At 39.1% G+C, this 72089-nt stretch overlaps 1 protein-coding gene across 1 annotated transcript; it reads right to left on the reverse strand.

Moving 5' to 3' along the window:
- Window positions 1-25675: 25675 nt before the first annotated feature.
- LOC120881940 (putative P2Y purinoceptor 10) lies at window positions 25676-44973 on the reverse strand. The gene is made up of 2 exons (XM_040265657.1): window positions 44884-44973; window positions 25676-27214 (listed from the first exon to the last, which is right to left on the reverse strand). Exon 2 carries the CDS (start codon window positions 27163-27165, stop codon window positions 26179-26181), a length of 987 nt encoding a protein of 328 aa, XP_040121591.1. The 5' UTR covers window positions 27166-27214; window positions 44884-44973; the 3' UTR covers window positions 25676-26178.
- Between the last annotated feature and the right edge of the window lie 27116 nt (window positions 44974-72089).

Below are 72089 nucleotides of genomic sequence, written 5' to 3' on the forward strand. Positions count from 1 at the left end.
CATGGCAAATACAGGGGGAAAGTGGAAGTAGTGACAGATTTTATTGTCTTGGGCTCTTAAATCACTGTGGATGGTGGCTGCAGCCACAAAATTAAATTAAAAGATACTTGCTCCTTGGAAACAAAACTATGACAAACCTATATAGCATATTAAAAAGAAGAGATATCACTTTGCTAACAAAGGTGTGTATAGTCAAAGTTAAGGTTTTTCCAGTAGTCATGTACCAATGTGAGAGTTGGACCATAAAGAAGGCTGAGCACCGAAAAATTGATGCTTTTGAACTGTGGTGCTAGAGAAGACTCTCAGGAGTCCCTTGGACTGCAAGGAGATCAAACCAGTCAATCCTAAAGGAAATCAACCCTGAGTATTCATTGGAAGGACTGATGCTGAAGCTGAGGCTCCAATACCTCGGCCACCTGATGCAAAGAACTGACTCATTGGAAAACACTCTGATGCTGGGAAAGATTGAAGGTGAAAGGAAAAGTGAGTGGCAGAGGATGAGATGGTTAGATAGCATCACTAACTCGATGGACATGAATTTGAGCAAACTCCAGGAGATAATGAGGAGTAGGGGAATTGTGCTTCAGTCCATGATGACTCCAAGAGTCAGACATGGCTTATATATAGACTAAACAACAAGAATCAGGCAAAGAACCTTGAAAAGACGATGTGTTTTCTGAGGAAAAGGAAAATGGAGGGATGAAAATTATGCAAACCAATTTTTGCAAATAAAGATATATACTTACACTTTATTTACATCTTTAAATATATTTTATTCTTTATTTATATCTTTATGTCTTTATTAAAATATATCTTTATTCTTTGTTTAAATCTTTATATAAAATAGTGAAAGTGAGAAATGCTCAGTCATGTCTGACTCTTTGTGACCCCATGGACTGCAGCACACCAGGCTTCCCTGTCCATCACCAAATCCAAGAGCTTACTCAAACTCATCTCCATTGTGTTGGTGATGCCACCCAACCATCTTATCTTCTGTTGCCCCTTCTCCTCCTGCCTTCAATCTTTCCCAGCATCAGTGTCTTTTCAAATGAGTCAGCTCTTCACATCAGGTGGCCAAAGTTTTGGAGTTTCAGCTTCAACATTAGTCCTGCCAATGAACACTCAGGACTGATCTCCTTTAGGATGGACTGGTTGTATCTCCTTGCAGTCCAAGGGACTCTCAAGAGTCGTCTCCAACACCACAGTTCAAAAGCATCAATTCTTTGGCACTCAGCTTTCTTTATAGAGCCACTGTCACATCCATGCACTCTCACATCTACACATGACTACTGGAAAAACCATAGCCTTGACTAGACGGACCTTTGTTGACAAAAGTAATGTCTCTGCTTTTTAATATGCTGTCTAGGTTGGTCATAGCTTTTCTTCCAAGGACCAAACATCATGTAATTTCATGGCTGCAGTCACCTATACAGTCCATCAAATTCTCCAGGCCAGAATACTGGAGTGAGTAGCCATTCCCTTCTCCAGGGGATCATCCCAACCCAGGGATCGAACCCAGGTCTCCTGAATTGCAGGTGGGTTCTTTACAAGCTGAGTCACAAGGGAAGTCCAAGAGTCAGGCACGACTGAGCACTCACATACACATTCCACCTGGGAAGAACTCCAGGGAATGTGCAGGACACTATTAGGAGCATCACATCCTCATCAGGGATCCCAGCCTGTGCTGCATTATTTGCTTAGTTGCTCAGTCTGCATTGCAGGTGGATTCTTTACTGTCTGAGACCAAGAAAGCCCAAGAATATTGGAGTGGGTATCCTATCCCTTCTCCAGGGCACTTCCCAAACCAAGAATCGAACCTGGTTCTCCTGCATTGCAGATGGATTCTTTACCAGCTGAGCTACTTTTCTCTATATATAGAGAGAGATAAAATAGATAATATAGGTACATATCTTACTGGTTGCATTACTCTGATTGAATACTGAAATGTACAGTCCATTAACTCACACAATATTAAAAAAAAATAAGTCAAAATGGATTCCAGGTATAAATGCCATAATACTCTTCAGAGAAGTAATCAGAGTAAGTTCTGTGACCTTGGGTTCATCAATTGTCTCTTAGATAAAACACCAAGTAAAGTGACGTGAAAGTCACTCAGTCATATCGGACACTTTGCAAAACCATGGACTGTATCCTGCCAGGCTCCTCTCTCCATGGAAATCTCAAAGCAAGAATACCAGCTGCTGCTGCTAAGTCGTTTCAGTCGTGTTCAACTGTGTGCGACCCCATAGACGGCAGCCCACCAGGCTCCCCCGTCCCTGGGATTCTCCAGGCAAGAATACTGGAGTGGGTTGCCATTTCCTTCTCCAATGCAGGAAAGTGAAAAGTGAAAGTGAAGTCACTCAGTTGTATCTGACTCTTAGGAACCCCATGGACTGGAGCCTACCAGGCTCCTCAATCCATGGGCTTTTCCAGGCAAGAGTACTGGAGTGGGTTGTCATTGTCTTCTCCGAAGAATACCAGAGTAGGTAGTTATTCACTTCTCCAGGGGATCCTCCCGACCCAGGGACTGAACCCAGGTCTCATGCATTGCAGGCAGATTCTTTACCAACTGAGCCAGCAGGGAAACCCCAGGATAGGAAAAGCACACTCAAAAATTAATAGGCTGTCTTTCCACCACGGTTATAGTTTCTTTCATTGTGCAAAAGCTTTTTAAGTTTAATTAGGTCCAATTTGTTTATTTTTCTTTTTATTTCCATTACTCTAGAAAATAGGCCATAGAGGGTCTTGCTGTGATTTATGTCAGAGAATGTTCTGCCTATGTTTTCCTCTAGATTTTTATGCTTTCTGGTATTACATTTAGGTCTTTAATCCATTTTTAGTTTATTTTGGGTGTGATTTTAGAAACTTTCCTAATTTTATTCTTTTACATATAGCTGATAATTTTTCTAAGCCCCACTTGTTGAAGAGACTATGCTTTCCTCATTGTATATTTATGCCTCCTTTGTCAAAGATAAGGAGCCCATAGGTGTATGTATTTATCTTTGGGCTTTTTATTTTGTTCCACTGATCTATATTTTTGTCTGTAAGCAAGATGAAAAGACAGCTCACAAAATGGGAGAAAATAATAACAAATGAAACAACTGAAGAAAAATTAATCTCCGAAATAGGCAAGCAGCACATGCAGCTCAATCTGAGAAAAACAAACAACCCATCAAAAAGTGGGCAGAGGTCTAAACAGACATTTCTCCAAACAAGACATCAGTTCAGTTCAGTCACTCAGTCGTGTCCGACACCTTGCAACCCCATGAATCACAACACGCCAGGTCTCCTTGTTCATCACCAACTCCCGGAGTTCACTCAGACTCACGTTCATCGACTCAGTGATGCCAACCAGCCATTTCATCCCCTGTCGTCCTTTTCTCCTCCTGCCTCCAATCCCTCCCAGCATTAGAGTCTTTTCCAGAGTTAACACTTCACATGAGGTGGCCAAAGTACTGGAGTCTCAGCTTCAGCATCATTCCCTCCAAAGAAATCCCAGGGATGATCTCCTTCAGAATGGACTGGTTCGATCTCCTTGTAGTCCAAGGGATCCTCAAGAGTCTTCTGCAACACCACAGTTCGAAAGCATCAATTCTTCAGCGCTCAGCTCTCTTCACAGTACAACCCTTACATCCATACATGACCACTGGAGAAATCATAGCCTTGACTAGATGGACCTTTGCTGGCAAAGTATGTCTCTGCTTTTCAATATGCTATCTAGGTTGGTCATAAATTTTCTTCCAAGGAGTAAGGGTCTTTTAATTTCATGGCTGCAGTCACCATCTGCAGTGATTTTGGAGCACAGAAAATTAAAGTCAGGCACTGTGTCCACTGTTTCCCCATCTATTTCCCATGAAGTGATAAGACCAGATGCCATGATCTTCGTTTTCTGAATGTTGAGCTTTAAGCCAACATTTTCACTTTCCACTTTCACTTTGATCAAGAGGATTTTTAGTTCCTCTTCACTTTCTGCCATAAGGGTGGTGTCGTCTGCATCTCTGAGCTTATTGATATTTCTCCCAGCAATCTTGATTGCAGCTTGTGCTTCTTCCAGCCCAGCATTTCTCATGATGTACTCTGCATACAAGTTAAATAAGCAGGGTGACAATATACAGCCTTGACATACTCCTTTTCCTATTTGGAACCAGTCTGTTGTTCCATGTCCAGTTCTAACTGTTGCTTCCTGGCCTGCATACAGATTTCTCAAGAGGCAGGTCAGATGGTCTGGTATTCCCATCTCTTTCAGAATTTTCCACAGTTTATTGTGATCCACACAGTCAAAGGCTTTGGCATGGTCAATAAAGCAGAAATAGATGTTTGTCTGGAACTCTCTTGCTTCTTCCATGATTCACCAAATGTTGGCAATTTGATCTTTGGTTCCTCTGTCTTTTCTAAAACCAGCTTGAACATCAGGGAGTTCACGGTTCATGTATTGCTGAAGCCTGGCTTGGAGAATTTTGAGCATTACTTTACTAGCATGTGAGATGAGTGCAATTGTGTGGTGGTTTGAGCATTCTTTGGCATTGCCTTTCTTTGGGATTGGAAAGAAAACGGAACTTTTCCAGTCCTGTGGCCACTGCTGAGTTTTCCAAATTTGTTGGCATATTGAGTGCAGCACTTTCACAGCATCATCTTTCAGAATTTGAAACAGCTCAACTGGAATTCCATCACCTCCACTAGCTTTCATCGTACTGATGCTTTCTAAGGCCCACTTGACTTCACATTCCAGGATGTCTGGCTCTAGATGAGTGATCACACCATCGTGATTATCTTGGTCATGAAGATCTTTTTTGTACAGTTCTTCTGTGTATCCTTGCCACCTCTTCTTAATATCTTCTGCTTCTGTTAGGTCCATACCATTTCTGTCCTTTATCGAGCTCATCTTTGCATGAAATGTTCCCTTGGTGTCTCTAATTTTCATGAGGAGATCTCTAGTCTTTCCCATTCTGTTGTTTTCCTTAATTTCTTTGCATTGATCACTGAGGAAGGCTTTCTTATCTCCTGTTTCTAGTCTTTGGAAATCTGCATTCAGATGCTTATATCTTTCCTTTTCTCCTTTGCTTTTTGCTTCTCTACTTTTCACAGCTTTTTGTAAGGTCTCCTCAGACAGTCATTTTGCTTTTTTGCATTTCTTTTCCATATGGATGTTTTTGATCCCTGTCTCTGGTACAATGTCATGAACCTCATTCCATAGTTCATCAGGCACTCTATCTATCAGATCTAGGCCCTTAAATCTATTTCTCGCTTCCACTGTATAATCATAAGGGATTTGATTTAGGTCATACCTGAATGGTCTAGCGGTTTTCCCTACTTTCTTCAATTTAAGTCTGAATTTGATAATAAAGAGTTCATGATCTGAGCCACAGTCAACTCCTGGTCTTGTTTTTGTTGACTGTATAGAGCTTCTCCATCTTTGACTGCAAAGAATATAATCAATCTGATTTTGGTGTTGACCATCTGGTGATGTCCATGTGTAGAGTCTTCTCTTGTGTTGTTGGAAGAGGGTGTTTGCTATGACCAGTGCATTTTCTCAGCAAAACTCTACTAGTCTTTGTCCTGCTTCATTCCATATTCCAAGGCCAATTTGCCTGTTATTCCAGGTGTTTCCTGACTCCCTACTTTTGCATTCCAGTCCCCTATAATGAAAGGACATCTTTTTTGGGTATTAGTTCTAAAAGGTCTTGTAGGTCTTCATAGAACCATTCAACTTCAGTTTCTTCAGCATTACTGGTTGGGGCATAGACTTGGATTACTGTGATATTGAATGGTTTGCCTTCTAAATGAACAGAGATCATTCTGTCATTTTTGAGATTGCATCCAAGTACTGCATTTCGGACTCTTTTGTTGACCATGATGGCCACTCTGTTTCTTCTAAGGGATTCCTGCCCGCAGTAGTAGATATAATGATCATCTAAGTTAAATTCACCCACTCCAGTCCATTTTAGTTCACTGATTCCTAGAATGTCAACGTTCACTCTTGCCATCTCCTGTTTGACCTTTTCCAATTTGCCTTGATTCATAAACCTGACATTCCAGGTTCCTATGCAATATTGCTCTTTACAGCATCAGACTTTGCTTCTATCACAAGTCACATCCACAGCTGGGTATTGTTTTTACTTTGGCTCCATCCCTTCATTCTTTCTGGAATTATTTCTCCACTGATCTCCAGTAGCATATTGGGCACCTACTGACCTGGGGAGTTCCCCTTTCATTATCCTATCATTTTGCCTTTTCATACTGTTCATGGGGTTCTCAAGGCAAGAATACTGAAGTGGTTTGCCATTCCCTTCTCCAGTGGACCACATTCTGTCATACCTCTCCACCATGCCCGCCCATCTTGGGTGGCCCCACAGGGCATGGCTTAGTTTCATTGAGTTAGACAAGGCTGTGGTCCTAGTGTGATTAGATTGACCAGTTTTCTGTGATTATGGTTTGAGTGTGTCTGCCCTCTTGCAACACCTACCATCTTACTGGGTTTCTCTTACCTTGTGTGTGGGGTATCTCTTCACAGCTGCTCCAGCAAAGCGCAGCCACTGCTCCTTACCTTGGATGAGGGGTATCTCCTCACTGCCACCCCTCACGACTTTGAACGTGGAATATCTCCTCTAGCCCCTCCAGCGCCTGCACAGCCACCACTCCTTGGACTTGGGGTCCCTCCTCCCTGCCACCGCCCCTGGCCTCAGGCAGGGTTAGCTCCTCTCAGCTGCCACCCCTGACCTCAGACGTGGGATAACTCCATTAGGCTGCTGCCCCTGACCTCGGACGTGGGGTAGCTCCTCTTGGCTGCACTCTGTGCGCTGTCGTAGCCACCCATGCTCTACGCACATGAAAAGATGCTGCTCAACATCACTCATTATTCAATTCAGTCGCTCAGTCCTGTCCAACTCTTTGCGACCCCATGGACTGCAGCACACCATGCTTCCCTGTCCATCACCAACTCCAAGAGCTTACTCAAACTCATATCCCTTGAGTCAATGATGCCATCCGACCACCTCATCCTCTGTCCCCCTTCTCCTCCTGCCTTCAGTCTTTCCCAGAATCAGGGCCTTTTCTAGGGAGTCAGTTCTTCACATCAGGTGATCAAAGTATTGGAGTTTCAGCTTCAATATCAGTCCTTCCAATGAATATTCAGGATTGATTTCCTTTAGGATTGACTGGTTGGATCTCTTGGCAGTCCAAGAGACTCTCAAGAGTCTTCTCCAATTCAAAAGCATCAATACTTTGGCTCTCAGCTTTCTTTATGGTCCAACTCTCATATCCATACATAACTACTGGAAAAACCATAGCTCTGACTAAACAGAACTTTGTTGGCAAAGTAATGTCTCTGCTTTTTAATAAGCTGTCTAGGTTGATCATAGCTTTCCTTACAAGGAGCAAGCTTCTTAATTTCATGCTGAAGTCACCATCTGCAGTGATTTTGGAGTCCAAAAAAATAAAGTTTGTCACTGCTTCCCTTGTTTCCCAATCTATTTGCCACGAAGTGATGGGACTGGATGCCATGATCTTAGTTTTCTGAATGTTGAGTTTTAAGCCAACATTTTCACTCTCCTCTTTCACTTGCATCAAGAGGCTCTTTAGTTCTTCTTCACTTTCTGCCATAAGGGTGGTGTCATCTGCATATCTGAGGTTATTGATATTTCTCCCAGCAATCTTGATTCCAGCTTATACTTCATCCAGCCCAGAATTTCCCATGCTGTATTCTGCATATAAGTTAAATATACAGGATGACATTATGCAGCCTTGACATACTCTTTTCCTGATTTGGAACCAGTCTGTTGTTCAATGTCCAGTTCTAACTGTTGCTTCTTGACCTGCATATAGGTTTCTCAGGAGGCAGGTCAGGTGGTCTGGTATTCCCATCTCTTTCAGAATTTTCCAGAGTTTTCTGTGATCCACACAGTCAAAGGCTTTGGCATAGTCAATAAAGCAGAAGCAGATGTTTTTCTGAAACTCTCTTGCTTTTTTAATGATCCAATGGATGTTGGCAAGTTGATTTCTGGTTCCTCTGCCTTTTCTAAATCCAGCTGGAACATCTGGAAGTTGATATTTCACTTACTTTTGAAGTCTCTAATGTAAATGAAAATAAATGTAAATCAAAACCTCAATGAGGTATCATCTCACACCTGTCAGAATGGCCATCATCAAAAAGTCAGCAAACAATAAATGATGGAGTGGGTGTAGAATAAAGGGAATCCTCTTCTACTGTTGGTAGGAATGCAAGCTTATACAACCACTATGGAGCACAATATGGAGATTCCTTTAGAAACTAGGAAAAAAACTATCATATGACCCCACAATCCCACTACTGGGCATATACCTTGAGGAGGAAGCCAGAATTGAAAGAGACACACCCACCCCAATGTTCATTGAAACACGATTTACAATAGCTAGGACTCGGAAGCAACCTAGATACCCAGTGGCTGATGAATGGATAAGGAAGTTTTGGTACCTATACACAATAGAATATTACTGAGCTATAAAAGGGAATGCCTTTGAGTCAGTTCAAATGAGGTGAATTAACCTAGAACCTATTATAGAGTGAAATAAGTTAGAAACAGAAAGACAAATACCATATATTAATGCATATATACAGAATATAGAAAATTGGTACCAACTATCAATCCTACATGCAGGGCAAAGGAGAAGATATAAAGAATAGATTTTGGATTAAGTGGGAGAAGGACAGGGTGGGGTGATTTGAGAGAATCACATTGAAACATATACATTGCTGTATCTAAAATAGATAACCAACATGAGTTTGATGCATAAAGCAGGGCACACAAAGCCTGTGCTCTGTAACAAACTGGAGGGGTAGGGTGGGGAGGGCAATGGCAAGGGGGCTTTAGGATGGAGGGGACACATTTATACCTATAATCAATTCATATTGATGTATGGCAAAAATCATCACAATATTGTAAAGCAATTATCCTCCAATTAAAATAAACAAATTTTTAAAAATAATAGGAAATATATATAAATTGAAATTTATCAAGAATACTTTTCTGAAACTTTGTTCTTTGTTTTAAACTCTTCATACATAAAAGACTAACAAAAATACTATGGAAAATTTTATGCACTTAAGGTAAAAACTTAGAAGGCTTTCCAAGATTGTTGAGGAATAGGAGGATGTGGAGTTAATCTCTCCCTACAGACACATTAATAATACATCTTCAAATGAAACAGTTCTCAAAAAGCACCGAATATACAGTGGAAGTGAGAAATAGATTTAAGGGATTAGATCTGATAGGTAGAGTGCCTGATGAACTATGGAATGAGGTTCGTGACATTGTACAGGAGACAGAGATCAAGACCATCCCCATGGAAAAGAAATGCAAAAAAAGCAAAATGGCTGTCTGAGGAGGCCTTACAAATTGCTGTGAAGAGAAGCAAAAAGCAAAGGAGAAAAGGAAAGATATAACATCTGAATGCAGAGTTCCAAAGAATAGCAAGAAGAGATAAGAAAGCCATCCTCAGCGATCAATGCAAAGAAATAGAGGAAAATAACAGAATGGGAAAGACTAGAGATCTCCTCAAGAAAATTAGAGACACCAAGGGAACATTTAATACAAAGATGGGCTCGATAAAGACAGAAATGGCATGGACCTAACAGAAGCAGAAGATATTAAGAAGAGGTGGCAAGAATACACAGAAGAACTGTACAAAAAAGATCTTCATGACCAAGATAATCATGAAGGTGTGACCACTCATCTAGAGCCAGACATCCTGGAATGTCAAGTCAAATGGGCCTTAGAAAGCATCACTACAATGAAAGCTAGTGGAGGTGATGGAATTCCAGTGGAGCTATTTCAAATCCTGAAAGACAATGTTGTGAAAGTGCTGCACTCAATATGCCAGCAAATTTGGAAAAGTCAGCAGTGGCCACAGGACTGGAAAAGGTCAGTTTTCATTCCAATCCCAAAGAAAGGCAATGCCAAAGAATACTCAAACTACCACACAATTGCACTCATCTCACATGCTAGTAAAGTAATTCTCAAAATTCTCCAAGACAGGCTTCAGTAATACGTGAGCTGTGAACTCCCAGATGTTCAAGCTGGTTTTAGAAAAGGCAGAGGAACCAGAGATCAAATTGCCAACATCAGCTGGATCATGGAAAAAGCAAGAGAGTTCTAGAAAAACATCTATTTCTGCTTTATTGACTATGCCAAAGCCTTTGACTGTGTGGATCACAATAAACTGGAGAAAATTCTGAAAGAGATGGGAATACCACAGCACCTGACCTGCCTCTTGAGAAACCTGTATGCAAGTCAGGAAGCAATAGTTAGAACTGGACATGGAACAACAGACTGGTTCCAAATAGGAAAAGAAGTACATCAAGGCTGTATATTGTCACCCTGCTTATTTAACTTCTCTGCAGAGTACATCATGAGAAATGCTGGACTGGAAGAAGCACAAGCTGGAATCGAGATTGCTGAGAGAAATATCAATAAGCTCAGAGATGCAGACGACACCACCCTTATGGCAGAAAGTGAAGAGGAACTAAAAATCCTCTTGATCAAAGTGAAAGTGGAGAGTGAAAAAGTTGGCTTAAAGCTCAACATTCAGAAAACGAAGATCATAGCATGCGGTCCCATCACTTCATGGGAAATAGATTGGGAAACAGTGTAAATGATGTCAGAATTTCTTTTTCTGGGCTCCAAAATCATTGCAGATGGTGACTGCAACCATGAAATTAAAAGACGCTTACTCCTTGGAAGAAAAATTGTGACCAACCTAGACAGCATATTGAAAAGCAGAGACATTACTTTGCCAACAAAGGTCCGTCTAATCAAGGCTATTGTTTTTCCAGTAGTCATGTATGGATGTGAGAGTTCGTCTGTGAAGAAAGCCTGAGTGCCAAAGAATTGATGCTTTTGAACTGTAAAAGACTCTTGAGGATCCCTTGGACTGTAAGGAGATCCAACCAGTACATTCTGAAGGAGATCAGCCCTGGGATTTCTTTGGAGGGAATGATGCTGAAGCTGAGACTCCAGTACTTTGGCCACCTCATGCGAAGAGTTGACTCATTGGAAAAGACTCTGATGCTGGGAGGGATTGGAGGCAGAAGGAGAAGGGGACGACAGAGGATGAGATGGCTGGATGGCATCACTGACTTGATGGACGTGAGTCTGAGTGAACTCCAGGAGTTGGTGATGGACAGGGAGGCCTGGCATGCTGCGATTCATGGGGTTGCAAAGAGTCGGACATGACTGAACGAATGGACTGAACTCAACAGAACTGAAACATGAGCAGAAGACCTCAGACACTTAAAAGGACAAGATAGGTCCCCGCATAACTGAGTAGGACAAAAGAAAGAAGAGAAAAGGAAGAGAAGAAGTAGAATGGGACTGCAACCCTTTGAAGGAACTGAAGTTGAGGAGAGGTTCCCACATCTGGAGAAGCCTGCTCATTGGTGGGGAGATCAGCTGAGAGGGAAGAGGAGCTTCAGGGGCTTGAAAAAGAGCCTAACAACTGGTTAGAGACAGGCAGGGCAGAGTGAGACCTATGCTGATGGTCTCTATCACAGCCCTGCATGCCCCAGCCTGAGATGGGTGTCTATCAGTACACACAAGTGCCATGTGCTGGAACATAAGATTAGGAGAGCAGACTCAGGGAGAGGACTGTTGTTGGCTGTGAGTAGATAGCCTGAAAAGAATGGGAGTGAGTAGCTCCACAACTGAGAATGTTCATGGAGGAAGCCCAAGCTGCCACAGATTCAAAGCACTATTATTGAGTGATGCGCAAAGGGCAGGAAAACCATTGCAGCCTCTCTCTTCATCTATCACAACCTAGCTTCACAAACACTCAGGAGGGATCCAAATAGAGTTGGCTAATGCACCTCTTCCATCACCTCCTCTGCCTGCCTGAGCAACATACTCACCCTGATCACCACCTTATGAGCACATGAGTTCCAATTGCTCTACCAACACCACTCCACCTGTGCAGCCCAATCCCCCTGCTCAACACCTGAGGGTCTTACACATTTCAAACATTGCCTTAGCACCCTGCCACCTGGGTAGCACACTCGGCCTAATTTCCTGATCTCTGCCTGAAGGGTTCACCCATTCCAAATGCTACTTCAGTATCCTACCACAGAGGTGGCCTACTGGTTCTGATTTCTGCCTTGGCTCCTTCCTGCCTGAGGAGCTTGTGTGCCCCAGGAATCTCTGAAGCAGACTCTGGTTGCAGGAACACATACAGAAGTGGGGCTGAAACTACAGCTGAGCCCCAGGGGCCTTGTGAGTAAGAAAGAAGAGCTGAAATTTCTCCTTGTGACCATGTGAACCATGAAGTTGCATTTAAATTCAATACTATTGAAACATCTGAAAGGACAAGTTCTGCAGGTAGGATGCATCTGGTTTTAGCAGCTATGGGCTTCATGGGCATGTACACACGGGGTTGGACCAGGCCAAAGTCTTACCTGCTTCCATAGTCCCCACAGCAGATCAAGGTTCACAACTACTACAGTCCAGGGATCTGACTTCAGTGGATCTGTGCTGGTGGCCTGGTGAAAGTAACACTTGGGAGTAACCAGAGCCAACTGCCAGCTATTATAACTACAATTGCTTTTACAATTTTTTATTGTTTTTAATTTTGCAACAACTTAATTAAGTGATTTTCAATCCTGACTATATATTTGCATTTTCTTTTTCTTTTTTTGGTCGAATTGATGATAAGTTAAATTTTTATTTATTTATTTATTTTTATTTTACTTTACAATTCTATATTTGCATTTTCTATTGTGATTTTCTATGGATTCTTGCTTCTTTTTTAATTTAGAGAAGAGCCTTCAATATTTCTTTTAGGGTAGGCTTAGTATTGCTTAATTTTTGTTTGTCTGGGAAATTCTTAATTTCTTCTATTCTAAATGATATTCTTGCTGGGGACAGTGTCCTAGGTTGCAGATTTTATCCTTTTAGCACCTTTTAATATATCATGCTACTCCCTCTGGCCTGCAAAATTTCTGCAGAGAAATCAGCTGATAACCTTATGGGGTGTTCCCTTGTTACTGACTATTTTTCTCTTAACTGCCCATAGAATTCTTTTTTAAAAGTTTACCATTTTAATTATTATATATCTTGGTGTGAGTCTGTTTGGGTTCATCTTGTTTGGAACCATCTATGTTTCTAGTATCTGGATATCTGTTTCCTTCTTTAGACCTGGGAAGTTTTCATCCAAAATTTCTTCAAATACATTTTCAATTCCCCTCTCTTTATGTTCCTTCTAGAATCCTTATTTTGTATAGGTTAGAACATTTTATATTATCCCATCAATTTTGTAGATTACTTTCTTTTACTTTTTTCATTGTCTTTGTGTCTGCTGTTCTGATTCTGTGATTTCCATTATTGTAAGTTCCAGATCACTTATTCATTCACCCATGTCATTTAGTCTGCTATTTATTACTTTCAGATTGGTTTTTATTTTGATAATCGAATTGCCTATTTTTGATTGATTCATCTTTATAGTTTCTAGTTCCTTGTTACAATAATCTTTCTTAATTCAGTTAGAATTTTAATTCCACCTTTTTGAGCTCAGTGTCTGATAGATCGGTAATCTCTATTTCATTATTTATTCTTTCAGGGCAATTTTCTTGCTCTTTTAATTGGAAGTCATTCCTCTGCCTTTTTGTTTTACCTAACTTTATCTGTCTCTATGAATTTAGGAGAAATAGTTATTGATTGTGGTCTTGAATGGATGTTTTTATGTGAGAACTTTTCTGTGTAGACTTTGTGTGTCCAGTGTCTTTGGTGTGGGACCTTATTTTGATATGGATGCCAGCCACGTCTTTATTCAGAGTATGCTGGCCACTATCACCTTGAAAGGGGCTTTGGTTAGTGTTGGAAGATCTAAAACTTATGCAGTACAGGAGCCACGACTTCCTCCTCCAAGGCTGTTATCATCTTTTCAGGGGTGGTGTCTGCTCTTCTGTCCTTAGATCAGAAACCTCCACAAGCAGGCTTGATCAGGCATTATTCCTCTTTATTGAGTGTCTTACCTAAGAGGAGGGGAGTGCTGAAGCAAGTGAGGCCAGTGTACTTATAGGAGTCTGACACACCATCTTTATAAGCAATCATGGCTCCACTCAGATACAGCTCAAGTTTGTATTTCTTCCCCTGCTGTGGTGGTTCCAAATCTAGTGCAAGGCTGTGGTGTAGAATGTGCAAGACTGGGGCAATCATTACATGGGGGCTGGGGATTGTGGCTGCAAGAATTAAAATGCCCTCATAGATCTGGGTTACTTCTGTGGCAGTCTTCTCCTAGGACCTGTCTGCTCCAGATGAGGTGTCAAGTTCTGGTGTGGAGTGATGAGGCCAGATCACTTGCTTAGCTAGGAAAGACTGCAATATGATGTTTGCAGTGGCTCCCGAGGTGCTACCTGTGTAACTGCAAATAATGGACACTACTCCTTTACCCGGACCACACCCAAGGCCTTTTGTATCCCTAGATCCCAAGACATTTCTGCTTCAGATCCAGCACCAAGCTCTAGTGTGGAGTGGGTGGGGCTGGAGGACTTAATAGGCTGTGAGATCACCATGGCACTCTGGTCACCATGATTCTGGAGGTACCACCACAGGAAGTACTGACAATGGCCTCTGAGGTCTCACGTGGACCACACACTGGGCCCCCAGGACATTTCTGCATTGGTAGTCTTTTTCTAGGGTCCAGATGGCACAGTTCCAGCACAAAGCTGTGCTGTTGAATGAGTGGGCCAGGGTGTTCACCTGGCTTGGATTGGGGAGTGTGGCATCTGGTAGTGTAGGCTCTCTCCACTGTTTGTTGGTTAAGTCAGCACCCATGCACTCTTCATGAGTGAAGTTTAGGCTTCTCCAGCCCTTTCAACTGTCCCAGCAGCCAAGGAGAGTTGTCTCTTCTCTGTGGGACCCCACAATCAAGGCACCAAGTGTGTTTTTCTTTCTTCCTTTCTTTCTTTCTTTTGCTGCCCTGATTGGGTGAGTTCCCATGCCCTTTGTTTGAATTTACTGATCTTTTACTCTTCTTTATGTACTCTTCAGTCAAATCTCTCTAGCATTTTACTTTTCAGTAGAACGTTTGCATTTTTTTTCAACTCTGCAACTTTTGCTTAGTACTTTCTCATACTTTCTATGTCTTTGTTGAAGTTCTTACTGTGCTCATCCATTCTCCTCCTGATTTTAGTAAGCACCTTCATGATCACCACTTTTAACACTTTAATATGTAAATTACATATTTTTATTTAATTAAGGTTTCTTTTTTCCCCTGAGTTATCTTATTCATTCACTTGGAACTTATTTCATTATTCCTTCACTTTCCCTGACTTTCCTTGTTGATTTCTATGTACAGGATCAAACAGCCACCTCTTCCAGTCTTGAAGGATTCAAATTGTGTAGTATATAAAACTTATCATTCAACCCTATGCTTCATGGCAAATAGATGGGGAAAATGTGGAAATAGTGACACATTTCATTTTCTTGGACTCCCAAATCACTGCAGATGGTGACTGCAGCCATGAAATTAAAAGATGCTTGATCCTTGGAAGAAAAGCTATGACAAACTTAGACAATGTATTAAAAATCAGAGACATAACTTTGTCAGCAAAGGTTTATACAGTCAAGGCTATGGTGTTTCCAGTGGTCATGTACAGATTTGAGAGTTGGACCATAAACAAGGTTGAGTGCAAATAAATGATGTTTTTATTTTTTAAATGATTTTATTTATGGTTGTATAGGGTCTTCATGCTGCGTGGGCTTTTCTCTTGCTGTGACAAGCAGGGGCTGCTCTCCAGTGGAGGGGCATGGGCTTCTCATCGCAGTGGCTCCTCTTGTTGTGGAGCACAGGCTCTGGTGCCCACAGACCTCAGTACTGTGGCTCCCAGGCTCAAGAGCCCTGGCCCAGTGGCTGTGATGCATGGGCTCAGCTGCTCTGCCACGTGCGGTATTCCCAGACCAGGGGTAGAACTCATGTCCCCTGCTTTGGCAGTGGGGCGATTCTTTACCACTGAGCAGCCAAGAAAGCCCTCAGGCATATTTTAGACTTTAGTTTTCTGCGCTCCTATCTGGTGAGAGAGGGCTGAGAGCCGGGAGTCCTTAGCCACAGTCCTGGCTCTGCCATCAAAAGCTCTGGGGCCTCTAGCGAGTGCCTACCCTTCCCCCAGTCATGTCTGACTCTGCCCACCAGGCTCCTCTGTCCATGGGATTTCCCAGGCAAGATTACTGGAGTGGGTTGCCATTTCTTTCTCTAAGAAATGATGCTTTTAAACAGTGGTGTTGGAGAAGACTCCTGAGAGTCCCTTGGATGGCCAGGAGATCAAACCAGTCAATCCTAAAGGAAATAAACCTGAATATTCATTCATTGGAAGGACTGATTCTGAGGCTGAAATTCCTAAACTTTGGCTAACTGATGTGAAGAGTCAACTATTTTGGAAAGACCCTGATGCTGGGGAAAAATGAGGGCAAGAGGAGAAAGGGGCAACAGAAGATGTGATGATTAGATGGGATCATGAGTTTGAGCAAACTCTTGGAAACAATGAAGGACAGGGAAATCTGGCATGCCTCAGTCCATGGAGTCACAAAGAGTTGGAAACAACTTTGCAGCCAAACAACAAGTTGAAGGTGTGCCAAGACCTTTGAAACAGTCAATATCCTTAAGTTGAGGATCTCAGTCAGTAAAAAATTTATGTTGATTGGAAGCCAAACCCTCATGTGCAGCTTTAAAAGAGTTCAAATACATATTGTCCTGTGGAAATGCAAACATAAGCCCCATTGGCCACCAAAGCCAAGCGATCTAGAGGTATCACTTGGGAGGGAGTCACAAGAATTAGTCTCCAGATAATTGTATAAACTCAATTTTAGGAGAAAACATGTGAGTTGTGGTGAGGTTGTAGTGAGATAGGAAGAGGACACAAACATGGCCCCTGGACTACATGCTCTGACAGGTCTTCAGTCAGTCAGTCAGTTCAGTTGCTTAGTCATGTTCAACTCTTTGCAACTCTATGGACTATAGCACATCAGGGGCCCCAGTTCATCACCAGCTCCCAGAGCTTGCCCAAATTCATGCCCATCGAGTCAGTGATGCCATCCAACTATCTCATCCTCTGTTGTCCCCTTCTCTTCCTGCCTTCAATCTTTCCCACCATCAGGGTCTTTTCCAATTAGTCAGTTCCTCCTATCAGGTGGCCAAAGTATTGGAGCTTCAGCGTCAGTCCTTCCAATGAATAGTCATAACTGATTTTCCTTGGGATTGACTGGTTTAATCTCCTGGTGGTCAAAGGAACTCTCAAGAGTCTTCTCCAACATCACAATTCAAAAGTATCAATTTTTTGGAGTTCAACTTTCTTTATGGTTCAACTCTCACATCCATATGTGACTACTGGAAAAACCATACATTTGACTAGACAGACTTCTGCTGGCAAAGTAATGTCTCTGCTTTTTTATATGCTGTCTAGGTGGGTCATAGCTTTTCTTTCAACGAGCAAGTGTCTTTTAATTCCATGACTGCAGTCACCATCTACAGTGATTTTGGAGCACAAGAAAATAAAGTCTGACACTGCTTTCATTGTTTCCTCATCTACTTGCCATGAAGTGATGGGACCGGATGCCATGAACTTAGTTTTTTTAATTTAAATTTAAGCCAGCTTTTTCACTCTCCTCTTTCACTCTCATCAAGAGACTCCTTAGTTCCTCTTCACTTTCTGCCATAAGGGTGGTATTATCTGCATATCTGAGGTTATTGATATTTCTCCCAGCAATCTTGATTCCAGCTCGTGCTTCATCCAGCCCAGAATTTCGCATGATGTACTCTCCATATAGGTTAAATAAGCAGGGTGACAATATACAGCCTTGACATACTCCTTTCCCAATTTTGACCAATCTGTTGTTCCATGTCCAGTTCTGACTGTTGCTTCTTGACCTGCATACAGATTTCTCAGGAGGCAGGTAAGGTGGTCTAGTATTCCCAACACTTTAAGACTTTTCCATAGTTTATTGTGATCCACACAGTCAAGGCTTGGCATAGTCAATAAAGCAGAAGTAGATGTTTTTCTGGAAGTCTTTTGCTTTCTCAATGATCCACTGAATATCAGAAATTTGATCTCTGGTTCTTCTGCCTTTTCTAAACCCAGCTTGAACATCTGGAAGTTCACAGTTCATGTACTGTAGAAGCCTGGCTTGGAGAATTTTGAGCATTAATTTGCTAGTATGTGAGAGGAGTAAAATTGTGCCATAGTTTGAAAATTCGACATTGCCTTTTTTGCCGATTGGAATGAAAACTGACCCCATCGAGTCCTGTCGCCATTGCTGACTTATCCAAATTTGTTGGCATATGGAGTGCAACACTTTAACAGCATCTTCTTTTAGGACTTGAAGTAACTCAGCTGAAATTCCATCACCTCCACTAGCTCTATTTCGAGTGATGTTTCTTAACATCCACTTAACTTCAGACTCCAGGATGTCCGGCTCTTGGTGAGTGATCACACCATCGTGGGTATCTGGGTCATGAAGGTCTTTTTTGTGTAGTTCTTCTGTGTATTCTTGCCACATCTTCTTAGTATCTTCTGCTTCTGTTAGGTCCATACCTTCTGTCCTTTATTGTGCCCATCTTTGCATGAAATGTTCCCTTGGTATCTCTAATTCTTTTAAAGAGATCACTAGCCTTCCCTGTCCTATTGTTTTCCTCTATTTCTTTGCATTGATCACTGAAGAAGGCTTTCTTATCTCTCCTTGCTAGTCTTTGAAACTCTGCATTCAAATGGGTATATCTTACCTTTTCTCCTTTGTCTTTAGTTTCTCTTTTCTCCTCTATTTGTTAGGCCTTCTCAGACAACTATTTTGCCTTTTTGCATTTCTTTTTCTTGGAGATGGTCTTGATCACTGCCTCCTATACAATGTCGAGAATCTCTGTCCATTGTTCTTCAGGCACTCTGTCTATCAGATCTAATCCCTTGAATCTATTTGTCACTTTCAGAGTATAATCATAAGGGATTTGATTTAGGTCATATTTGAATGGTTTAGTGGTTTTCTCTACTTTCTTCAATGTAAGCCTGAATTTGGCAATATGGAGTTCATGAACTGAGCCACAGTCTGCTCCCAGTCTTGTTTTTGCTGACTGTATAGAGCTTCTCCATCCTTGGGTGCAAAGAATATAATCAATCCAATTTTGGTATTGACTGTCTGGTGATGTCCATGTGTACAGTCCTCTGTTGTGTTGTTGGAAGAGGGTGTTTGCTATGACCAGTGTGTTCTCTTGGAAAACTCTGTTAGACCTTGCCCTGCTTCTTTTTGTACTCCAAGGTCAAACTTGCCTGTTACTCTAGGTATCTCTTGACTTCCTACTTGTGCATTTCAGTCCTTGATGATGAAAAGGACAAGTTTTTTTGGTGTTAGTTCTAAAATTTCTTGTAGATCGTCATAGATGTCTTGGAGGTCTTTATAGAACCATTCAACTTCAGCTTCTTCAGCATTAATGATTAGGCCATAGACTTGAATTACTCTTATATTGAATGGTTTGCCTTGGCAATGAACAAAGATTATTCTGACATTTTTGAGATCACACACAGGTACTGCATTTTGGACTCTTTTGTTGACTATGAGGGCTACTCGATTTCTTCTAAGGGATTCTTGCCCACAGTAGTAGGTAGAATAGTCATCTGAATTAATTTCACCCATTTTGGTCAATTTTAGTTCACTGGAGAAGACTCTTGAGAGTCCCTTGGACTGCAAGGAGATACAACCACTCCATCCTAAAGGAAATCAGTCCTGAATATTCATTGGAAGGACTGATGTTGAAGCTGAAACTCCAATACTTTGGCCACTTAATGGGAAGAGCTGACTCATTTGAAAATACCTTGATACTGGGAAAGATTGAAGGAGGGAGGAGAAGAGGACACCAGAGGATGAGATGGTTGGATGGCATCACCGACTCAATGGACATGAGTTTGAGTAAACTCCAGGAGTTGGTGATGGACAGGGAGGCCTGGCGTGCTGCAGTCCATGGGATTGCAGTGGCACACGACTGAGCAACTGAACTGAACTGAACTTATTCCTAAATTGTTGATGTTCACTCTTGCTATCCCCTGTTTGACCACTTCCAATTTACATTGATTCATGAACATAACATTCCAGGTCTGTATGCAAAACTGTTCTTTACAGCATCAGACTTTACTTCCATAATCAGTCACATCCACAATTGGGCAGTGTTTTCACTTTGGCTCTCTCTCTTCATTCTGTCTGTAGTTATTTCTCTACCCTTCTTCATTAGCACATCGGGCACCTACTGACCTGGGAAGTTCATCTTTCAGTCATAATTATTTGCCTTTTCATACTGTTCATGGAATTTTCAAGGCAAGAATACAGTAGTGGTCTTCAGTTACCCCTAAATGTGTACCGACCCTGAATCCTGCTCCTAAAACAGAATCTATAAGACAAGCAAGTAGGCCTTTTTGTATTGTTTTCTTTAATTATTTATTTTATATTGAAGGATAGTTGCTTTACAAATTTTGTTTTCTGTCAAACCTCAACATGAATCAGCCATAGGTATACATATGTCCCCTCCCTTTTTAACCTCCCTCCCCACCCTACACATCTAGGTTGAGACAGAACCCCTGTGTGAGTTTCCTGTACCATACAGCAAATTCCTGTTGGCTATCTATTTTACATATGGTAATGTAAGTTTCCATGTTACTTTTTCCATACATCTCACCCTCTCCTCTCCTCTTACATGTTCATAAGTCTATTCTCTATGTCTGTTTCTCCATTCAGTTCAGTTCAGTCACTCAGTCGGGTCCGACTCTTTGTGACCCCATGAATCTCAGCACGCCAGGCCTCCCTGTCCATCACCAACTCCCGGAGTTCACTCAGATTGACATCCATCGAGTCAGTGATGCCATCCAAACATCTCATCCTCTGTCGTCCCCTTCTCCTCCTGCCCTCAATCCCTCCCAACATCAAAGTCTTTTCCAATGAGTTAACTCTTTGCATAAGGTGGCCAAAGTACTGGAGTTTCAGCTTTAGCATCATTCCTTCCAGAGAAATCCCAGGGCTGATTTGCTGCCCTATAAATAAATTCTTCAGTACCATTTTTCTAGATTCTATATATATGCATTACAATACAATATTTATCTTTCTCCTCTGACTTACTTCACTCTGTATAATAGGTTCTAGGTTCACCCACCTCATTAGAACTGACTCAAATGCTTTCCTTTTTATGGCTGAGATATATTCCTTTGTGTATATGTACCATAATTTGTTTATCCATTCATCTGTCAATGGACTTCTAGGTTGATTCCATGTTCTAGCTATTGTAAATAGTGCTGCAATGAACATTGGAATACATGTGTCTTTTTCAATTTTGCTTTCCTTGTGGTATACACCTAGGAGTAAGATTGCTGGGCCCTGTGGTGGTTTTATTTATAGTTTTTTAAGGAATGTCCATATGATCTTTCATAGTGGCTGTATCAATTTACATTCCCACCAACACTGCAAGAGCATTCCCTTTTCTCCACACCCTCTCTAGCATTTATTGTTTGTAGACTTTTTGATGATGACCATTTTGACCAGTGTGAGGTGATACTGCATTGTAGTTTTGATTTGCATTTCTCCAGTAAGGAGCAATGTGAGTACCTTTTCATGTGTTTGTTAGCCAATGGCATCTTTGGAGAAGTGTCTGTTTAGTCCTTTTTCCCAGTTTTTGATTGGGTTGTTTGTTTTTCTGGCATTGAGTTGTATGAGCTGATTGTATATTTTGAAAATTAATCCTTTGTTAGTTGCTATTATTTCCTCCACTTCTGAGGGTTGTCTTTTCACCCTTGCTTACAGTTTCCTTTGCTGTGCAAAAGCTTTTAAGTTTTATCAGGTCCCACTTGTTTATGTTTGTTTTTATTTCTGTTACTCTAGGAGGTGTGTCATAGAAGATCTTTCTTTCATTTATGTCAGAAAGTGTTCTGCCTATATTTTCCTCTAAGAGTTTGCTAGTTTCTGGTCTTGCATTTAGGTCTCTAATCCATTTTGAGTTTATCTTTGTGTATGATGTTATGAAGATTTAATTATGTTACAAATAGCTGTACAGTTTTCCCAGCATGATTTATTGAAGAGACTGTCTTTGCCCCATTGTATATTACTGCCTCCTTTGTCAAAAATAAGGTTCATGGGTTTATTTCTACGCTTTCTATCTTTTCCATTGGTCTATATTTCTGTTTTTGTGCCAGTACCACACTGTCTTGATGACTGTGGCTTTGTAGTACAATATAAAGTCAGGAAAGTGGATTCCACCAGCTCCATTCTTCTTTATCAAGACTGTTTTGGCTATTCGGGTTCTTTTGTGTTTCCATATAAATGGTGAGATTTTTTTGTTCTAGTTCTGTGAAAAACACCATTGGTAATTTGATAGGGATCACATTGAATCTGTAGACTGTAATTGGTAACATAGTCATTTTCACAATATTAATTCTTCCTACCCAGGAACATGGAATATCTCTCCATCTGTTTATGTCATCTTTGATATCTTTCATTATTGCCTTATAATTTTCTGTGTACAGTTCTTTTGTCTCCTTAGTAGATTTACTCTTAGATATTTAATTCTTTTTGTAGCAATGGGGAATGGGATTGATTCCTTAATTCCTCTTTCTGATTTGTCATTGCTAGTACATAGAAATGCAAGTGATTTCTGTGTATTGATGTTGTATCCTGCAACTTTGCTAAACTCACTCATTAGCTCTAGTAATTTTCTGATACTATCTTTAGGGTTTTCTATGTACAGTATCATGTCATCTTCAAACAGTGAGAGATTTATTTCTTCTTTTCTGATCTGGATTCCTTTTATTTCTTTTTTTAATTTTTTAAAAATAAATTTATTTATTTTAATTGGAGGTTAATTACTTTACAATATTGTATTGGTTTTGCCATACATCAACATGAATCTGCCACAGGTATACACATGTTGCCCATCCTGAACCCCCCTCCCTCCTCCCTCCGCGTACCATCCCTCTGGGTCATCTCGGTGCACCAGCCCCAAGCATCCAGTATCGTGCATTGAACCTGGACTGGAGATTCGTTTCATATATGATATTATACATGTTTCAATGCCATTATCCCAAATCATCCCACCCTCTCCCTCTCCCACAGAGTCCAAAAGACTGTTCTATACATCTGTGTCTCTTTTGCTGTCTCGCATACAGGGTTATCATTACCATCTTTCTAAATTTTATATATATGCATTAGTATACTGTATTGATGTTTTTCTTTCTGGCTTACTTCACTCTGTATAATCGGCTCCAGTTTCATCCACCTCATTAGAACTGATTCAAATGTATTCTTTTTAATGGCTGAGTAATACTCTATTGTGTATATGTTTCCAATGCAATTCTCTGAGTTCTACTCACAGAGAAGTTTCTTATAAACACAAATTTGTTCAGGGTAATATATAACAATGTTTAGGAATGGGCAAACTAAAAAAAAATTAATTTTACAAAATGCTGATCTTATTTATTTCATCTATGAATGGAGTTTGTATTACCCACATGAAGACTTAAAATATATTTTGTGGTAAATAATTAACTATTTGGAGTGTCTTATATCTAGTTTGCAGAGAAGACAATGGCAACCCACTCCAGTACTCTTGCCTGGAAAATCCCATGGCTAGAGGAGCCTGGTAGGCTGCAGTCCATAGGGTCTCACAGAGTTGGACACAACTGAGCGACTTCACTTTCACTTTTCACTTTCATCCATTGCAGAAGTAAATGACAACCCACTCCAGCGTTCTTGCCTGGAGAATCTCAGGGACGGGGGAGCCTAATGGGCTGCCGTCTATGGGATTGCACAGAGTCGGACACGACTGAAGCGACTTAGCAGTAGCATATCTAGTTTGAGACAGTATTAGATCAAGCTATTTATTATTTGATATCTTGCAACTTGAAGCCTGACACATCACCCCCACAATCTAGCAAATTGTGTACAAATGGTCTTTGTTTTGTGTAGCTTAGCCCTAGTCTGAGTTTTCACCATCCAAACAAAGTTTAGTATTCAGTTCACTTCAGTCACTCAGTCATGTCTGACTCTTTGTGACTCCATGGACTGCTGTACACCAGGCTTTCCTATCCATCATCAACACCCAGAGCTTGCTCAAACTCAAGTCTATCAAGTAGGTGACGCCATGCAACCATCTCATCCTCTGTCATCCCCTTCTCCTTCTGCTTTCAATCTTTCCCACCATCAGGGTCTTTTCCAGTGAGTCAGTTCTTCATATCAGGTGGCCAAAGTGTTGGAGTTTCAGCTTCAACATCAGTCCTTCAAATGAATATTCAGGACTGATTTCCCTTAGGACTGACTGGTTTGATTTCCTTGCAGTCCAAGGGACTTTCAAGAGTCTTCTCCAACACCATAGCTCAAAAGTATTAGTTCTTCAGTGCTCAGATTTTTTAAAAAATTTATTTATTTTAATTGGAGGTTAATTACTTTACAATATTGTATTGGTTTTGCCATACATCAACATGAATCCACCACAGGTATACACGTGTTCCCCATCCTGAACCCCCTCCCTCATCCCTCCATGTACCATCCCTCTGGGTCATCTCAGTGCACCAGCCCCAAGCATCCAGTATCATGCATCAAACCTGGACTGGCTATTCATTTCATATATGATATTATATATGTTTCAATGCCATTCTCCCAAATCATTCCACCGTCACCCTCTCCCACAGAGGAATCAACCTGCCTGACTTCAAGCTTAGATTTTTTTTTATGGTCCAATTCTCACATTCATACATGACTACAGGAAAAACCATAGCTTTGACTAGATAGACCTTTGTTGGCAAAGTAATGTCTCTTCTTTTTAATATGCTGTCTAGGTTGATCACAGCTTTTCTTCCTAGGGGAAAGCATCTTTTAAGTTCATGACTTCAGTCACCATCTGCAGTGATTTTGGAGCCAAAGAAAATAAAGTTTCCATCATTTTCCCATGTATTTGCCATGAAGTGATGGGACCAGGTGCCATGACGTTAGTTTTTTGAATGTTGAGTTTTAAGTCAACTTTTTCACTCTCCTCTTTCATTTTCATCCAGAGGCTCTTCAGTTCTTCTTTGCTTTCTGCCATAAGGGTGGTGTCATCTGCATATCTGAGGTTACTGATATTTCTCCCAGCAATCTTGATTCAAGCTTGTGCTTCATCCAGCCTGGCATTTCACACAATGTACTCTGCATATAAGTTAAATAGGCAGAGTGACAATATACAGCCTTGAGGTACTCCTTTCCTAATTTGGAACCAGTCTGTTCTTCCATGTCATGTTCCAACTGTTGCTTCTTGACCTGAATACAGATTTCTTAGGAGGCAGGTAAGGTGTTCCGGTATTCCCATCTCTTTAAGAATTTTCTGTACTTTGTTGTGATCCACACAGTCAAAGGTTTTGGCATAGTCAATAAAGCAGTAGTAGATAGTTTAGCATTAACCTAACAAATAACAACAGAAATAGAAGCAATATCCTAAGCATATGTGTTGTATTCAGGGCAAATTTTGCCTTAGCACTGTTTATCCCCAGTGAAGTCGCTTCATCTCTCTGAGGTTTCATTTATTCATTTGGATTGGAACCTTCCACAATTTTATTAGAAAAGCCAGGTGAGATGCTGTAGGTGAAAATACCCGAGAGAATGGCAACTTAGAATACAATAGGCATACAGTATATTTTCAATGAATAAACACATTCTGATGCCTTTTCTTCAGTAAGGGTTTGTATCCTCAAATTTATTCACATGTTGCTTCAATGCTCACAACCCCTTGCCTGTGCACTTATCCCTTATAAATACTGGATAATTTTTTGCTTTCATTTACAGGTAATATTCTTCATATGAAAGAGATTTGCTTTTGCCTTGTGTGAAGGATTCATGCATTTATTGTATCATTAACAGCATCACATTTACTAAAAAAAGGTTTAAGATAAAATACGCAATTTTCATTTGTTTAAAACATCTGTAAAATCTTGATCTAAATCTCTCAAGTAAGAAAGTGTCTTGAATTTCAAAGAGGAAATAGGCAAATCTCATTTTCCCTTCCTCTCCCACATTTCACACTCTGCCTCTATTGTCACACCCCTGTGAGCACAAATATTTCTGTTCTTCCCAAAGTTCAGTTAAAGAAACTGTGTGTCTAGTCATTTTGGTCTTTGGCAAAAGCAATGAGAAACATAGTTCAACAAAGCCATAATCAAGAGCTCTTTTATTTTTAACCAATCATTGATGAACCACTCTCCCTGCTCATTAGGCGGGAACGAGTCACAGAGCTGCCATGGCGAGATAGTTGGTCACGAAACTCTGAGGCCATGAAGTAATAGAGAATTGGATCCAAAAGGCAGCAGAGACTTGCAAGGCATAGACAAAAAGGATGGAAATACAGTGTGCTTTGGACAATGGGACAACTGCTAATGATAGCTTCCTTTACCATGGTATAAAAAATAAAGTTAATATGATAGGGAGTGAAGCAGATGAAGAAGACTGCAGCACACATGTAAACCATCCTCAGTGCTTTTTGCTTTTCACTGATTCCTTGGAAAGCCATAGGTGGTTGTCTCAAGGATATAGTCATTTTCCAGGTGCACCATGCAATGATGACTACTGGAATCACAAATCCTGCCAGTTCAGCAGCTGTAATCATCCCAACCAAAGCCACTGCATTCATTTTCTTGTAACCAAGATCAGCAAAGCAGGAATCAGTGTTGTTGGCTAAGTCTGTGCTTCTCATGATGGGAAATGGCAAACAGGCAGTACCCACGATGACCCATATGGCAGCACTGATGCCTACATCGTACCTACGCTTCCAGTCTCTGGCCTTGAAGGGTTTGAGGAGAAAGAAGCACCTCTGAAGGCTGATGCATGTCAGGAAACAAATGCTGGCATACATGTTGAGATACTTCAGGTAGAAGCATAGCAGACAAGGGATCCTCTGGAAAGGCCAATGGTGGCTGATGTAATAGTAAATCCGGAGGGGTAAGGACAGCACGTGGGCAAGGTCAGCCACAGAGAGGTTTATCATGAAAATAATGGCTTTATTTTTCTTGCTGATAAAGCGGCACAGAACCCACAAGGCTGCACTGTTGGCCAGTAGACCAGGAATGAATATGAGGATGTAGGTGGTTGCGTAGAGAGAGTAATGAAATGTCACATTGGGGTAATTGCAGTGAGTCTCAGCATTGCTGGTACTGTTGCTTCCCATCTTGAATATTTCAGCTTATTTATCAAGGTAAGCCATGAAGTTATAATCCCTGCCCAAAACAAAACAAACAACAAAAAAAAAGTATGGTTAACCACTTTAGCTGATATCCAGATTTTCTTAAATTGAAGCTTAGTTGATTCACAATGCTTTAGGTGTACAGCAAAGTGATTAGCTATATATATTTTTTCAGATTCTTTTCCATTAGAGGTTATTACAAGATATAGAATATAGTTCCCTGTGCTACACAGTAGGTCCTTGTTGTGTATCTATTTTATATATAGAAGTGTATATCTCTTAATTTCAAATTTCTAATTTATCCCTCCCTCTTTTTCCCTTATGGTAACTTTGTTTTCTATGTCTGTGAGTTTATTTTGGTTTTGTAAATAAGTTCATTTGTATCATTGGTTTAGATTCTAATGTAAGTGATATCATATGACATTTATTTTTATCTGTCTGACCTACTTCACTCAGTATGATGATCTCTAGGTCCATCCATGTTTCTACAAATAACATTATTTCATTATCTTTATTTCTGAGTAATACTCCATATATATATATATATGTATATATATATATATACACACACACACAATATCTCTCCAGTACTCTTGCCTGGAAAATCCCATGGATGGAGGAGCCTGGTAGGCTGCAATCCATGGGGTTGTGAAGGGTCGGACACAACTGAGCAACTTCCCTTTCACTTTTCACTTTCATACATTGGAGAAGGAAATGGCAACCCACTCCAGTGTTCTTGCCTGGAGAATCCCAGGGACGGGGGAGCCTGGTGGGCTGCCGTCTATGGGGTCGCACAGAGTCAGACTCGACTGAAGCTACGTAGCGGTAGCAGTAGTAGTATACAATATCTTAATAATCCATTCATTTGTAGATGGAACGTTAGGTTGTTTCCATGTCTTGGCTTTTGTACATAGTGCTGCTATGAACATTGGGATACATGTAGCTTTTTGAATTAGAGTTTTTGCCTTTTCTGGCTATATGCCCAGAAGTGGGATTGATGGATCATATGGTAACTATTTCTGTTTTCTTTTTCTTTTAAAGAAGCCTCAATATTGTTCTCCATAGTCACTGTACCAATTTATATTCCCATCTACAGTGTGGAAAGGTTCCTTTTTCTCCACAGTCTCTCCAGTATTTATTATTTGTAGACTTTTCTATGATGGTCATTTGACTGGTGTGAGGTGATATTTCATGGAGACAGAGAAAACCCAGAAAAGCCAAAACAATATTGAGATAGAAGAATGGAGTTGGAGGAATCATACTCCCTGACCTTAGACTGCGCTATGAAGTTACAGTAATCAAAATATTATGATACTGGCACAGAAACAAACATATAGATCAATGGAACAGTATGGAAAGCACAGAAATAAACCCACACACTTAAGGTCAATTAATCTAATGACAAATGAGGCAAGAATATACAATGGAGAAAAAAATAGTCACTTTAATAAGTAGTGCTGGGAAAACTGGACAGCTATATGTAAAAGAATGAAATTAGAACATTCTCTTATACCATATACAAAAACAAACTCAAAATAGATTAAAGATTTAAATGTAAAGACCAGATGCTATAAAACTCCTAGAGGAAAACATGGGCAGAATACTCTTTGTCATAAGTTACTATAATATTTCTTTTTGAAGTTTATCTATTAGACTAAGGAAACAGAAACAAAAATAAACAAATGGGACCTAATTAAACTTAAAAGCTTTTGTACAGCAAAAGAAAACATAAACAAAACACAAAGACAACCTATGGGAGAGAAATTCTTTGCAAATGATGATACTGAGAAGGCCTTACTTTCCAAAATATATAAACAGTTTGCACAGCTCAATAAAAAACAAAACAACCCAAGAAAAAAGTGGACAGAAGACCTAAGCAGACATACAAAGAAGACATACAGATGGCCAACAGGCATATGAAAAGATGCTCAACATCAATAATCATTAGAGAAATGCGAATTAAAAATTAGTTATTACTAGATTTGTTTTTATACCTACAAAGTCATAGGATATTAAAATTAGAAGGGGCCTGTTTATAGGTGCTAAAGGAAGGTATACTATTTATCCAAGGTCATCCAGTGAACCAGAGAACCACAGAATTGTCCTCAAACTGCCTTGCTTGCCTCTCTTTTGTCCACCACCTTTCCCATTGGGTTCTGACTTCCTAACTTGACACCACAGCACTGGGAAAATAGATTTGCCTCTTTTAGCCTGAAGTACCAATATCTTAGCTGATTTTTGTGGCTTAGGAAAATTACTTCCTTATTATTTTATCACAATAGCTGGTGGTTTTCATGCATTCTCTATCTGTCTCACTCTAGGCTTAAGTTTCATTCCAAATTTACATGAAACTTTTCAGTAATAATAATATTTTTAAAAAAACCTAAGAGCATGGCATCCATTCCCATCACTTCATAGTAAATAGATGGGGAAAATGTAGAAATATTGACAGATTTTATTTTCTTGGACTCCAAAATCACTGTGGATGGTGACTGCAGCCAAAAAATTAAAAGACACTTGCTTTGTAGAAGAAAGGCTATGACCAAACTAGACAGCATATTAAAAAGCATAAATATCACTTTGCTGACAAAAGTCTGTATAGTGAAAACTATGGTTTTTCCAGTAGTCATGTACAGATATGAAAGTTGGACCATAAAGAAGGCTGAGAGCTGAAGAATTGATGCTTTTGAATTGTGCTGCTGGAGAAGACTCTTGAGAGTCCCTTGGACAGCAATGAGATCAAACCAGTCAATCCCAAAAGAAACCAATCCTGGATATTCATTAGAAGGACTGATGCTATAGCTGAAGCCCCAATACTTTGGCCACCTGATGCGAAGAACAAACTCATTGGAAAATACCTTGATGCTGGGAAAGACTGAAGGCAGGAGGAGAAGGGAATAACAGAGGATAGGATGGTTAGATAACATCACTGACTCAATGGACTTGAATTTGAGCAAACTCCAGGAGATAATGAAGGAGAGGGAAGTCTGGTATGCTGCAGTCCATGGAGTTGCAAAGAGTTGGACATGGCTTCATGACTAAACAACAAGAAATTAATTTAGAAGCTGATAGTTTCCCTTATGTAGTAGGGAAGGGGAGAAACCTATTATCTATCTAAGGGGAATTCTGTACTGGTGCAACATCATCTCATGGCAGATTATACAAAATCATGGTGAATACTGATTAGGGTATTAGCAAAATAGGTCACTAAAACCTTTTGAAACAATGTAAGGTTTAATTTTCTTATTAAAGTGGTCTTTATAATGGGATTTTTTTTTTGTACTTAATCTTATTAAGGTAGAATAAGCAATGCCCAGAGGGGCGTTTATTAAGGCCATAAATATACTAAATGAAAGATCTAGGACTTCAAATAGAGGACAGAGTGGTTAATCTTTATACACACCCTTCTGTTCATCATTTGTTTTCCTCCTAAAGACAAATTTTACAAACATAGCTTCTATCCATAGTGCAGGAATGTGTATTGCCTTTAAAGCTAGAAGTAGAGAAAAAAAAAAGTGCTGAGGTTGTTCCTCAAATGGAATTTTGTTGTTGGTATGTTTGTTTGTTTGTTTTCTTTTAAGTATGTTTACAAAAACAGAGTAGCTTCTTTGAGATTCTCCTCGTAAATAGCAGAATGACTTTCTATATCATTCTAAGTCTTACTCCAGGAAATAGATAAATGATAAAAGAAAAAAACCCCAAGAGATTATTCACAGATAAAAGAGTAAACTTTATCAACTACCAATACTGTAAATAATACTTTCATCTTCCCTCTTCATATACTCCCTAGTTAGTCTATCTGTGATAGATCCTAAAGAGTCACGCAGTCATCATTCTTATGTATGTATGACTTAGAACAAAAATAGAAGGATACCCACAGGTGAAAAGAAAGTAAATAATTACTATGATCTGATCAATGTTATATGCCAGAATCTTCAATGGAATTGTTCGTATACATTATGTAATTTAATTCTCACAACCATCCTAAGATGAAGTCCCATTATTATTCTTCTAGTGCAGATGAGGAAACTGAGGTTCAGAGAGATTCAGTAAATTGTCCTGGGTATAAAATTTAAAAATGAGATTTGTTATCAAGCTTGATTTGCTCCAAAGTCTGTACTATTTCCATTACAACTATTTGCCTCTCCCGACTCAAGAGGGACTTTTTAATAACATGAGAATCATTGTGCTATCCAGAGAGCACATTATGGCAGAATTTTTCTCATCTCATAGAAGGACCTCAGGATCTTATAACCTTAGGATTGCTCTAGCTATGCCATCAATATATAACTAAACATCTGTCATCACACATATCACCAACCCTTCCTTACCACCCACTTTGACTTCAGTATTGATCTTATTTCTACTATAATCTATTACTTATGCATAGGCTGTGAAAGAACAAGGCAGGCTACATAAGGTGCATTAAAAACAACTCACACCCACCCATTTACACCTCCACTTCTGCATTTTACAAACATGGATATTTGTTTCTGCTTCATTGGTACAGAAATTTTCACTTATTAAAGAAGCAGATTGTTTTTATACCTCTGTGCTAAATAACGAAGTCCTGTTAGTCCAAAACAGCAAGCTAGAGGTCATGATCACAACTTATTTGTCTCTGTGGTTTCTTATGACTCTGCAATTCAGTTTATTTCAAATTTAGAGATTTGTATGGTTTGCTTTCCAAAATGATTTTTCTTCTCCAGATTGAAGGGGAGGTAGAAAGAGTTTTTCCCCAAATATGTTTGGTGACAATTAAATGTAAAATCCCCATGGTGATAGGAGACTGGGGGAATTTGTGTTGGGTAGGGTGAAAATATAAACTCTCTCAGATAGGGAACATTTCGCTTCCTGTTAGCAATCTGTGACGCTTCTGAAATTTTAGAAAGGAGAACTTAAGAAGCCACTAACAAAAATAGGTTGAATGGAAGGGCCAAAGTCAAAACATGTTTTTTCTCTCAGCCTCTGCCTCTGTTTCTATCTCTTTTGTTTTTCTCCCTTTGGCTTTATTATTGACTATTTTTGGTTGGTTTGTGCCCTCTGTGTTACCAATCCCCCTCTTTAAATCTAGATATATCTTTGGTTCCTCTCTCAGGAAAGATATGAAATTGGTGACTTACTCTTGAATCTAAGCTCTCCTTCTCAGTCTGTGCCATGACCAGCCTCCTAGACATTACAGACAGAAACTGGGAGTTCATCCAACTCCTATCACTACATTTCACCCATATCTAGACAGAAACCAGGTGATTATCTCCCCCTTAAAATCTCTCCAATCTGTCTCCAATCCATCTTCATTTCCACTGTTGCCTTTCTAATCTTCATAGCAGCCCAATGATTATTACCATGTTATAAACGAGGAAACTGAGATACAGAGAAGTTAAATAAATTGTGCCAAAGTCACAATACTCACATAGTGTAGAGGTGGTATATTAGAATTGGAACCCATGCTTATCTCCATATTCCCTTACCTTTGCCATGGCAGATGATACTGATGATCCTACCTGCATTCAGGGCAGTAAAAGAGACACAGACATAAAGAACAGACTTTTGGACTCAGTAGGAGGAGAGGGTGGGATGATTTGAGAGAATAGCATTGAAACATATGCATAATCATATGTAAAATAGATGACCAGTGTGAGTTTGATGCATGAAGCAAGGCACACAAAACCAGTGTTCTGGGACAATATAGAGGGATAGGGTGGGAATGGAGGTGGGAAGGGGATTCAGGATAGGGGAGACACATGTATCAGTTCAATTCAGTTCAATCACTCAGTCATGTCCAACTCTTTGTGATCCCATGGACTGCAGCACACGAGGCTTCCCTGTCCATCACCAACTCCCAGAGCTTGCTCAAACTCAGGTCAATCGAGTTGGTGATGCCATCCCACCATCTCATCCTCTGTCGGCCCCTTTTCCTCCTGCCTTCAATCTTTCCCAGCATCAGAGTCTTCCAATGAGTCAGTTCTTCACATCAGTGAAGTATTGGCCAAAGTATTGGAGTTTCAGCTTCAGCGTCAGTCTTTCCAGTGAATATTCAGGACTGATTTCCTTTAGGATTGACTGGTTTGATCTCCTTGCAGTCCAAGGGACTCTCAACACATAGGATATGTAGGACACATGTATGCTGCTGCTGCTGCTAAGTCGCTTCAGTCGTGTCCAACTCTGTGCAACCCCATAGACAGAAGCCCACCAGATTCCTCCGCCCCTGGGATTCTCCAAGCAAGAACACTGGAGTGGTTTGCCATGTCCTTCTCCAATGCATGAAAGTGAAAAGTGAAAGGGAAGTTGCTCAGTTGTGTCCGACCCTTCACGACCCCATGGACTGCAGCCTACCAGGCTCCTCCATCCATGGGATTTTCTAGGCAAGAGTACTGAAATGGGGTGCCATTGCCTTCTCCGGGACACACGTATACCTATGGTCAATTCATGTTGATATATGGCAAAAACCATCAAAATATTGTAAAGCAATTATCCTCCAATTAAAATAAATTAATTAAAAAGATTACATTACAATCACTGAACTTCACTGCAAGTTGCATCATGTTAGCTTGCACCACACACTCACAGAGACCTTAAACTTCTCTCCATTTCTTATGGCCCAATCTGGCACCCTCCCTCATTTTGCTTCCTTCTCTATGCAGACTAGATTGAATGGTCAAATTAACTATTCTTACACAAGAATCCTCAACCTTCTTTGCTCACCATTCTTCTGCTGTACCAGCTTGAAAAAGTTAGTGTTTAGTCCCTGAGTTACGTCTGACTCTTTGCAACCCCGTGGGCTGTAGCCTGCCAGGCTCCTTTGTCCATGCAATTCCCCAGGCAAGAATACTGAAGTGAATTGCCATTTCTTTCTCCAGGGGATCTTCCTAACCCAGGGACCGAACCCAGGTCTCTGTCATTGTAAACTGATTCTTTACTGTCTGAGCGACTAGGGAAGCCCGGCAAGGTCTTAATCCCAGATTAAGTCCACAAACCATTTTATTTTCTATTATCCAAACTGATGAATGATCCTATTGAAAATACCAGGATCTATTTGAAATGCTAAAACTAGGAATCATGAATTTCTAATTTTAGCACTTTAAACAGAAGATTTTTTTTTTGCTCCAGCCTCTTTTTCCACACCTCTGATTAGTTAATTCTCCTAAGAAATTAATCAAGGTGCAAAAAAAGAGAGTGCTGGTTATTTCATAACTCTACTAAAATTTCTTCTACTCTTCTCCTCTCCCATCCCCATATTTCTCAGCAGAGGCTCTTACCTCTTAAATCACAAGAAAATTGAGGCTACTGGGTGAGAAATAATTCAGTTTCAAACATTGTCCCCTCCCAACACACACAATCTTATCTACAACTGCATCCTTCCCAACACAGCTCTCTTTCCTGTTGTACAATTTGAATTCCCATGCTCTTAATCCCTTTTAGCTTTCTCAGGAATTTCTTTCATTAATTGTTCCCTTTCACTCCCAGATCATCATGTTGTCCTTCACTCTCAGCTAGATATTTGTCATTAAATCTCTTTGACTCCTACAATAATATTTCTCTTGTCAATGCATCTTATTCTAGCTTTGTGTCATGTTCCGTCTTTTCTTAAACATCTCATAGTATTTTTTGACACTGATTGCTTTCTTTTCCTCACTTTATATCCATCCTTTCAGTTCAGTTCAGTTCAGTTCAGTCGCTCAGTTGTGTCTGACTCTTTGCGACCCCATGAATCACAGCAATGCACTACAATGTGGCATGCATATCTTTATAATCTCACTAAAACTACTTTAGTAAAGGTGAAAAGTGGCCATCATGTTGCTAAATCAAGCAGGACTTTTCTGCTGTGTTAGACAGTCTGACCACTTCCATGTTTTTGAAATGCTCTCTCCTGTTGGCTTCTAAGCCACAACTCTGTTTTGAGTCTCCTCCAATGGACTATTGGTCCATTCATACAGAGTCTTCTTTATGTTTTATTTCATCTCTGCACATCCTTTAAATATTTGTTTTCCCTAGGTCTGCATATTCTCTCCTTATTCAGTGTCTTCATGCTAAGTAACATCACCCACTTTCATGACTTCAATTACCACCCATATCCGAATGGCTCTTATGTCTCTCTGTCCAGGGCTGGCCTCTTCTCAGATATTAAATCTGTATGTCCAATTCTCAGCTGAGATTTCCCATTTCAGTGTTTTCTAGGCATCTCTAAATAAAAATGCCCAAAACTAAATTCATCATACTCTCTGACCTTTTACTTATCCACCACCATCTATCTAATTACAAGAGCCAGAATATTTAAAATAATTCTAGACTCCTCTCTCATTCAATCAATCAAGTTTTCTCTCTCTTCACTCATTCTCTCTCCTCTCTCCCCATGAATTATTAAACCATTCTTTAATTGATCTACCTTCTTCTAGGACTGCTCTCTTAAAAAATATATTCTATACTCTGTTGCCAAAATGATATATCAAAATAGCAAAGCTGGATTACCATGCTGTCACAGGGATTGCTTTAACAATGTACTTACTGCACCATATTGAGTGTTTTCATTTATATCTCTTTGTTTCTAACTAACTATGAGCATTTTGAAGGCAAAGGCTATGACTTTCTTTAAATTTCCAGAACCTAGTAGAATTATCTATACATAATCAGTTAGTAAATATTTTAAGTGGGTAAATATTCTGCCTTATGACAACACATTTGTTGTTCATTTGTTTATGAATCACTGTACACTGGGCTGTGAGCTTTGTGAAGTCAGAGGTTATGTCCTAAATTTTGTTCTCTCTTTCTCTCTAAACCCAAAGCAAGGCTAAACATACAGCACTATTTTAAAAGTTGATAACTGACCCATGTAGGGATTAATCTCCAAAAGTTAATCTCATTGCTGTTGCATAACCAACTCAGCTAATCAGGACCACCACACAGATAATGCAACCCAGGCAAAATTATAAGCTGTGAAAATACCATATCTTAAGAATATACTTGAACTCCTAGCTATAGTATTATGAACCACCCAGATAGATATGAGGATCAAATTCCCAGTGCCTCCAATGCCGTTCTTAAAAAAGTAACTGCCTCTTGGTTTCACCAGTGCCACTGCTCTATCCAGAGTACATTCTGCCTACATCAAAGGCTGGGAACTTCCTAGAGGGATGTCTCTTTCCTCTAAAAAGAGTTCTGGTAACAGGAGCCAAACTCTAAAGGGAATGATCAGCATAGACTTCTAATCTAATAATCAAAGCAAGATAATTAGCTACCTTCACTGAACTAACAAGATTCACTTCCAATGTGTGGCTGTAAGAATATTTCTGATAATGAAGATTGGTATGAGGCTATGACTGAAACTTCATCAAACTCCTTTCTCCCTAGATCCCATCTCAGAAGTCAATATTTTACTCCTCTCTTGAAATCCTATCTCAACTCTCATCTTTTCCTTGCATGGGGCAATCTATTCATACCTTTTCCTTTGTACTTTCGCTAGACTTTTAGGCTACACTATAAAAATGTAGTCTCTATGAGGGACGACTGTATCTTATACTTTTATATATCTCATTTTGCTTAGCAGAGGGTTAAGCATGCAGTAGGAACTCAGCTCATACACATTGGTTTATAAAGGGAAGAATAGGAGAATAAGTACATATTAGCAGAGTCTTAGTCTGTTTTACTTGTAATGTCTCTTCCATAAGCTACTCTCCCAAGCAATAGTCATAGTTCTTCTCCCTTTGTTACTGAGGAAACTATGGTCAAGGCAAGGACAATAAGATTGGAATCTAACATATCTGGATACCTAAAAGCTCCAAAGCCTGTAATCTAAACCTTTTACTTTAAAACCAGTAGCAATTTCATAAGGTTAAGTGAGAATTTTGTCATTAAACACTTGACTTTATCAGTTCAGTTCAGTTCAGTCACTCAGTCGTGTCTGACTCTTTGTGACCCATGAACCACAGAACACCAGGCCTCCCTGTCCATCACCAACTCCCAGAGGCCACCCAAACCCATGTCCATTGAGTCGGTGATGCCATCCAACCATCTTATCCTCTGTCATCCCCTTCTCCTCCTGCCCTCAATCTTTCCCAGCATCAGGGTCTTTTCAAATGAGTCAGCTCTTCGCATCAGCTGGCCAAAGTATTGGTGCTTCTGCTTCAACATCAATCCTTCCAATGAACACTCAGGACTGATTTCCTTTAGGGTGGACTGGCTAGATCTCCTTGCAGTCCAAGGGACTATCAAGAGTCTTCTCCAACACCACAGTTCAAAAGCATCAATTCTTCTGTACTCAGCTTTCTTTATAATCCAACTCTCACATCCATACATGACCACTGGAAAAGCCATAGCCTTGACTAGATGGGCCTTTGTTGACAAAGCAATGTATCTGCTTTTCAATATGCTGTAGGTTGGTCATAACTTTCCTTCCAAGGAATAAGCGTCTTTTAATTTCAAGGCTGCAGTCACCATCTGCAGTGATTTTGGAGCCGAGAAAAATAAAGTCAGCCACTGTTTCCCCATATATTTGCCATGAAGTGATGGCACGGGATGCCATGATCTTCGTTTTCTGAATGTTGAGCTTTAAGTCAGTTTTTTCACTCTCCTCTTTCACTTTCATCAAGAGCCTCTTTAGTTCTTCTTCACTTTCTGCCCTAAGGGTGGTGTCATCTGCATATCTGAGGTTATCTCAGTAATCTTGATTCAAGCTTGTGCTTCATCCAGCCCAGTGTTTTTCATGATGTACTCTGCATAGAAGTTAAATAAGCAGGGTGACAATATACAGCCTTGACATACTCCTTTTCCTATTTGGAACCAGTCTGTTGTTCCATGACCAGTTCTAACTGTTGCTTCCTGACCTGCATACAGGTTTCTCAAGAGGCAGGTCAGGTGGTCTGATATTCCCATCTCTTTCAGAATTTTCCACAGTTTATTTTTATCCACACAATCAAATGCTTTGGCATAGTCAATAAAGCAGAAATAGATGTTTTTCTGGAACTCTCTTGCTTTTTCCATGATCCAGTGGATGTTGGCAATTTGATCTCTGGTTCCTCTGCCTTTTCTAAAACCAGCTTGAACATCTGGAAGTTCACGGTTCACCTATTGCTGAAGCCTGGCTTGGAGAATTTTGAGCATTACTTTACTAGCATGTGAGATGAGTGCAATTGTGTGATAGTTTGAGCATTCTTTGGCATTGCCTTTCTTTGGGATTGGAATGAAAACTGACCTTTTCCATTCCTGTGGCCACTGCTGAGTTTTCCAAAGTTGCTGGCATATTGAGTGCAGCACTTTCACAGCATCATCTTTCAGGATTTGAAATAGCTCAACTGGAATTCCATACCTCCAGTAGCTTTGTTCATAGTGATGCTTTCTAAGGCCCACTTGACTTCATATTCCAGGATGTCTGGCTCTAGGTGAGCGATAACTAAATTTTGTTTTAGAACACAAATTAGGTCAGGCCTCTAAATATGAATCAGTGATTCTGAATACAAGAACATCGTAGGTACTAATAATGTCTATGTAAAGGCAGCTTCACTTTCCAACCAACTAGCTCAATGCTGTGTTTTTGCAAAGGTACATAGTGAACTTATATTATGATGGCATCAGAATTTGTTTCAGACTCCTAAGTTTTAGTGAAATACTAAGTATGAGAGGTTTCCACTTGTATCCTGCCACTAGCTAAGTGCTATTACTATTGATATATTACCTTTGACCTTTGAGAGAACCCTGAGTTAATTATTATTATACCAATTTTAGGGCTTCCCTGCTGGCTGAGACATTAAAGAATCTGCCTGCAGTGCAGAAGACCTTGGCTCGAACCCTGGGTCTGGAAGATTTCCTGGAGAAGGGAATGGCAACCCACTCCAGTGTTCTTGCCTGGAGAATTCCATAGACAGAGCAACCTGGATGGGTTACAACCCATGGGGTTGCAAAGAGTCAGATGCGACTGGGCAACTAACACTTTCATACCCCTTTATGGATCAGAAAATGAAGACTCAAAATTATTGCTTCTTCCTCAAAGTCTCAGTTACTACAATTTCAGTCATAATGAGGCTTTTCATGAGCAGAGAAAACTAAAACTTTTCCTTTGTAAGCAATTAGTTGCACAAAAAGATGTTAAAGTCACATTTATATGGATAAAACCATTCTTCAGAGATGAAGATGCTAATAATCTCAATTGTATGTCTTGCATTTTTATGACTATGTTTTTGTTGTTGTTCAGTCACCAAGTCGTATTTGACTCTGTGATCCCATGGACTGTACCATGCCAGGCTTCCCTGTCCATCACCGTCTCTGGGAGTTTGCTCAAGTTCATGTCTATTGAATCGGTGATTCCATCCAACCATCTCATCCTCTGTTGTCCTCATCTCCTTCTGCCTTCAATCTTTCCCAGAATCGGAGTTCTTTCTAATTAGTCAGCTGTTCACATCCAGAGGCCCAAGTACTGGAACTTCAGCTTCAGCATCAGTCCTTTCAAAGAGTATTCAGGGTTGATTTCTTTTAAGATCTTTGGTTTGGTCTCCTTACTTTCCAAAGGACTCTCCAGCACCACAGTTCGAAAGCATGAGTTCTTCAGTGCTCTGCCTTCTTTATTGTCCAGCTCTCACATGTGAACATGACTACTGGAAAGACCATAGCCTTGACTATACAGACCTTTGTCCGCAGAGTAATGTCTCTTTATTTCAAAACACTGTCTAGGTTTGTCATAGCTTTCCTGCTAAGAAGCAGTTGTCTTCTAATTTCGTGGCTGCAGTCACCATTCACAGTGATTTTAGAGCTTAAGAAGAGATTTTCACTGTTTCCACCTTTTCCCCTTCTACTTCTCATGAAGTGATGTATCACTGCACATATATGGCAAATGATTGTCACCAGGTGTCTGGGTAGGGTACTATCAAAACCAGGAATCTTTAACAAGTTTTGCTTATGAACCCAAACCACAATAGATCTATGGATAAAGTACTGGAATGATGGATTTATAAGAGTATTGTGTGCTCATTTGCTCAATCATCTCCAACTCTTTTCGACCCCATGGACTGTAGCTCTCCATGTTCCTCTGTCCATGTGATCTTCCAGGCAATAATACAAAGTGGATTGCCATTTCCTTTTCTAGCTCTTTCTGATTGAGGGATTGAACCATGTGTCCTGAGTCTCCTGCATTGGCAAGCAGAGTCTTTACCACTGAGCCACCTGGAAAGCCCTAATAGTAGTGAGCCAAATGTAACAGGGCATGTAAGATGGGGAAGACTCAGAAGCTGTAAAATATAAAGAACACTGGATTTGGAGCTATAACACTTGGATTCTAGCAATTATTCAAATACTGTCTCTTTGTTTTGTTTTGCTAAGCCCCTTCCTTTATGCGAGTTTCATTTCCCTCATTATTAAGATAAGATAATATGAACTGTATGATCTTAACTACCTTCTGCTCTAACTTGCCATGACTTTATGGGCCTGGACTCTCTAAACCCCTGCCTCTAACTAATACCATCAGCACTGCCACTTCCATCATTATTGCAACTGTCACCAGCTCAACATACCTGCACTTTTCAAAGCATTATTACAACTATAATTGCTATTATTATTTAAAGTTCATATATACATATTTTATATATATATATATATATATATATATATAACAAATTAAGTCATTCCCATTCTACAAATCAGGAAAGTGGGACTCAAAGAAGTCATCACATTTATCACATTTACCTGAATGCTATACAAGTGGCAGAGTAAAGAGTGTGGAATATAGGCTTCTGGCGTCGAGGTAACTACTCAGTTCTACAAAGCTTTAGCTTCTCAGTCCTCTCCCTCTCTTCACCTCTCGTCATTAATTCAGTAATACCATTAAGTGAACAAATTTATCAAATAAATCAAATATGTGTCTCCTATTTTCTTTGATAATAGGACCAGCATGTGGGCTTGTTATCTTGGGAGGAAAAGAGAAAATTAGAGAAAGGTTGCTGATATATGACCTCCTCACTTTCCAGGGGAGAATATTCACAGGCCATTTGGGAATGTAACTTGCTTATTTTTTTTTAATTTTTCTTCTTATTTGAATCACAAAAGTCTCATATGATCTACCCAAGCCAGTCAGATACCCGTGCCCACAGTGTCCTTCATTCAGTCGTTCATAACCACAGCCAAAGAAGAGCAACTTGAATTTGGAGCTCTACCATTTTGTGAGTTAATTAAAATCAACTGTAAATAACCTGGCTTGATTTCAGAAATATAGAAGTTTGGATATGTTCTGCAAGTCTAGACATTTCCCCTATAAATTAGAAGTGAAACATTTTTATCCTTAAAATGAATTAAAATAAAATTTGAATTGAACTTCCATGCATGTATCTTTATTGGATTTTTAATCAGATAAGAAAGAGGCCTAATTATTCATCATTTTTGCATTTGGGGCAGTATTTTGGAGTGCAAAGAATCATCTTCTTTGGACAGACCGGGGGTCATGTCTTGACTCACTTATTAGCTCTCCAGCCTGAAATGACTCACTTCATATCTAGTGGCTTCAGTTTCCTCATTTATAACATTAGGATCATAGTACCTATAATATATATCATTGTAAAGATTAAATAGGAAATGTACATGACTAAGGAGTCTGGTGGCTCAGGTGGTAAAGCGTCTGTCTACAGTGTGGGAGACCTGGGTTCAATCCCTGGGTCGGGAAGATTCCCTGGAGAAGGAAATGGCAACCCACTCCAGTACTCTTGCCTAGAAAATCCCAAGGACGGAGGAGCCTGGTGCAGGCTACTGTCCATGGGGTCGCAAAGAGTCGGACACAACTGAGGGAGTTCACTTTCACTTTCAAGGAGATCAAATCAGTCAACCCTAAAGGAAATCAACCCTGAATATTCATTGGAAGGACTGATGCTTTGACTACCTGATACAGAGAGCTGGCTCATTGGAAAAGACTGGTGCTGGGAAAGATTGAGGGCAGGAGAAGAAGGGGCATCATTGACTGAATGGACATGAGTTTAAGCAAACTCCAGGAGATAGTGAAAGACAGGGAAGCCTTGTGTGCTGCAGTCCATTCCACAAATAATCAGACAGGACTGAGTGAACAACAATGACAAAAAAGTAGAAAACATATCTATAATCCTGTCTGGTACACAGTATACATTAAATAAATGTTAGTTCATTTCTACTTTACTTGTACTGAGAGTAACCTCCATGAGCTTTTGGTTGGATTGTGTACTTTTCTGAGTTTAGAAAATCTCTCCAAAAGCATAGGTGTGAGAAATATTGAGTAGGATTAATGCAATAATTCTTAATGTAAAAGAGTGGGGAACATGTATTACTTGAAAAAAAGATCCTTATTACAGTAAATACATTTGGAAATAAAAATTATTTTCCATATAATACAAACTAAAAGTACAGATCTGCAAAAATCTTTTGACTGTTTGTCCCACAGTACTTGGAAAATGGCAATGTGATGGGATGTTTTTTTAGGAGTCCAGGATCAGGATCTAGTTCCTAACTAGGCAAGTCCACGATAACTTTGCAGTGAGATTTTTGTTTTCCAAATGGAACTTTTCATTTAAAAGATTAAGAAATACTGATTAAGTGACACTGTCAGTGTGGAAATCAGATTTTAGAATTCTTTCCCTTGTATGTTTTCATTTTATCATTTAAAAAAAGGAAATTATTTGCAAAACACTGCCTGTGGTCTAAAAGTTGAAACTCTCATGATGACATTACTCTGAAAGAAGTATAGTGGCCCTTAGCATAGATTACTGAGTTCCCTTTGAAAGCTAGACTGTATTTCCAGAAGGTTCTAACTGTAGTTAGATTTCCCTACTGTCTCATTATTTACCACTTCATGATATAGTCTTCTCAGGCACCAGGAACCTAGAGTCAAACCACTGTACTAGGAAGGAAATTAAAAGACTATCTATTTCAAGCCCCCACCTTATTATAGATGAGACTACTGAGACTCAGAAAAATAAAATACCTTGCCCAAAGCCAAAAGTGAATCTTTGATAGAACTTGAACTAAAATCAAGATTTCTTTCTGCATTTTGGTCCATATACTTCATCACTCTGCCTATGATGCATGTGAATCAATACTAGATGAAAATTTAAATGCAAAATATCCTGACCTGAAATATAAGTAGACATTTTTAGCAAGAGTTTTTAAATAAAGCACAGACTTCCTGCCAGTCATTACCCTGATTGTAGGAACACTTAGAAAAGGTGGATTCACAAAGATAGTTCTGTCCTCTTTACTTGGGCCATAGACCGTCCTGCTTCTTAGGATATAGATTGACCTACCTCAAACACAACAAGCTGTGAAAAGTCACCCAAAACCATCCAGAAGTATATTCACTCATTTGAAGTCTTGTGTTCCACAACTGCCAGGATTTACACAGTTTGTACAATTTAAATTCAACAATTTTTCCAATTGACCCAAAAAAAAAAAAAAAAAAAGAACTGCTTTTGACTAAAGAAGGACCTTTGTTCAACAGGAACTGTTGCAAACATAATTACACCAAATGCATGACTTTATTCTGGTTCAGGCCATTTTCCACCTCAATATATCAGCATATCACATATTTTTTAACAGTGAATAATTTTACTGGGTTGCAATTGCTAAGGGATAACCTCCTCAAATAATAGAAAGAGCAATGACTCCCACATCCATCTGAAAAACAAAAATAAAAACTATTCCCACTTGCAGGATTCTTGGGACTGAGACAACTCCATCCAAAATGCATCACAAAGCTTGTTATCATTATATCCAAAATGATCCTGGTATCAACTGTTGTGGCACAGTTCACCTTGAAGAATTCCTCAACTGGAAGTTTTCTTTAGATTCGGTCATCTTAGCTCAGAACCAGAAGAGTTGCTAACACTCAACACAATAAGAATGATAATTGCTGAAAAGATAGGTACCACTTCTGGGAGCTCTGCTATCTAGTAGGTCTGAAGTTGGGTCAAAATACAGCTTTCAAAGGATCAAGAAATGCCTTTGAACAGATTGAAATAATTTTAACAGAGTTTGTCATCTGGGATATTTTCTTCTTTCCTAACTTAAAATCCAACATAGTTATAAATATATTTACAGTATTCTCTGGAAGATACAGGCTTCTGTAGGAAATAGAGACCATGATTTAGAAGACATATGTTCTAGTTCCAGCTCTGCCACTAACCAGCTGGGTGATCACAAATGTCTTCACTTCACAGCCTCTCAGTTTTCTGTATTGTGAGGGATTTGGATCCCCAGGAGCTCCTTCATCTCCAAAATCTATGATCTGACTTTCTTTCTCTCTTATCTGTGACAGTTAAACTTACCAAAGCAAGGAGCTTATACATAAAAAAAAAAAATGTTCCTTCATTAAGCAACTACAGAGCAGAAATCCATATCCTCTTTTTCTGGCTGAATAGGTCAAGCTATCCCAATAAATTTCACTGAATGTACTCTTTTCTTATCACTTTGTGCTGTCTTCCCTGGATGATAAGGAAACAAAGAGTCCTCAGCAAAGAGTGAGCTGCATCACAGACTCCTTGATCCTGTAATAATGGTGGGGACTAATGGCATTAACCTTAACTTTGTATTCTAATCAGAACCAAGGAAAATTACCATTGCTCCTGCTGTAATAAGTCTGAAAGAGGCCAGGGATCATTTTAAAGTTGGACACTGGTCTCATGTCTGCCCTTGTCTTGGATCTTCATGCCCCCACCAACCTTCCCACATGGAATTTTACCAGTTCCCATATATAAAGCTGTAACTTACCTTGGAGCCTTGCTGGACTTGTTTCTTTGCAGGGAGTTGGTGGTGAAAAAGCCTAACTCTTGGTGGCTCAGAGCCTACTGATAACTGACAAATTTGTTATTGAAAGAGGAAGTTGAGTGCATTTGGTGTCTTACCACAAAAACCTAAAGGTAAGTCCCTTGAGCAGATGATATTACTCGTTTTTAGTTTTTATTTCACTGGTGCAAAGAAGTTAAAAAAGCTGAGAGCCAAAGTGTGCAAAATCAAATGATGACTACAAACCAGCTTTCCTCATTGTCTCTTACCCTATCTCCTTCCAGCACAACCCACATGCCTATCCATCTCACTATATTCCAGTAAGCTCTATTTTAAGATAGGATTCTAAGGCAAAATCTGAATACAGTTTACCTAAGAACAATAAAACAGCAACTTTGTCAAATCTGAGAGGTAAAGAGTGAGAAAACCTCAAGAATATGTGTCAGAACTAATAGCAGTAGGACACATTTGCTTAAGCTATTCCTTCCAACTGTAGTACCCTTCCCTCAGCCTTTCATCTCAAGGCTTTTATAATTTAATGTGCCGTTTATTTTTGTACATTTCTTAGTGTATTGCAAACTGCTTAAGGGCAAAAATCATATCTGACTTGTTCTTGTATTTCTAACTAGTCTAGCACAAGGCACTTTCATGAATGATTATTGAATGAAAAAGTGAAGGAATGAATGAAAAAAAATTCAAATAATGAATAAATAAATGAACTGTATATCCTACAGTCTCCCTCCAATGTACCAATGTACCAAGGTTTCAGTTTCTGTAATGTCTCTGGGGCCTTTAAAAGTATGCAAGTACAGAAAGAGCGTACACTTGGGGACTATAGAGTAGTTCTGAAAAACAAGTCTTGCAAAGCAACACAAACCTCTGTGGGCATGTAAGGAAATTACATTTAGAACCCAGGGCCTAGAACTGCAAAGAGACTTCTGGGTAATAATAATAACGAAGGAGAAAAAAAAATACTGTGAGTTAGATCAAACACTAGCATTCTGATTTACCGATAGGGCTGATTAAATAAGGAAGTGGATGACAAAATTTTTGTAAAAGGCAACCTGGATCTCCCTGTAAACTAGAATCATTCAAGAACAAGATGGAGCCATGCCCAACACTCAGAGATCACCAATATAAATTTCAAGGGCATAGAGAGACGGAAAAGAAACACTTTCATCACTAGAAACTGAGAACTTGAACTGATTGATGAAAAGGCCATGGCTTGTAATAACTGGTAAAGGAAGAGGATACCCATCCTGGCTGAGGTATATCAAATGAAACATGCCTGACCTCACAATCCCCTTCTTAATTCTTATTTTATATATTTATACAGCTCCAATCTGTTGTTAATTTAGTTTGCTGACTTGGCATACCTACTGAAAAGAGAATGCATGGATAGGCCAACACATATCATTCCATTTGGTAGTTCTAATCTTCAATATAAATTATTAATATTAAACTGTCTTTCTGTTACAAATTTATCCTTTCTGAGCTTGGGAAACATGAGCCAGTTTTCCTAAGCTATGATCCTTCCTGGGCCAAAGAAAATTTCAAATTTCAGACCTGTTGATCTTTAAAGCCAAACCTTAGGACAAAAGGATAAAAAGAACCCTTTCCTGACAATTAGCTATAGTCACTACCACCTACCTTCATTTCCCAGACAACATCTTAACATTGCTAAGAAAATGGCTTGCCAGCTTGCTTCATTGCTCTCTTGCATGCAAGTATCTTCTCCTTTCATTAGTTCTAAAAAGGGAAACAAAAGTAGCTCAGAAATAAGTGACCCAGTTTTGGCAAAGGATATTTCAACTCAGCTAAAATTTTGAGTGTTAGTTAAAAGGAGCAAAACTGTACACAAACCAAAAAAAAATGATAATTTAACAATCATCTCCAATTAACTTTTAGAAGAATATCTTCTAACTATTGATTATGACTGATAATCTAAGATGACTTATCATCTCAAACCAAGTAGTAAAAATATCCAGTCATAAGAGTCTAAAAAAATAGTTCAGCTACCCCATTTTGCTCATAGTTCTGAATTCTTCCCTTCTCTCATATGTACACTTTCAAAGTTTAACTGGGGCACAATATCTTTCCTAGATCTGGGAAAGTTTATGAGTTGTTGCTTCAAAGGCTCTTATGTCTTCTCTAACCACAACAGTGTATTAGGTGTGATAGCTATTGTTGAGGACATCATTTGTTACTATACATTATGTTTTCTAAAAGGGATATTGGGAGGAGCTAGATTTTTCCTAATTGCTTTGATTAAACTCCTAACGGATAGTGATAATTGTGACATATGTCCTTATTATAGAGTCTGCTGAAAACCATGGAACTAATTTAGAGTCTGCTGATTGCAAGTTTCGAGATACTTTTATGGTGTACTTTTCTTTCATGGCTTTAATTTTATGACCTTTTCTATTTTCTCTTTGTTATTTCCACCTATTATTCATTTCTATATCTTACTATAGTATGCATCCTTTTAAACTATCTTCAATTCTTTCTGGAACAATAGTATAACAAAAAGTGAAAGAAAGAGGAAAGAGTGAATTGTGATTTCAATTCCTTTTCCATTAGAACTGCTTCTGCTGCTGCTAAGTCACTTCAGTCATGTTCAACTCCGTGTGACCCCATAGACAGAAGCCCACGAGGCTCCCCTATACCTGGGATACTCTAGGCAAGAACACTGGAGTGGGTTGCCATTTCCTTCTCCAATGCATGAAAGTGAAAGTGAAGTCGCTCAGTCGTATCCAACTCTTAGCATCCCCATGGACTGCAGCCTACAGGCTTCTCTATCCATGGGATTTTCCAGGCAAGAGTACTGGAGTGGGGTGCCATCACCTTCTCCATTCCATTAAAACTAGTGAGTATTAATTGCTTTAGATAAACTGTCTTTAAGAGTTTCTTATATCTGATTCTGCAAACACAGATTATTCCTGCACTTTTTCATTCAATAGATACTTATGGAGCTACAACAATGATTGATCTGGGATACTTAGTGGGAAGAGTGGGAATCAGAAGCATAAAATATGTTCTCTAGCTTCCAAGAATACAAAGTTTAAGTAACGGGTTAATCACTCATAAACAAAATAGAAACCATAAATAGTATGATTTACTATTAAATTATGTGGAAGTTAAGATGAGTTCAGTACAGGCTAAATCTGGGAAGATTGGCTGGTCTTTGCTCAACAGACAAATTTGGTTTCAGTAGTATTGCCAATGGGTGAAACATGTCCCACTGAAGACATGCAAGTTTATTTTGGGTGGTACAAGGAATGCCTTTTTAAACATTTTCAAGTTATACAGTTTGTTTTTAAGGCTTTAAAATGTAATAAAATTGTACTTCACATCTATGATTTCATGCATAATACTACTTAAGATGAAGCTAAAGTAGATAGCTAAGTTTTAAAAAGTTTGATTAAGCAACATACACACAAATAAAAGTATAGAGGGTAAGTCAGTCAGTCAATTCAGTTGCTCAGTCATGTCTGACTCTTTGCAACCTCATGGACTGCAGCACACTAGGCTTCCTTGTTCTTCTCCATAGAGGGTAAGTAGATATAACAAAAATAATAGAGAGATATATTTGCATATCTGAAATTTAACAAATATCAGCTTAAAGAGAGAAGGGAAGTCAAAGACTCCAGCAGAGAGAAGAAATATTTCCAAAGATGTGAAAGAAGAGTTAGCATACTATTTGTGTGATAGTGAGGACAAAATTTTGACTACTGCAAGGGCATACTAAGGAACAGAAGGAAAGAATTTTGGAGGGTGAAACCATACAAAGAAGAGCTTAAGAGCATAGAAGCCATAGGATAAAAGAAATCATTGAATGCATTTAAAGAGAGCTGAGAGGGGGAGATTAAAAAGTCTTATTTAGTGTGTGTACTTTCTATGTACTGGTCACCATTCTAAGCAATTTGCATGCATCATCTTACTTAATCCTCAGAATAATCCTAAGGAATAGGGACTAATATTATGTCCTGTTTTAGCCATAAATAAATTGAAGCACAGAGAAGTTAACTTCCTTAATATCATACAACAGATAAGTGGGAGAGGTGAGATTCAGATCCAAGTATGTCTGACTCCAAAGCCCAACCTCGTTATAACCACTCCCTGAAGGATTACTGAGACAAAGGTGCACAGAATGCAGTGGGAGAAAGATGAAACAGCAGGTGGAGAGCCCTAATGGAGGAAACACCAATAATTTAAATTTAAGGTATTAATAACAAGAGCATTAATTAAGAAAATTTATATTTTTAAAAAAGAATGCTCTTAAGTAAGAATGAAGATAAAGAGTAGTTTCAAAAGAACTAGTTTTCTTAAAATAACACAAAACTGTAACCAATAAAAATGAAAGAGGAAATTAATCTTCACAAGTAGGAATAAATTAGTCTTTGAAGGGGTTTAGTTTTTGCATATTTTTCACTAAAACTTTTTGATTCATACACTAAAATATTTCTCTCCAGTGGGAAGACCTTACTTTGCAACTGGAAGACGAATTAATTTCCTTGAACCCCAGAAGCTTGTTTTGAAGACAAATATAAGCATTAAGCAACTTCTTGAGACCCCCCTCTGAGGAACCTACAATCCTGAAAAGGGAAGTGGTTAGTCTCACAGGTTGTGAATTTCTAAAGAAATGTATTTCAGAAAATTTCCATAAGAAGAAGGTTCCTTCAGCTAATTGGCTGGTTGTATATACATGTTGTGAGTTAACATAAATTAGCTTTTCTGAAATTCTTATCTATATTGTTTTTATATAGTCAAAGTTATGAACAATGGGCAAAAAGCCAAGGGATGAGGAAAAGTATTTCTTCTCTAGGTTTCTTATTTTGGGTCCCTTGTTATGAGGCTTACTAAATTTATATATTTCACTAGGAAAGTGGTGGAATAGGTGAAGTCTATATATGTGCCCTACCTTCTTTTTCTGGCCTTTTTGTTCAGCTTTCTCTCCAAGGATATGGTGCCTTTCTAGACTATCTGGGATCCTGCTGTCACAAAAGAATTTGATGTGATTAGGCCTTTAACAGTAAAACGGGAAGTTTTTTTTTTTAGGATTTGGACACAGCAAACACATGGGAATGGATTCCAAGTGTCTGAAATTTCAGGCATTAACAAGTGGCAAAGATTCTTCAAATCAGCAATTAAATCAAATTCCCCAAATAAGCAATTCTCAAGCTTTTCCTCTCAGACCCCTTTACACTCTTAAAAATCATTTAGAATCCCCAAAAAGTTTTTACTTATATGGGATGTATCTATTATAAGTAATAAACAAAAACCTAAATTAGAGTTGGGAGTCCAAAAGGTGGCGCTCTCAAGCTCCACAACTATGACTGAGCCCAGAAAGACTCCTCTTCTTTCCTAACAAGTATTCAGTGAATGAAAAGCCACAGACTCTTTGTTTATTATCACCCTCCCAGCTTCCTTTTCCTCTCTATAAAACACTCTCCTTCCCTTTCTGTGTAGGGACTTACACTTGGCTCATCACGTTTATAGACCCCAAACTGCAATTCTTGGTTAATCCTGATAAACCCATGTTTGCTGGAAAAATATCTGGCTATTTTGTTTCAACAAACAAAATTTGTCTACTTGTTTCAACACTATCAATATTTCCCATACTAGATATTAAAAATTGATAGCATAGAAAACAAACTTATGATTATCAAAGGGGAGATGATGTGGGGAGGAACAAATCAGGAGTATAGGACTGTGCACATATTAAGTCGCTTCAGTTCAGTTCAGTTCAGTTCAGTCGCTCAGTCGTGTCCAGCTCTTTGTGACCCCATAAATTGCAGCACGCCAGGCCTCCTTGTCCATCACCAACTCCCGGAGTTCACTTAGACTCACGCCCATCGAGTCAGTGATGCCATCCACTGTCGTCCCCTTCTGTTCCTGCCCCCAATCCCTCTCAGCATCAAAGTCTTTTTCAATGAGTCAACTCTTCGCATGAGGTGGCCAAAGTACTGAAGTTTCAGCTTTAGCATCATTCCTTCCAAAGAAATCCCAGGGTTGATCTCCTTCAGAATGGACTGGTTGGATCTCCTTGCAGTCCAAGGGACTCTCAAGAGTCTTCTCCAACACCACAGTTTAAAAGCATCAATTCTTCAGCGCTCAGCATTCTTCACAGTCCAACTCTCATATCCATACATGACTACTGGAAAAACCATAGCCTTGACTAGATGGACTTTAGTCGGCAAAGTAATGTCTCTGCTTTTGAATATGCTATCTAGGTTGGTCATAACTTTTCTTCCAAGGAGTAAATGTCTTTTAATTTCATGGCTGCAGTCACCATCTGCAGTGATTTTGAAGCCCCAAATAATAAAGTCTGACACTGCTTCCACTGTTTCCCCATCTATTTCCCATGAATTGATGGGACCAAATGCCATGATCTTCGTTTTCTGAATGTCGAGCTTTAAGCCAACTTTTTCACTCTCCTCTTTCACTTTCATCAAGAGGCTTTTTAGTTCCTCTTCACTTTCTGCCATAAGGGTGGTGTCATCTGCATATCTGAGGTTATTGATATTTCTCCCGGCAATCTTGATTCTAGCTTGTGTTTCTTCCTTCAGTCATGTCCAACTCTGCAACCGCATGAAGTGTAGCCCACCAAGCTGCTCTGTCCATGGGATTCTCCAGGCAAGAATATTGAAGTGAGTTGCCATGCCCTTCTCCAGGGGATCTTCCTGACCCAGAGATTGAATCTGTGTCTCTTGTGTCTCCTGCACTGGCAGGCAGGTTCTTTGTCACTAGCGCCACCTGGGAATCCTTTGGGGTATGGGACTAACAGATACAAACGCCTATATGTAAAATAGATGAGAAACAAGATTTTATGCATATCACAGGGAAATATATTCAATATCTTGCAATAACCTATAATGGAATATAATCTAAATATAATTGCTTTGTGTACATTTAAAACCAACACAAGGTTGTAAGTCAACTATACTTTAATAAAAAACTTTAGTTTATTAATCCACTTAAAATAATAAAAATTGTATGTTAACATAAATAACACCTATTTTGTTAGATAGAACTAATTTGAAAAAAATAATAATGAGAAAAGTGACAATGTTTTACATTTTTGCAAACCGCCTTAACAGAAAATATTTGGACTCTAATACCTTTATTTTTTCATTCCATCTGTTGTGATATATTGTTTTGGTTGTAATTTAGGAGAAAATATATGATCTCATATGAATGAGATGAAAAAGGGTGAGCATTTTAATAATATTTTTATTGAATTGTACATATTCTTTGTAAGAGGGCTTTCTCAGTGGCTCAGCAGTAATGAATCCACTTGCCAATGCAGGAGCCTGATGGGCTAAGGTCCATATGGTTGCAAAGATTCAGACATGACTGAAACAAGTTAGCACAAGCACTATTCTTTGTAACAACACCAAAAATAAACTAGTAGTAGTCTTTTACAAGATAATTGCAATTTGAATTCTGAAAGCCCACCAAGGAATTTTTCCCATTCTATTTTAATAAAATTAATTGATATAGCTTGTATTTTGAATGGATCATTTAGCCATGCATTATTTGTAACAACTTGTATTGGAACATATTGGTGAATATTCATCACATTTGTTACCATCACGACTGATTTCATCAGAAAGTCTGTAAGTAATAGGAAACCATCAAGGATAGCATGATGGGTGCAAGTTGTCCAAATTTCTAATTTACTTGAAAATTCAAGTTCTAACATTGGCAACAAACACTTGTCAGTTGTTTTTCCTTGAAGTGACAGGTTTACTTTGATCATTTCTAGGAAATGTCTGCCAAATACTCAAATTTGAATAACTATAATCTTCTTTCCATCCTTCTTTCAAGTAAAAAGGATGTTCTGTGCAAGAGTGTCTAGTTCAGCACAAACCTTAAATAATTTACAAGTGTTTTTCTTTGAGACAAACATTATACTTCGATGTGTGGCAAAAGTACATTGTATATACTCCCTATTTTTTTTTTTACACGAAACATTAAAAAGACTTTTATCCATCCAGCAATCCCACCCCTGAGCATATACCCAGAGACAACCATAACTCAAAAAGACACATACATCCCAATGTTCATTGCAACACTATTTACAGTAGCCAGGACATGGAAGCAACCTAAATACCCAGAAACAGAGGAATGAATAAAGAAGATGTGGTACATATATACAATAAAACATTACTCAACCATGTAAAGGAATGTAATTGTTTCATTTACAGAGTCATGGATGGATCTAGAGACTGTCATACAAAGTAAAGCAAGTCAGAAAGAGAAAGACAAATATTGCATATTAACTCATATATGTGGAATTGAGAAAAAAGGTAAAGATAATCTTATTTGCAAAGCAGAAATAGAAACACAGACATAGAGAACAAATGTATGGATACCAAGAGGTAAGGGGAGGTGGAATGAACTGGGAGATTGGGAGTGACACATATACACTACTATGTATAAAATAGATGACTAATGAGAACCTACAGTTTAGCACAGGGAACTCTACTTGGTGCTCTGTGGAGACCTAACTGGGAGAGAAATTAAAAAAAAAATTGGGGGGGGGGGGATATATGTACATCTATAGCTGATTCATTTTGCTGTATGTCAGAAGCTGACACAGCAGTGTAAAGCAAATATACTCTAATAAAATACTAAAAGATTTGTACTCAATGGTCAAGATTTAATAAAATTAGTTTTAATGCTGCATTAAGGACATTCTTAAGAGAAGCTCCTTTTTTTTACACAAGAATACTTGTATACTTTGATACAACTGCCTTGATTGATATTAAGGCATCAGAAGTTTTACCCTCCATAGCTTTTGTACCATCAATGCAAATATCAATACAATGGAAAAGAAAAATTGTTTTAGTATTATTATAAAAATAGTTTTGATCTTGAGGGCTCACTAAAAGTCTTAATACCCTCAAGGATCCGCAGAGCACACCTTATGAATCCATGTCTCAAATCATGTTTCATAGGTAATCATACAGGGCACTGTTTAAAACTTTAGTCAAAATATCATGATTAAATAACTATAGATATAAACAACATTTAATGCTGGGAATAATGGTATATTATATTATTCTAACATTAATTTGAAAGTGATATATTCCCTGTAGATCCTTTTTGGCTGCCTTTGAATATACCTTTGGTATACTCTTTGCTTTCTCCCTTGTCTTTATTTTCCTTTATTCATTTGAATTCAAGATCTTGTTCTAGGATATGTTTGGGTGGATTCAGTGATAAATAAGACAAGTCCTTGCTCTTAAGTAATTTGAAACCTAATTTAGAAGGTTTAGAGATGCGTACACATAGTGCTAGAATACAATGCAGACTGTGATCAGATTTACTCAACTTTGCTCTTTTAGAGGGAACCACCATATTTAGGTCCTTATCTATGCTTTCACAGATACTCTATGCACATACAAGCACACACATGTTTGCTTTTTTTGTTTTTTATACTAGAAAGTAGTATACTACATAGATCCACCTGCATTTTGATTTTCCACTTAGTAAATTATCTTAGATATAATTGTTTACCTGTAAAAATATAGGTACCAATAATTTTTGACAATTTGACTATTTAATAGTTTATTTAATTCTTTTCCACTGGTTATTTAGTGGTCTATAATTTCTTACTATTGAAAATTGTTCTGCAAATAATATCATTTTACCTATGGCATTTCAGCATATGAATTTATAAAGTAACATAATAGAGTGGTTTGGGTTTGATTCCTAGCCCTCCTACTTACTAGTTGTGTGACCTAAGCAACTTTCTTAACCTGTATGAACCTATTTCTTCATTTTAAAAAGAGCACAGGTTCATGTATATGAAGAACTGATAGTAGTATCTGACATATATTAAACATTCAATACATGTAAATTATTGTTTTTAGCCTTCATGTGACCAGTGAAGACATTGAAATTACTTGTAAAAGTTTGTGTGTACATGAAATTTTCTAGAAGAGAATTCAAAGCTTTCATCAAATTCTGAAAGAAATATGGAATCCCCCTAAAAGTGTAAGTACCATTCCTGGGGATAATATTAATAGCCACTGGGTCAAATAACTTTGACTATCCTCTTTTACAGCAGTAGCTTCTTTTGAATCATAACTCTTATCTCAATTCCTTTAAAGAATAAATGCCTAATATTGATATAGAAAATGCTTTACATCCATTATATGTAATCCTCACAACTATACTGCAAGACAGGAGTTGACATTTTACTCCTGAGGAAATTGACATTCAAAGAAGTCAGTTAATAAGCCCAAGATTAATAGACTGTATTTGAGCTCAGTATAGTCTTTCTTCAAAGTTTGAAAGGTTAACTATATACTAACCTTTTACCTTCCTCACTTGAATAATTGCATTTTCCTTATGCCAATAACCTTCTCTATGCTTGTTCTACAAATCCAATCCCTGATACCTGGCTTCCACTACCTCTCCTGTACTAGAATTGGTTTATTAAAGGTTGTCAAATGCATCATAATCACACATTTTCATGGATCTTTCTTCAATACCTTCTTGAACTCTCTGATATTTGACATGGTTAGCCAGTATGAAGACATAATGTACAAGAAATTAGATCTAGGTGTGGCTGAGATATCCACAATGGTGTGATCACTCACCTAGAGCCAGACATCCTGGAATGCAAAGTCAAGGGGGCCTTAGAAAGCATCATTACAAAGAAAGCCAGTGTAGATGATGAAATTCCAGTTAAATTCCAGATGAAATTCCTGTTGAATTTTTACATATATAGACATATATTAAATATACCTATTAAATATATATTGTTTATAATAAATAAATAATTTTCCACTAAATGTCATGTAGCAACCTGGGGGGGGAGGTGAGTTTGGGAGAGAATAGATGCATGTATATGTATGACTGAGTCCCTTGGCTGTTAACCTGAAACTCTCACATTATTAATCACCTGTACCCCAATACAAAATAAAATGTTTAAATAAATAAATAAGTAAATTTCCATTAAGAAAAGTCCAGACACAGATGACTTACTGGTGAATTCTACCAAGTATTTTTTTTTTTAATAAACTAATAAAAGTTCTTCACAAACATTTCAAAAAATAAAAGATGAGAGAGTACTTATCAACTAACTTTACAAGGTCAGATTATACTGAAAGAAATGAGAACAAATTTGCAAGAAAATGAAACTATAGATCAATATCCATTATGAACACAGATACAGAAACTCTGAACAATGTTAGAATAGATAATCCAGGAATATACAAAAAAGACTATTTCAGCAACACCAAGTGAGATTTATCCCAAGAATACAAAATTGATTCAAAATATGAAAAAAGTCAATAAAATACATGATAGAATAAAACACACCAAAAAACACATGATCTTAATATATGCAGAAAAAACATTTGACAAAATTCCATACATGTTCATTATTAAAATTCTTAGTGACCTAAGAATAGATAAGTACTTCCTCAATCTGATAAAAGGCATCTACAAAAAATTTTTGCAGTTAACATTATACTAAATGGTAAACGATTGAATGTTTCTCAGCTAACATCACCAAATCATAAGGCTATACACAACTGTCCCTTTTATTCAATATTATACTATAATTTCTAAACAATTTGTTATACAAGGAGAATATATTAAAGGTATACAGATTGTAAAGAAAGAAGTGAAACTATCTCTATTTGCATATAACCTAATATCACATACAAATAATCCTAAATAATTCACTATTGAATTTCATCAACCAATAAATAAGTTCAGCAAAGTTGTATGATAAAAGTTCAATATTTAAAAAAAAATCTTAATTTTTATTTCTATACAAGAGCAATTCAAAAAAATTAGAAAGCTATTTCTTTTCCAATTGGTGAGAAAAATACTTAAAATATTTGAGTAAATGGAAGATATTTACACTGAAAACTATAAAATATTGTTGACAAAAGTTAAAGAACATATAAATAAGTGGAAAGGCAATTTATGTTCATGGGTCAGAAGACCTAATATGGTTCGGATAGCAATACTCCCCAAACTGAGCTTCAAGTTTAATTCAATCACTAACAATCTCCACAAAGAGTCCGACACAACTGAGCAGCTGAACTGAACTGAAATATCTCCGGAGTGTTGTTTTGTTTTATTTCTTGCACAAAGGCTTTTTAGTTCCTCTTCACTTTCTGCCATAAGGGTGGTGTCATCTGCATATCCGAGGTTATTGATATTTCTCCCACCAATCTTGATTCCAGCTTGTGCTTCCTCCAGCCCAACGTTTCTCATGATGTACTCTGCATATAAGTTAAATAAGCAGGGTGACAATATACAGCCTTGACATACTCCTTTTCCTATTTGGAACTAGTCTGTTGTTCCATGTCCAGTTCTAACTGTTGCTTCCTGACCTGCATACAGATTTCTCAAGAGGCAGGTCAAGTGATCTGGTATTCCCATCTGTCTCAGAATTTTCCACAGTTTATTGGGATCCACACAGTCAAAGGCTTTGGCATATGCAATAAAGCAGAAATAGATATTTTTCTGGAACTCTCTTGCTTTTTCCATGAAATGGCTGGATGGCATCACGGACTCGGATGTGAGTCTGAGTGAACTCCGGGAGATGGTGATGGACAGGGAGGCCTGGCGTGCTGCGATTCACGGGGTCGCAAAGATTCAGACACAACTGAGCGACTGAACTGAACTGATATACCTTTTATTATACATAGGGATGAATACAGAGTCACGTGGGGATCAGCAGTCCTGACCTTTATCAAAATCAGGTGCTTCAAATAAATGTATAAAAAAAGGTCTTAGGGGTTTTAAGTCATCTTCTAGCCATGAGGCCTGCTGACATTTTATGATCCTTTCTTTCTGATAACCAAAAAACTTATTTTTTCCAACGGTGTTTTTTCTTAAACCAGGCACCACCCTCCAAATAAAGTTGCATTCCCATAGGGTGAGGGTGTAATGAGTTACAATCAAGAAAGGAATTTATTTAACGCAAGGTTAACATGATTAATCTTAAAGGTTAATACTTATTTCTCCTATATGCTAGTTATATTCATTATAAGGGCAGGGAATATGGAGATTTAGCAGCAAAACATCAGCCTAACAAATGAAAATCCTTTCACCAATGTTCCCCTTAAGATCTATTTAGTCTTAAGATAGTGATAAAGTTACATTTTTGCATAGCAAGGACACAGTGATTTATAACAAAGTACAGTGATCTATTACAAAAGAGAAAATTCATTAACTCAAAAAGTCTAGTATTGCTAACATCAAAAACTACTATATTTCCATTTCTATATTCCAAATACATTGATTAATATATTCCCAGGTGCCTAAGGATATGAAGGCCTGGTGGCAATCATTGACTCAACAATGAGAAAAGTCCTATGCTAATTAAGACTTTCAAAATACTCCAAGCTCTCTGTGGTGTTTATGGTTGAGAGGTTTAAGCAGTCATGTGCTTGGCAAGAGTATGGATAATCTTGTCACACAAGCTAGTCTGCCAGCAGAGAGGTTTGACCTGAGACACCCTTGTCACACCCAGGGCAGGGAATTAGCAGCAATTATTGGCACAACAAATGAAAAACCCTTTACCAATATAATTCCTAACCAACCCACTATACCAATAATTTCTAACTTCCCAAAAGAATCTGCCTTTAGTAAGTCTAAAACATCTCGTGCCTCTCACGATTGGGAGGCTGTAAACAATCACATGTGGCCGGACGAACCTGTACAGGCAGGCTAGATAATCTTCAGAGGAGTTCGTAAGTTGAAACACTCTTGTCACGCCCAGGAATTTTTATTGACTTGGAGCTGTAAGTTAACTCCTTCTCCGAGAGAGGTAATGGGGGTCAGCTCCCCGTAAAGTCAGAGGTATAGGTGAGAGCATAAAACAGTAAAGTAGGCAGACTCTGGTTTTGGGAGTAGATGCTCAGGAACAGGGGCTTTCCTGAGGCTTGATCACACCTTTGCATATGCCGAAGCCTCCTTCCTCATGACCTTTGCCATGGGCAGAGTTCCTCACACTGGCTCCTGGCACCATTCAGTTGTTGGTGTTTTCCTAATTTTTAAAGCAAGATTTTGTGGCTTCCAGGGCTTCCCAGGTGGTACTAGTGGTAAAGAATCTGCCTGCCAATGCAGGAGACATAAGAGATGTGGGTTCAGTCCCTGGGTCAGGAAGATCCTCTGGAAAAAGGCATGCAACCCATTCCAGTATTCTTACCCAGAAAATCCCCAGGAACAGAGGAGCCTGGCTGGCTGTAGTCCATAGGGTCGCATAGAGTCAGACACGAATGAAGTGAGTTAGCACACACAGTGGCTTCCAATATACAAGGTTTTAATCCCAATAATTAAACTCACTCCTAAGTATTTTATTCTTTTTGATGATATTGTGAATTGAATTGTTTTAAAATTTTCCTGTCATAGTGTTCATTGTTAGTGTCTAGAAATGCAATTAACTTTAGTGTTTGACTTTATACTATGCAACTTTACTGAAATCATTTATTAGTTCTAAAAGTTCATGTGTGTGTGTATGTGTGTGCATGTGTGAAATATTTAGGTGTTCTACATATAAAATTTATTTTCTGTGAATAGAGATAACTTTTTTTTATATTTGAATCTCTTTTATTTCTTTTTCTTGCCTAATTGCTCTGGTTAAGAATTTTAGTACTGTGTTAAGTAGTGGACACAGCCATCCTTGTCTTATTCCTGAACTGAGAGGAAACTTGCCAGTATTTCACCACTGAGTATAATGTTAGTTGTGGACTTTTTGCATATGGCCTTTATTATATTGTAGCAGTTTCCTTCTATTCCTAGTTTGTTGAATTTATTTCAAGAAAGAGTGTCATACATGCATGGGTGCATGTATCATATCAAACTGTTTATCTCCAGATATCGCCCAGGAATGGGATTGCTGGATCATATGGTAGTTCTAGTTTTAGTTTTTTAAGGAACTTCCATACGGTCCTCCATAGGAGCTGTACCAATTTACATTACCACCAACAGTTTAGGAGGATTCCCTTTTCCCCACACCCTCTCCAGCATTTATTGTTCATAGATATTTTTTGATAATGACCATTCTAACCAATGTGGATTGATACCACATTGTAGTTTTGATTTACATTTATCTAACAATTAGTGATGTTGACCATGCTTTCATGTACTATTAAGCTATCTTTATGTCTTCTTTGGAGAAATGCCTATTTAGAGATTTTGTAACGTTCATAGCAGCACTATTTACAAGAGCCAGGAAAAGAAAGCAACCTATATGTTTATCAACAGAGGAAAGCATAAAGAACATGTGGTAGATATATACAATGGAATATTCAGTTCAGTCCAGTCGCTCAGTCGTGTCCACCTCTTTGCGACCCCATGAATCACAGCATGCCAGGCTTTCTTGTCCATCACCAACTCCCGGAGTTCACTTAGACTCACGTCCATCGAGTCATTGATGCCATCCAGTCATTTCATCCTCAGTCGTCCCCTTCTCCTGCCCCCAATCCCTCCCAGCATCAGAGTCTTTTCCAATGAGTCAACTCTTCGCATGAGGTGGCCAAAGTACTGGAGTTTCAGCTTTAGCATCATTCCTTCCAAAGAAATCCCAGGGCTGATCTCCTTTAGAATGGACTGGTTGGATCTCCTTGCAGTCCAAGGGACTCTCAAGAGTCTTCTCCAACACCACAGTTCAAAAGCATCAGTTCTTCGGTGCTCAGCTGTCTTCACAGTCCAACTCTCGCATCCAGACATGACCACTGGAAAAACCATAGCCTTGACTGGACAGACATTTGTTGGCAAAGTAATGTCTCTGCTTTTCAACATGCTATCTACGTTGGTCATAACTTTTCTTCCAAGGAGTAAGCATATTTTAATTTCATGGCTGCAATCACCATCTGCAGTGATTTTGGAGCCCCTCAAAATAAAGTCTGACACTGTTTCCCCATCTATTTCCTATGAAGTGATGGGACCAGATGCCATGATCTTCGTTTTCTGAACATTGAGCTTTAAATCAACTTTTTCACTCTCCACTTTCACTTTCATCAAGAGAATTTTTAGTTCCTCTTCACTTTCTGCCATAAGGGTGCTGTCATCTGCATATCTGAGGTTATTGATATTTCTCCCAGCAATCTTGATTCCAGCTTGTGCTTCTTCCAGTCCAGAGTTTTCATGACGTACTCTGCATATGTACTCATGGCCAGTCTCTGGTCGCTCAGAGACTAAAACGTCTGCCTGCAATGCAGGAGACCTGGGTTCAATCCCTGGGTCGGGAAGATGCCCTGGAGAAGGAAATGACAACCCACTCCAGTATTCTTGCCTGGAGAATCCCATGGATGGAGGAGCCTGGTGGGCTACAGTCCATAGGGTCGCAAAGAGTCGGACACGACTGAGCGACTTCACTTTCACTTTCAAGCAGGGTGACAATATACAGCCTTAACATACCCTTTTTCCTATTTGGAACCAGCCTGTTGTTCCATGTCCAGTTCTAACTGTTACTACCTGACCTGCATATAAGTTTCTCAAGAGGCAGGTCAGGTGATCTGGTATTCCCATCGCTTTCAGAATTTTCCACGGTTTATTGTGATCCACACAGTCAAAGGCTTTGGCATAGTCAATAAAGCAAAAATAGATGTTTGTCTGGAACTCTCTTGCTTTTTCCATGATCCAGCGGATGTTGGCAATTTGATCTCTGGTTCCTCTGCCTTTTCTAAAACCAGCTTGAACATCTGGAAGTTCACGGTTCACGTATTGCTGAAGCCTGGCTTGGAGAATTTTGAGCATTACTTTACTAGCATGTGAGATGAGTGCAATTGTGTGGTGGTTTGAGCATTCTTTGGCATTGCCTTTCTTTGGGATTGGAATGAACACTGACCTTTTCCATTCCTGTGGCCACTGCTGAGTTTTCCAAATTTGCTGGCATATTGAGTGCAGCACTTTCACAGCATCATCTTTCAGGATTTGAAACAGCTCAACTGGAAATCCATCACCTCCACTAGCTTTGTTCATAGTGATGCTTTCTAACGCCCACTTGACTTGACATTCCAGGATGTCTGGCTCTAGGTGAGTGATCACACCATCGTGATCATCTTGTTTGTGAAGATATTTTTTGTCCAGTTCTTCTGTGCATTCCTGCCACCTCTTCTTAATATCTTCTGCTTCTGTTAGGTCCATACCATTTCTGTCCTTTATTGAGCCCATCTTTGCATGAAATGTTCCCATGGTATCTCTAATTTTCTTAAAGTGATCTCTAGTCTTTCCCATTCTGCTGTTTTCCTCTATTTCTTTGCATTGATCACTGAGGAAGGCTTTCTTATCTCTTCTTGCTATCCTTTGGAACTCTGCATTCAGATGCTTATATCTTTCCTTTTCTCCTTTGCTTTCCACTTCTCTTCTTTTCACAGCTATTTGTAAGGCCTCCTCAAACAGCCATTTTTCTTTTCTTTTCCATGGGTATGGTCTACTCAATCACAAAAAAGCAAAATAATGATGTGATTTGCAGCAACATGGATAGACATAGAGATTGTCATACTGAGTGAAATAAATCAGATGGAGAAAGACAAATATCTTATGATATTGGTTATATGTGGAATCTTAAAAAACTACAAATAAACATCTACAAAACAGATTTTCAGTTACAGATATAGTAAATAAACTTATGGTTACTGGAGGGGTAAGTGGGGAATGAATAAATTCGAAAATTTAGATTGACACATACCTCATACTGCATATAAAATAGAAAACTAATAATGACATACTGTATACAGCAGGGAACTCTATATTCTGCAATGGCCTATGTAAGAAAATAATCTAAAATGGAAAAGAATCTAAAAACGATATTTTTTCTGTACATTAATATTTATATATATATATATATATATATCAGATTTACTTTGCTGTACACCTGAAACTAATGTGCTCTTCTTTGTCACTCAGTCATGTTCAACTTTTTGGTAATCCATATTTTGTAGCCTGCCAGGCACCTCTGTTCATGGAATTCTCCAGGCAAGAATACTGGAGTGGGTTGCCATACCCTCCTCCAGGGGATCTTCACAACCTAGGGATCAAACTCCAGCATTACAGGTGGATTCTTCACTGTCTGAGGCACCAGGGAAGCCCAGGCACAAAGGAAGCCCCCTGAAACTAATACAACATTGTAAATCAACTATACCCCAATTTCATTGTTGAGCTCTAGTAGTTTTCTGGTAGCATGATTAAAATTTTCTATATACAGGGTCACATCATACACAAACATTGACGATTTTACCCCTTTCTTTCCAATTTGGATCTATTTTATTTCTTTTTTTCCTCTGGTTGCCATGACTAGCACTTCCAAAATTATGTTGAATACTAATGGCAAGAGTGGATATCCTAGGTTTGTTTCTCATCTTAGGGGAAATGTTTTTTCATCATTGTGAATAATTTTGGATATGATTTTTCTTATGGCTTTCATTATGTTGAGGTAGGTTCCCTTTAAGCCCATTTTTTTAGAGAGTGTTTATCATAAATGTTTGCTGAATTTTGTCAAAAGCTTTTCCTGCATCTATTGAGATGATCAAGTTTTTTATTCTTCAACTTGTTAATGTGGTATATCACACTGATAGATTTGCAGATACTGAAAAACCCTTGCATCATGAGGCTAAATCCCCCTGACCATGTGTGTATGATCCTTTTAATGTGTTGTTGGATTTGGTTTGCTAGGATTTTGTTAAGGACTTCTATGTCTATGTTCATCAGTGATATTGGCCTGTAATTTTCTTTTTTAATTTATTTTTTAATTGAAGGATAATGCTTTGCAGAATTTTGTTGTTTTCTGTCTTGATATCTTTTTCTGGTTTTTGAATCAGAGTTATGATGGCGTTCCTCTGCAATTTGCACACTTTTGAAACAGTTTCAGAAGGGCATGTATTGACTTTTCTCTGAATGTTTGATAGATTTTGCCTGTGGAGCCATCTGCTCCTGGACTTTTTCTTTGTTGGAAGATTTTTTTAAATTAATTAATTTATTTTAACTGGAGGCTAATTACTATACAATATTGTACTGGTTTTTGCCATACATTGACATAAATCAGCCATGGGTGTACATGTGTCCCCCATCATGAGCCTCCCTCCCACCTCCCTCCCCATTCCATCCCTCAGGGTGGTCCCAGTGCACCGGCCTTGAATGCCCTATCTCATGCAGAACTTTAATCACAGTTTCAATTTCAGTACTTGTGATTGATTCGTTCATCTTTACTATCTCTTCCAAGTTCAGTCTTGTAAGATTGTGCCTTTCTAAGAATTTGTTGATTTTTATCCTAGGCTGTCCATTTTATTGGTGTGTAGTTGCTCATAGTAGTCTCTTATTATCTTTGTGTTTCTGTGGTGTTCCTAGTAAATTCTTTTTCATTTCTCATTATATTAATTGGAGAACTCTCTGTTTTTTTTCTTGACGAGTTTGGCTAAATGTTAATAAATTTTGTATATCATCTCAAAGAACCAGCATTTAGTTTCATTGATCTTTGCTATTGATTGTTTTGTCTCTATTTCAGTGACTTCTGCTCTGATCTGTATGATTTCCTTCCTTCTACTGTTTGTTTTTTCCTACTTTTTCTAGTTGCTTTAGGTGTAAGTTCATGCTATTTATTTGAGATTTTTCTTGTTCTTGAGGTGACTATATTCCTATGAACACCCCTCTTAGAATTTCTTTTTCTATGACCCATAGTTTTTGGATCATTGTGTTTCATTGTAATTTGTTTCTAGGTTTTTTTTTTTTTTAATTCCCTCATTGATTTCTTCACTGATCTATTGATTTTTTTAGTAACATATTTTTTAGCTTCCATTCATTTGTGCTTTTCACAGCATTTTTCTTGTAGTTGATTTATAATATCATATTGTTTTAGTCAGAAAACATGCTTCATATGATTTAAATTTTCCTAAATTTACTAGGGCTTGATTTGTGGCCCAAGATGTGATCTGTCCTGGAAAATGTTCTGTGTGTACTTGAGAAGAAATTATATTATTTTGCTTTTAGATGGAATGTCCTATAAATACCAATTAAGTCTATCAGGTTCTCTTTCATTTTTAATTCTCTGTCTGGATGATCTATCAGTTGTTGTAAGTCGGGTCTTGGAGTTTCTTACTCTTATTGAATTACTATCTATTTCTCCTTTAATGGCTGTTAGTATTTGTCTTATATATGGGATACTGCTATGTTAGGTTCATATATATTTACAATCGTCATATCTTGTTCTTAGATTAATCTCTTACTTATTATGTAATGTCTTTCCTTGTCTCTTTATAAAAATAATTTTATTTATTTATTTTTGGCCATGCTTGATGTTTGTTGCTGCATGGGCTTTTCTCTAGTTGTGGTGTGCAGGCTTCTCACTGTGGTCGTTTTTCTTGTTGTGGAACACAGACTCTAAAGAATAGGCTCAATAGATGTGTTGCATGGGTTTAGTTTCTCTGTGGCATGTGGGATCTTCCTGGACCAGAGATCAAACCTGTGTCTCCTGCATTGGCAGGCAGATTTTTACCACTGAGCCACCAAGGAAACCCTTTCCTTGTCTCTTGTAACAGTCGTTATTTTAAAGTCTATTTTTTATGTAAAAAGCCTAGTTATACATAAAGTTTATTTTTTACTGCTACTCCAGTTTTTTTTTTCATATTCATTTGCATGATTTTTTTTTTTTTTGCATCTCTTCATTTTGGGTCCATGTCCCTAGGATAAAAATGGGTCTCTTGTTGACAGCATATGTATATATGTGTGTGTGTGTGTGTGTGTGCATGTGCATATCCTGTTTTTTTTTGTATCCATTCAGTCAGCCTATGTCTTTTAGTTGGATTATTTGGGCCATTAACACTTAAGGCAAGTGTGTATATGTAAAGGCAAGTGTGCATATATATGTTTCTATTGCCATTTTCTTAATTGTTTTTGGTTTGTTTTGTGGATTTTTTTTTTTTTTTTTTTTTGCTTTCTCTTTTATTCTCTCTTGGGTATTCTGCCTAGAGAAGTTCCTTTAGCATTTGTTATAAAGGTGCTCTGGTGGTGGTAAATACTCTTAGCTTTTGCTTATCTGTAAAGCTTTTGATTTATCCCTTGAATCTGAATAAGATCTATGTCTATTTTTTGGAGAGTTTTTGTCATATATAGGTGTTAGATTTTCTTGAAAGCTATACATCTATTGAGATGATAATATTATTTTTGATCTTTCACTTTGTTAATATGTTGTGTCACATTGATTTGCATATACTGAAACATCCTTGTAAACCTAGGGAAAAGCCCACTTAAGTGTGATGCATGATCCTTTTTATGTGTTTTATGAATGTGAGAGCTGGACCATAAAGAAGGCTGAGCACCAAAGAATTGATGCTTTTGGAATGTGGTGCTGGAGAAGTCTCCTGAGAATCCCTTGGACAGCGAGGAGATCAAATCAGTCAATTCTAAATGAAATCAACCCTGAATATTCATTGGAAAGACTGATGCTGAAGCTGAAGCTCCAATACTTTGGCCACCTGATGCGAAGAGCTGACTCATTGGAAAAGACCTTGATGCTGGGAAAGATTGAAGGCGGGAGGAGAAGGAGGAGACAGAGGATGAGATGGTTGGACAGCATCACCAACTCAACAGACATGAGTTTGAGGAAATTCTTGGAGACAGTGAATGACAAGAGTCAGACACAACTTAGCAACTGAACAATAACTAATTTTGAGTTTTTTTGTTCTCCTTTTTCTAGTTTCATTAGATGTAAGATTAGGTTGTTTATTCAATGTTTTTCTTGTTTCTTAAGATAGGGATTTATTGCTATAAAATTCCCTCTCAGCACTACTTTTGTTGCATCACATAGGTCTTGAGCTTTCATGTTTTTATTGTCATTAAATTTTAGGTATATTTTGATTTCCTTTGTGATTCTTCAGTGAACTGTTGGTTATTCAGAAGTTTATCTTTTAGCCTCAATGCGTTTGTGTTTTTATGGTTTTTTTGAAGCTGTGTTTGCCTCCTGGAGCAGAATGACAGCCAGGGCCATGAAGATGGAGTCAGTACGATCACAAGATACCTGTGAGGTCCGGTGGTGCATGGTCCACGGGAGAAGTCTCCCAGCTAACACAGAAGGCTGGATTTGTTTGCAGTTTCATGCTGGGCAGGCATGGGTGCCTGGAAAATGAAGGAAAGTGTCTGCATTTTTCCTGATACCTTCTGGTGATTTTCTACCCCCACACCTGGAGGACAATATGCTGTGCCCTGAATGTGTACACAGGAATAAAGTATTAACAAAAAGCCTGCAGTGAGATCATAATACCAGTAAAAGGGTACAGCTATGATTATAATTAATGATAGAGAAGTGACTACAATCAACTCCACGGTGAATTTAGACAGCTGAACTCTGGGCCGCTCCACTCTCTCCATGCTTCCTGCTTCCAGGGTGCACAGCCTGCTTACAAGGTTACATGAAAAAAGTAAGCCTATGAACTGATGGGAAACAGAAGCAGAAGTGACTCTCTGTCCAAAGATGCCCAGCCCTAAGGGAGCAGAGGATAAATGAGATGGGGACATTTTAAAAATACTAAATCACTGAATGGAATTAATTTGCTTGAAAATGCCTCAAGTAAATCTCTACATTGGACAAGATGGATCTTATAGGCAACAGTTTAAATTTGGTCATGTACACCTTAACCAGATATTCAACCTTATCATCACCAGGCATGGTACAAGCAAAAATGTGTTTCCTGACATGATATAATGTATCACTGACAATATTCTTGCCCCAAAGAATCTATTCACAGGGAAGCAATCAGTCCTGATTATGCCTCTTGTCTCAGCATAATTAGGTGAGCTTACCTTCATTTGGGTGTCAGTTACTTAGATGCACCCATCCATATGTAAATATTCACAATGTATGCACTTAAGATGTCTATATTTTATGTGTATGTGAGTTATATATAATTTTTTAAGTGTTCTGAATTAAATGATACATTAGTGCCTCTAGTAAAAAGGCAGCTAGAAAATTTTAAACTTAAAACTTTTATTTTAAAATAAAATTCTCTAGGCCAGAGCAGGAGTGAGGTTGGACCAGGGCTAAGGCAGCCAAGGCCCCTCCTTCCCATATCAGTGGATACTACCCAGAGTATGGCTGGCTGCTGTTGCAGGCGAGGGGGGGCGGAGTATGACTGGGCCGTGCTGGTGCTGAGACAAAGCTGTTTCCAGTACAAAGCAGGGATCGCAGCAAACACACCCGCCACAGAAGCACTATGGCATTACTTCTCCCTTCTACTTAGCAGCCCCCAAGGAGACTAACTGCCTACTTACAGAGAAACTAGTGGAGACTCTAAAGCCCTTTGGGGTTTTTGAAGAGAAAGAGGAACTTCAGTGCAGGATTTTAATTTTGGGAAAATTGGCGGCACTAAGTGCAGGCGGCTGCGGGTCGGCTCACTAAGCGCAGGCGGCTGCGGGCCAGCTCACTAAGTGCAGGCTGCGAGGAGCTACCCTGCATCCAGGTCAGGGGCAGCGGCTGGGAGGAGCTACCCCGCATCTGCGGTCAGGGGCAGCAGCCGGAAGGAGACACCCCACGTCCGAGGTCAGTGGCGGCTGGGAGGAGACACCCCACGTCCGATATCAGGGGTGGCCAGGAGAAGCCACCTCGCACCCGAGGCCAGGGGCGGTGATCTTGAGGAGCCACCTGGAGCCTGAGGCCAGGGGCACTAGCTGGGAGGAGCCACCCATGCCCAAGGCCAGGACCGTTGGCCGGGAGGAGCAACCCAAGGACTGGTGGCTGCACAGGCACAGGAGAGCCTAGAGGAGCTATCCCATGTTGAAGCTCAGAAACAGTGGCGGTAAGGAGATACCCCTCATCCAAGGTAAGGAGCAGTGGCTGTGATTTGCTGGAGCAGCGGTGAAGAGATACCCCGCGCCAAGGTAAGAGAAACCCAAGTAGGATGGTAAGTGTTGCAAGAGGGCATCAGAGGGCAGACATACTGAAACCATACTCACAGAAAACTAGTCAATCTAATCACACTAGGACCACAGCCTTGTCTAACTCAATGAAACGAAGACATGCTTGCAGGGCAACCCAAGACAGTTGGGTCATGGTGGAGAGGCCTGACAGAATGTGGTCCACTGGAGAAGGGAATGGCAAGCCACTTCAGTGTTCTTGCCTTGGGAACCCCATGAACAGTAGGAAAAGGCAAAATGATAGGATACCAAAAGAGGAACTCCCCAGGTCATTAGGTGCTCAATATGCTATTGGAGGTCAGTGGAGAAATAACTCCAGAAAGAATGAAGGGATGGAGCCAAAGCAAAAACAATACCCAGCTGTGGATGTGACTGATGATAGAAGCAAGATCCGATGCTGTAAAGAGTAATATTGCATAGGAACCTGGAATGTCAGGTCCATGAATCAAGGCAAATTGGAAGTGGTCAAACAAGACATGGCAAGGGTGAACGTCGACATTCTAGGAATCAGTGACCTAAAATGGACTGGAATGGGTGAATTTAACTCAGATGACCATTACATCTACTACTGCAGGCAGGAATCCCTTAGAAGAAACAGAGTGGCCATCATGGTCAACAAAAGAGTCCGAAATGCAGTACTTGGATGCAATCTCAAAAACGACAGAATGATCTCTGTTCATTTCCAAGGCAAACCATTCAATATCACAGTTATCCAAGTCTATGCCCCAATGAGTAACGCTGAAGAAACTGAAGTTGAACGGTTTTATGAAGACCTACAATATCTGTTAGAACTAACACACCAAAAAGTTGTCCTTTTCATTATAGGGGACTGGAATGCAAAAGTAGGAAGTCAAGAAACACCTGGAGTAACAGGCAAATTTGACCTTGGAATATGGAATGAAGCAGGGCAAAGGCTAATAGAGTTTTGCCAAGAAAATGCACTGGTCACAGCAAACACCCTCTTCCAACAACAAAGAGAAGACTCTACACATGGACATCACCAGATGGTCAACACCGAAATCAGATTGATTATATTCTTTGCAGCCAAAGATGGAGAAGCTCTATACAGTCAACAAAAATAAGACCAGGAGCTGACTGTGGCTCAGATCATGAATTCCTTATTACCAAATTCAGACTTAAATTGAAGAAAGCAGGGAAAAGCGCTAGACCATTCAGGTATGACCTAAGTCAAATCCCTTATGATTATACAGTGGAAGTGAGAAATAGATTTAAGGGTCTAGATCTGATAGATAGAGTGCCTGATGAACAATGGAATGAGGTTCATGACACTGTAGAGGAGACAGGGATCAAGACCATCCCCATGGAAAAGAAATGCAAAAAAGCAAAATGGCTGTCTGGGGAGGCCTTACAAATAGCTGTGAAAAGAAGACAGGCAAAAAGCAAAGGAGAAAAGGAAAGATATAAGCATCTGAATGCAGAGTTCCAAAGAATAGCAAGAAGAGATAAGAAAGCCTTCTTCAGCGATCAATGCAAAGAAATAGAGGAAAAGAACAGAATGGGGAAGACTAGAGATCTCTTCAAGAAAATTAGAGAAACCAAGGGAACATTTCATGCAATGATGGGCTTGATAAAGGACAGAAATGGTCTGGACCTAACAGAAGCAGAAAATATTAAGAAGAGGTGGCAAGAATACACGGAAGAACTGTACAAAAAAGATCTTCATGACACAGATAATCATGATGATGTGATCACTAATCTAGAGCCAGACATCTTGGAATGTGAAGTCAAGTGGGCCTTAGAAAGCATCACTACAAACAAAGCTAGTGGAGGAGATGGATTTCCAGTAGAGCTATTTCAAATCCTGAAAGATTATGCTGTGAAAGTGTGCACTCAATATGCCAGCAAGTTTGGAAAACTCAGCAGTGGCCACAGGACTGGAAAAGGTCAGTTTTCATTCCAATTCCAAAGAAAGGCAATGCAAAAGAATGCTCAAACTACCGCACAGTTGCACTCATCTCACATGCTAGTAAAGTAATGCTGAAAATTCTCCAAGCCAGACCTCAGCAATATGTGAACCGTGAACTCCCTGATGTTCAGGCTGGTTTTAGAAAAGGCAGAGGAACCAGAGATCAAATTGCCAACATCCTCTGGATCATGGAAAAAGCAAGAGAGTTACAGAAAAACATATATTTCTGCTTTTTTGACTATGCCAAAGCCTTTGACTGTGTGGATCACTATAAACTATGGAAAATTCTGAAGGAGATGCGTATACCATACCACCTGACCTGCCCCTTGAGAAATCTGTACGCAGGTCACGAAGCAACAGTTAGAACTGGACATGGAACAGACTGGTTCCAAATAGGAAAAGGAGTATGTCAAGGCTGTATATTGTCACCCTGCTTATTTAACTTCTATGCAGAGTACATCATGAGAAACGTTGGACTGGAAGAAACACAAGCTCGAATCCAGATTGCCGGGAGAAATATCAATCACCTCAGATATGCAGATGACACCACCCTTATGGGAGAAAGTGAAGAGGAACTATAAAGCCTCTTGCTGAAAGTGAAAGAGGAGATTGAAAAAGTTGGCTTAAAGCTCAACATTCAGAAAACGAAGATCATGGCATTTGGTCCCATCAATTCATGTGAAATAGATGGGGAAACAGTAGAAACCTTGTCAGACTTTATTTTTCTGGGCTCCAAAATCACTGTAGATGGTGACTGCAGCCATGAAATTAAAAGACACTTACTCCTTGGAAGAAAAGTTATGACCAACCTAGATAGCATATTCAAAAGCAGAGACATTACTTTGCCAACTAAGGTCCGTCTAGTCAAGGCTATGGTTTTTCCTGTGGTCATGCACCGAAGAATTGATGCTTTTGAACTGTAGTGTTGGAGAAGACTCTTGAGGGTCCCTTGGACTGCAAGGAGTTCCAACCAGTCCATGCTGAAGGAGATCAACCCTGGGATTTCTTCGGAAGGAATGATGGTGAAGCTGAAACTCCAGTACTTTGGCCACCTCATGCGAAGAGTTGACTCATTGGAAAAGACTCTGATGCTGGGAGAGATTGGGGGCAGGAGGAGAAGGGGACGACCAAGGATGAGATGGCTGGATGGCATCATGGACTCAATGGACGTGAGTCTGAGTGAACTTCTGGAGATGGTGATGGACAGGGAGGCCTGGCGTGCTGTGATTCATGGGGTCGCAAAGAGTTGGACACGACTGAGTGACTGAACTGAACTGAACTGTACCTGGTAAAGGAGAAGGCAATGGCACCCCACTCCAACACTTTTGCCTGGAAAATCCCATGGACGGAGGAGCCTGGTAGGCTGCAGTCCATGGGA

This window comes from Oryx dammah, unplaced genomic scaffold (genome assembly GCF_014754425.2).
Source record: "Oryx dammah isolate SB20612 unplaced genomic scaffold, SCBI_Odam_1.1 HiC_scaffold_23, whole genome shotgun sequence".
NCBI lineage: Eukaryota > Metazoa > Chordata > Mammalia > Artiodactyla > Bovidae > Oryx > Oryx dammah.

Coding starts and splice junctions, on each gene's coding strand:
- LOC120881940 (XM_040265657.1), bottom strand. CDS start 27,165: ATGGGAAGCAACAGTACCAGCAATGCTGAGACTCACTGCAATTACCCC.